Source organism: Triticum dicoccoides, chromosome 1B (genome assembly GCF_002162155.2).
Source record: "Triticum dicoccoides isolate Atlit2015 ecotype Zavitan chromosome 1B, WEW_v2.0, whole genome shotgun sequence".
NCBI classification, from domain to species: domain Eukaryota; kingdom Viridiplantae; phylum Streptophyta; class Magnoliopsida; order Poales; family Poaceae; genus Triticum; species Triticum dicoccoides.
Window position 1 is genome coordinate 283621189 of NC_041381.1, and position 72089 is coordinate 283693277.

Consider the following 72089-nt stretch of genomic DNA (forward strand, 5'->3'; position numbering starts at 1 on the left):
TAGGATATCTCAGAGTACCCGTGTGATCATCCTATGGTGCGCCACCCAGGCTCAAAGGGATCATAACATTATTCATGCTAGAAACTTCCGTGTGCAACCACAAGCCAATATGGGCTCTCGCATAGTTGAGTACGTTGTGTGAAGCTCTTGAAGAGGTAGATTAGCAGATGTAGTGGGTTGTAGGTGGTACTGTCTGCCCAGAGTAGAGAGTTAATGCTTCAGAAAGACTGTTTCTCCAATCTCCGATCATGGATGTGTTCGAGTCTTGTGGGGAAAAGTGCGCAAACCTCTGCAGAGTGTATAAACTAATCATGGTTAGCCCTGTCCCCATTTATGGACATCTTGAGTATCTGGTTCTTGGATTATCATGATGATCTCATCACTCTAAATTAATTTGATTGGGTTTAATGATGATGTTTAATTGGGATTGAGTTGGAGGAACCTTCTCAATGTTTAATTACCACCATGATAGTTAAATAAAATTTATTCCTTTGTTGTAGGGAAAAATTGGCTCTATGCAAAGTTGTAACCGTAGAGCTTTCCACCAGCCATATATGCATGTAGTGATAGCATTTATTCTGTTCATTACTCTATGTGTTACATTGCCAGCATATTCCATCTGCTGACCCGTTTTGGGCTGCAACATTTCATGTTGCAGACTTTTCAGACGACGAGTAAGGTGCCATAGGTTGTTGTCGTTCACTCAGCTATGCCGTTGGAGTTGATGGACTCACTTTATCTTCCAAGCCTTCCGCTGTTATCAATTTTAGATGGTCGTCAGCCATATTATTGTAATAAGTTCTCTTTTGATACATTCGATGTAATAAGTGTGTGATTAAAACTCTGTTATAAATCCTCAAGTACTATGCTTGTCAGCATTACCGATCCAGGGATGACACTGATGCACAGAGACTAGACTGTTTGAGGTCTGGTCGCTACAAGATGGTATCCTGGCCCATGCTGACTGTAGGACACGACCACTAAGCTAAAACCATAGGTCACTCTTCTCTTCTCATTTCTGACTCCTCTCCCTTTTCTACTCTATAGGATGGCGGATGCAAGGAACAAGTTCACACAACCTGATGAAGATACACCTTTTGGACGACACTTGAAGGAAGTTACTAGGTACCTGCACATCGGAATACCAAGCTTCACTGGGACCTACATCGCCACTTTACCAGAAGAGGAGCGTTGGATGATTCGAGTTCAAGTTCCAGGAAGGACGTTCATGCCAGTCACTGAGCCCAGAGTTTTCCTTTGATGCACCAACCTGGAGTCTAGGAAAGAGCATGCAGCCCACATCACCATGGGATGCATTGGAGAAGTTTACCACAAGTATCTCAAGGATACTATCTACCAGATTTGTGGGCGCCGAGATGAGCAATGGGAGATGATCAGCACTAGGAGGGATAGGTCCATTGCAGCTTTCATCCATGAGTTAAACCAGCACATTCGACGCCAGGAGAACCAGATGTGCGTAGGCATGATAGATCTGAAGAAGACAATGATCAGGATCACAGAGCTGGAGGAAGAACTCAAGTCTACACGCGATGGATATGAGGAGGAAATGACGGTACTCATGGAGAAGAATGACAATTTGACGAGGAAGCTAGGAGTATTCATGGGAGACCCCGCGTCGGGAGGAGATGACAAGGATTCCATTCGTTCGGAGGACTACATCTTCATCGACGACACCGACTCGGACCCCGACGATAGTGATGATGACTATGTTGATGAAGCTAGAGCAGATATCATGGAGTCTTCCACAGATTAAAACTTTTAGACGACCACCATATCAGAAGTAGTATTCCCCCATGTACATAGTATAGACCGAGCACTTTTGTAACGATAGTTAGACCGATTGTATGCCCTTGTTTGAATTGATTGAAGTGATATGATTGTGTTTGTCTCATGTGCATATAGGTAGTGTTTTCCCTCTAGACCTCTTTCTATTCTATTTTCTCACCTTTTGTAAACCCATCAGATTCCTCCGAGACATCACAATGGATTTGCTTTCCCATCAGAGCTCACTCAGTTGATCCAGCAACAGAATACCCTGATGCAGCTACTAGTTCAGAATCAGAACCAAGGGAACAACAACAACAACAACAACAACAACAACAACAACAACAACAACAACAACAACAACAACAACAACAACAACAACAACAACAACAACAACAACAACAACAACAGTAACAACAAGAACAACAACAACCCACCACCACCACCACCTGTTGACCACTTAGCCCGTTTTCTCAGGATGAATCCGCCGGTGTTGTCTAGTAGTACTGAGATGATTGTTGCAGATGATTGGCTCCGCAAGATTGGAAGGGAGATGACCACTTCAGGATGCACAGATGTGGAGAGAGTGTGTTTTGCCGCACATCAGCTTGATGGACCCGCAACATCATGGTGGGAGAATTTCACAGCCACTTACCCCATCGACACTGTCACACGGGAACAGTTTCAATAGGCTTTCCGCACTGCCCATGTTTCAGCAGGAGCTATGGCCATGAAGAAGCGCGAGTTTCGTAACTTGCGCCAAGGAGGACGCACAGTGGGCCAGTATGTGGATGATTTTAGTAAGTTAGCATGTTATGCCCCGGAAGACGTCGTGATACGTCTCCAACGTATCTATACTTTTTGATTGTTCCATTCTATTATATTACCCGTTTTGGATGTTTATGGGCTTTACTTTACACTTTTATATCATTTTTTGGGACTAGCCTACTAACCGGAGGCCCAGCCCGAATTGCTGTTTTTTTTGCCTATTTCAGTGTTTCGAAGGAAATGAATATCAAACGGAGTCCAAACGGAATGAAACCTTCGAGCGATCTTTTTGGAACAAGCATGATCCAGGGGACTTGGAGTGGACGTCAAGCAACAGAGGAGACGTCCACGAGGGTGCCCGGTGCGCCCCTGGGTGTGGGCGCGCCCCCCACCCGCGTGGGCCCCTCGAGCATCCACCAACCTACTTCTTCCTCCTATATATACCCATGGACCCCGAAAACATCCAGGAGCACCACGAAAAACTATTTCCACCGCCGCAACCTTCTGTATCCGTGAGATCCCATCTTGGAGCCTTCGTCGGCGCTCCGCCGGAGGGGGAATCGACCATGGAGGGCCTCTACATCATCTCCAAGGCCTCTCCGATGAGTTGTGAGTAGTTTACCACACACCTTTGGTTCCATAGTTATTAGCTAGATGGCTTCTTCTCTCTCTTTGAATCTCAATACAAAGTTCTCGTCGATCTTCTTGGAGATCTATTCGATGTAACTCTTTTTGCGGTGTGTTTGTCGAGATCCAATCAATTGTGGGCTTATGATCAAGTTTATCTATGAGAAATATTTGAATCTCCTCTGAATTATTTTATGTGTGATTAAGTTATCTTTGCAAGTCTCTTCGAATTATTAGTTTGGTTTGGCCTACTAGATTGATCTTTCTTGCAATGGGATAAGTGCTTAGCTTTGGGTTCAATCTTATGGTGTCCTTTCCCAGTGACAGTAGGGGCAGCAAGGCACGTATTGTATTGTTGTTATCGAGAATAAAAAGATGGGTTTATATCATATTGCATGAGTTTATCCCTCTACATCATGTCATCTTTCTTAATGCGTTACCCTATTCTTCATGAACTTAATACTCTAGATGCAGGCAAGAGTCGGGCGATGTGTGGAGTAATAGTAGTAGATGCAAGTAGGAGTCGGTGTACTTGTCACGGACGTGATGCCTATATACATGATCATGCCTAGATAATCTCATAATTATTCGCTTTTCTATCAATTGCTCGACAGTAATTTGTTCACCCATCGTAATACTTATGCTATCTTGAGAGAAGCCACTAGTGAAACCTATGGCCCCCGGGTCTATCCTCTATCATATAAGTTTTCCATCTACTTTATTTGCATCTTTTATTTTCCAATCTATATCATAAAAATACAAAAGTTATTTATCTTATCATATTATCTCTATGAGATCTCACTTTTCACAAGTGGCCGTGAAGGGATTGACAACCCCTTTATTGCATTGGTTGCGAGGTTCTTGTTTGTTTGTGTAGGTGCGTGGGACTTTTGAGGAGCCTCCTACTGGATTGATACCTCAGTTCTCAAAAACTGAGGGAAAATACTTACGCTACTTTGCTGCATCACCCTTCCCTCTTCAAGGAAAACCAACGCAAGCTCAAGACGTAGCAAGAAGGATTTCTTGTGCCGTTGCCGGGGAGGCTTACACCAAGTCAAGTCAATATTTGATCTCCCATCAACAAGCCATTTCTGGCGCCGTTGCTGGGGAGGCCTTCGCTCAAGTCAAGACATACCAAGTACCGTTCACAAACTCATATCCCTCGCATTACATTATTTGCCATTTGCCTCTCATTTTCCTCTCCCCCACTTCATCCTTGCCGTTTTATTTGCCCTCTCTTTCCCAATCTCCTCTATCTTTTTCTTGCCTTTTTGTTTGCTTGTGTGTTGGATTGCTTGTCACGATGGTGCAAGATAATACCAAATTGTGTGACTTTTCCAATACCAATAATAATGATTTACTTAGTACTCTGATTGCTCCTCTTAATGATGCTGAATCTTGTGAAATCAATGCTGCTTTGTTGAACCTTGTTGTGAAAGATCAATTCTCCGGCCTTCCTAGTGAAGATGCCGCTACCCATCTAAACAACTTTGTTGATTTGTGTGAGATGCAAAAGAAGAAAGATACGGATAATGATATTGTTAAACTGAAGTTATTTCCATTTTCACTTAGAGATCATGCTAAAGTTTGGTTTTCGTCTTTGCCCAAGAATAGTATTGATTCATGGAATAAGTGCAAAGATGCTTTTATCTCTAAGTATTTTCCTCCCGCTAAGATCATCTCTCTTAGGAACGATATTATGAATTTTAAACAACTTGATCAGCATGTTACCCAATCTTGGGAAAGAATAAAATTAATGATTCGCAATTGCCCTACTCATGGTTTGAATTTATGGATGATCATACAAATTTTTTTATGCTAGATTGAATTTTGCTTCTAGAAATCTTTTAGATTCGGCCGCGGGAGGCACTTTTATGGAAATCACCTTAGGATAAGCTACTAAACTCCTTGATAACATTATGGCTAATTATTCTCAATGGCACACCAAAAGATCGACTAGTAAAAAAGTGCATGCTATAGAAGAAATTAATGTTTTGAGTGGAAAGATGGATGAACTTATGAAATTGTTTGCTACTAAGAGTGCTCCTATTGATCCCAATGATATGCCTTTGTCTACTTTGATTGAGAATAATAATGAATCTATGGATGTGAAGTTTGTTGGTAGGAATAATTTGGTAATAATGCTTATAGAGGAAACTTTAATCCTAGACCGTTTCCTAGCAATTCCTCTAATAATTATGGAAATTCCTACAATAATTCTTATGGAAATTTTAATAAGATGCCCTCTAATTTTGAGAACAGTGTTAAAGAATTTATGATCTCTCAAAATAATTTTAATGCTTTGCTTGAAGAAAAATTGCATAAAGTTGATGAATTGGCTAGGAACGTTGATAGAATTTCGCTTGATGTTGATTCTTTGAAACTTAGATCTATTCCTCCTAAGCATGATATCAATGAGTCTCTCAAAGCCATGAGAATTTCCATTGATGAGTGCAAAGAAAGAACCGCTAGGTTGCGTGCTAAGAAAGATTGCTTTGTAAAAGTGTGTTCTTCTAGTTTCCATGAAAATAATGATGAAGATCTAAAAGTTATTGATGTGTCCCCTATTAAATCCTTGTTTTGCAATATGAATCTTAATAATGATGGGACTGGAGATGAGTCAACTTTAGTTAAAAGGCGTCCCAATGATTCAGAGTTTTTAGATCTTGATGCTAAATTTGGTAAAAGTGGGGTTGGAGAGGTCAAGACTTTAAATAGCATTGAACCCACTATTATGGATTTCAAGGAATTTAATTATGATAATTGTTCTTTAATATATTTTATTTCCTTGTTGCAATCCGTGTTGAATTCTCCTCATGCTTATAGTCAAAATAAAGCTTTTACCAAACATATTGTTGATGCCTTGATGCAATCTTATGATGAAAAACTTAATTTGGAAGTTTCTATACCTAGAAAACTTTATGATGAGTGGGAACCTACTATAAAGATTAAAATTAAAGATCATGAGTGTTATGCTTTGTGTGATTTGGGTGCTAGTGTTTCCACGATTCCAAAAACTTTATGTGATATTCTAGGTTTCCATGATTTTGATGATTGCTCTTTAAATTTGCACCTTGCGGATTCCACCATTAAGAAACCTATGGGAAGGATCAATGATGTTGTTATTGTTGCAAATAGGAATTATGTGCCCGTAGATTTTATTGTTCTTGATATAGATTGCAATCTTTCTTGTCCTATTATTCTTCGTAGACCTTTCCTTAGAACGATTGGTGCGATTATTGATATGAAGGAAGGGAATATTAGATTCCAATTTCCATTAAGGAAAGGCATGGAACACTTTACTAGAAAGAAAGTTAACTTACCTTATGAATCTATCATGCGAGCTACTTATGAATTGAGTTCCAAAGATGGCACTACTTAGATCTATCCTCGCTTTTATGCCAAGCTTGGGGCGTTAAACAATAGCGCTTGTTGGGAGGCAACCCAATTTTATCTTTGTCTTTTGTTTTTGCTTCTGTTTAGTAATAATTTTTTCATATAGCTTCTTTTTAGATGTGGCTTTATGTTTTAATTAGTGTTTGTGCCAAGTAGAACCTATAGGATAACCTATGGTGATAGTTAATTTGATTCTGCTGAAAAACAGAAACTTTGTGTGCACGAAAATAAATTTAGTAATTCACATAAATGTGTTTTTGCGTTGATTATTTTTGATGTAGATCAATAGAAAAATTTCCCAGGACTTCCTATTTTGGTAGGAGATTTAGAGGTCCAGAAGTATTTGAGAGTTACAGATTTCTCTAGACTGTTCTGTTTTTGACAGATTCTGTTTTTCGTGTGTTGTTTGCTTATTTTGATGCATCTATGGCTAGTATCGGTGGGTATGAACCATAGAGAAGTTGTAATACAGTAGGTTTAACACCAATATAAATAATGAGTTCATTATAGTACCTTATGTGGTGGTTTTTCTTTCTTGCACTGACGGAGCTTATGAGATTTCTTGTTGAGTTTTGTGTTGTGAAGTTTTCAAGTATTGGGTAAAGATTTGATGGACTATGGAATAAGGAGTGGCAAGAGCCTAAGCTTGGGAATTCCCATGGAACCCCAAGATATTCAAGTATAACCAAAAGCCTAAGCTTGGGGATGCCCTAGAAGGCATCCCCTCTTTCGTCTTCGTCTATCGATAACTTTACCAGGAGCTATATTATTATTCGCCACATGATATGTGTTTTGCTTGGAGCGTCTTGTATGATATTAGTCTTTGATTTTTAAGATTACCACAATCATCCTTGCTATACACACCTTTTGGGAGAAGCCCACCTGATTTAGAATTTATTAGAATACTCTATGTGCTTCACTTATATCTTTTGAGCTATATAGTTTTGCTCTAGTGCTTCACTTATATCTTTTAGAGCATGACGGTGGCTTAATTTTGTAGAAATTGTTGATCTCTAATGCTTCACTTATATTATTTTGAGAATCTTTTAGAACAGCATGGTATTTCCTATGGTTATAAAATTGGTCCTAGAATGATGGGCATCCAAGTTGGGTATAATAAAAACTATCATAGGAAGTGAATTGGATGCTATGATCAATTTGATACTTGATAATTGTTTTGAGATATAGAGGTGGTGATATTAGAGTCATGCTAGTTGGGTGATTGTGAATTTAAATAATACTTGTGTTGGAGTTTGTGATTCCCGTAGCATGCACGTATGGTGAACCGCTTTGTGATGAAGTTGGAGCACAATTTTATTTATTGATTGTCTTCCTTATGAGTGGCGGTCGGGGACGAGCGATGGTCTTTTCCTACCAATCTATCCCCCTAGGAGCATGCATGTAGTACTTTGTTTTCAAAGGCTTGTAGATTTTTGCAATAAGTATATGAGTTCTTTATGACTAATGTTGAGACCATGGATTATACGCACTCTCACCTTCCACCATTGCTAGCCTCTCTTCTGCTGCGCAACTTTCGCCAGTACCATACACCCACCGTACACCTTCCTCAAAACAGCGACCATACCTACCTATTATGGCATTTCCATAGCCATTCCGAGATATATTTCCATGCAACTTTCCATCATTCCGTTTATATGACACGCATCATCATTGTCATATTGCTCTTTGCATGATCATGTAGTTGACATCGTATTTGTGGCAAGGCCACCTTCATAATTTTCATACATGTCACTCTTGATTCATTGCATATACCGGTACACCGCTGGAGGCATTCATATAGAGTCATATCTTGTTCTAAGTATTGAGTTGTAATTTTGAGTTGTAAGTAAACAAAAGTGTGATGATCATCATTATTAGAGCATTGTCCCAGTGAGGAAAGGATGATGGAGACTATGATTCCCCCACAAGTCGGGATGAGACTTCGGACTTTATAAAAAAAAGGCCAAAGAGCCCACCAAAAAAAGGGGAGGCCAAATAAAAAAACGAGAAAGGCCAAATTAAAAAAATGAGAGAAAAAGAGAGAAGGGGCAATGCTACTATCCTTTTTACGACACTTGTGCTTCAAAGTAGCACCATGATCTTCATGATAGAGAGTCTCCTATGTTGTCACTTTCATATACTAGTGGGAATTTTTTGTTATAGAACTTGTCTTGTATATTCCAATGATGGGCTTCCTCAGAATGCCCTAGGTCTTCGTGAGCAAGCGAGTTGGATGCACACCCACTTAGTTTCTTTTGTTGAGTTTTCATACATTTATAGCTCTAGTGCATCCGTTGCATGGCAATCCCTACTCACTCACATTGATATCTATTAATGGTCATCTCCATAGCCCGTTGATACGCCTAGTTGATGTGAGACTACCTTCCTCTTTTTTGTCTTCTCCACAACCACCATTCTATTCCACATATAGTGCTATGTCCATGACTCACGCTCATGTATTGCGTGAAAGTTGAAAAAGTTTGAGATTACTAAAGTATGAAACAATTGCTTGGCTGGTTATCGGGGTTGTGCATGATTAAATACTTTGCATGATGAAGATAGAGCAACAGCCAGACTATATGATTTTGTATGGATAACTTTCTTTAGCCATGTTATTTTGAGAAGACATGATTGCCTTGATTAGTATGCTTGAAGTATTACTATTTCTTATGTCAATATGAACTTTTATTATGAATCATTTGGATCTGAACATTCATGCCACAGTAAAGAGAATTACATAGAGAATTATGCTAGGTAGCATTCCACATCAAAAATTCTGTTTTTATCATTTACCTACTCGAGGACGAGCGGGAATTAAGCTTGGGGATGCTTGATACGTCTCGAATGTATCTATAATTTTTGATTGTTCCATGCTATTATATTACCCATTTTGGATGTTTATGAGCTTTACTTTACACTTCTATATCATTTTTGGGACTAACCTACAAACCGGAGGCCCAGCCCGAATTGCTGTTTTTTGCCTATTTCAGTGTTTCGAAGGAAAGGAATATCAAACGAAGTCCAAACAGAATGAAACCTTTGGGAGCGATATTTTTGGAACAAACGTGATCCAGGGGACTTGGAGTGGACGTCAAGCAACAGAGGAGGCGGCCACGAGGGTGCCCGGCGCGCCCCCTGGGGGTGGGCACGCCCCCCACCCTCATGGGCCCCTCGAGCATCCACCAACCTACTTCTTCCTCCTATATATACGCATGTACCCCGAAAACATCTAGGAGCACCACGAAAAACTATTTCCACCGCCACAACCTTCTGTATCCGCGAGATCCCATCTAGGAGCCTTCACCGGCGCTCTTCCGGAGGGGGAATCGACCATGGAGGGCCTCTACATCATCTCCAAGGCCTCTCCGATGAGTTGTGAGTAGTTTACCACAGACCTTCGGGTCCATAATTATTAGCTAGATGGCTTCTTCTCTCTCTTTGAATCTCAATACAAAGTTCTCGTCGATCTTCTTGGAGATCTATTCGATGTAACTCTTTTTGCGGTGTGTTTGTCGAGATCCGATGAATTGTGGGTTTATGATCAAGTTTATCTATGAGAAATATTTGAATCTCCTCTGAATTCTTTTATGTGTGATTGAATTATCTTTGCAAGTCTCTTTGAATTATCAGTTTGGTTTGGCCTACTAGATTAATCTTTCTTTCAATGGGAGAAGTGCTTAGCTTTGGGTTCAATCTTGCGGTGTCCTTTCCCAGTGGCAGCAGGGGTAGCAAGGCACGTATTGTATTGTTGCCATCGAGGATAAAAAGTTGGGGTTTATATCATATTGCATGAGTTTATCCCTCTACATCATGTCATCTTTCTTAATGCGTTACTTTGTTCTTCATGAACTTAATACTCTAGATGCAGGCAGGAGTCGGTTGATGTGTGGAGTAATAGTAGTAGATGCAGGTAGGAGTCGTTCTACTTGTCATGGATGTGATGCCTATATACATGATCATGCCTAGATAATCTCATAATTATTAGCTTTTCTATAAATTGCTCGACAGTAATTTGTTCACCCACTGTAATACTTATGCTCTCTTGAGACAAGCCACTAGTGAAACCTATGGCCCCCGGGTCTATCCTTTATCATATAAGTTTTCCATCTACTTTATTTGCATCTTTTATTTTCCAATCTATATCATAAAAATACCAAAAATATTTATCTTATCATATTATCTCTATCAGATCTCACTTTTCGCATGTGGCCGTGAAGGGATTGACAACCCCTTTATTGCGTTTGTTGCGAGGTTCTTGTTTGTTTGTGTAGGTGTGTGGGACTTTTGAGGAGCCTCCTACTGGATTGATACCTTTGTTCTCAAAAACTGAGGGAAATACTTCTCTACTTTGCTGCATCACCCTTTCCTCTTCAAGGAAAATCAACGCAAGCTCGAGACGTAGCACGTCGCTATAGATGTTGCTAAGCGGGAGAAGTTTCTGGAAGGATTGAATGATGAGCTGAGCATGCAGTTGATGGTGGCAACCTTCAACAACTACCAGGAGTTGGTAGGTAGAGCTTTCATGATTGAAGGGAAGTAGCAGCAGATAGACAACCGAAAGAGGAAGTATGGACAAGGGAAGTACAGTTCAGGAGCTCAGAAGAGGCCCCGTTTTACCCCGAACTCGGGAGGACACATTGACCATAACCACGGAGGCCACAATTCTAATGGAGGGAGTTCGCATAACCATAGTGGCCCCAAGAATGGAAATGGGAATTTCGGAAGCAACGGCCAGAACTGTTCCAACCCAGTAAGGCCCGCCAAGAAGGATCTAAGTCACATTACTTGTTTCAAGTGCGGGAAGAATGGACATTACGCCACGGAGTGTTCTGAAGCAAAGAATGGAAATGGCAATGGAAGCTCTGGGAAGAAGCCCAACCCTTTCAACAGGGGACAAGTGAACCACGTTAGCGTGGAGGAGGTTGAAGCGCAACCCGATGCAGTAATAGGTAAGTTTTTGGTTAAGTCATTTACTGCAGTCGTTCTTTTTGATACTGGCGCATCGCATTCATACATATCAAGGGGATTCTTAGATAAGTATAAACTGCCAGCCCAAGCCCTTAGGTCACCCATGTTAGTACCTCACCAGGAGCAGAGTATATGGCTAGCCAATGGTGTGATCGGTTACCATTAAGGATTGGTAACTACGTGTTCCTCTCAGACCTAATAGTATTGGAGTCACAAGGACTAGATGTAATATTAGGCATGGACTGGTTGTCAAAGTATGGAGGGAACATTGACTGCGCCAGTAAGTCGATTCTACTCACCACCCTAGAAGGAAGAAGGATTAAGTATGTACCCCGACATGAGCCAAAGAGGACTCAAGTGAATTCCTTATCAGGAGTTGTACATGAGGAAGTACCAGTGGTAAAGGATTTCCCTGATGTATTCCCAGAGGAGTTGCCAGGCATGCCACCGGATAGGGACATTGAGTTTTTGATTGAGCTTTTGCCAGTCACAGGGCCAATATCTAAGAGACCGTATCGGATGCCCGCAAAGGATTTGGAAGAAATTAAGAAGCAGATTAAGGAGTTACTAGATAAAGGCTATATTCGCCCAAGTTTGTCACCTTGGGGATCACCAGTGCTTCTAGTGGAGGAGAAGGATGGATCATTGAGGATGGTTGTTGATTATCATGGATTGAATGAAGTGACGGTCAAGAACAAGTACCCACTACCAATGATCAATAATTTGTTTGACCAGTTGCAAGGAGCTAAGATATTTTCCAAGATCGATCTACGATCAGGATACCACCAGCTGAAGATTCGAGAGCAGGATATACCTAAGACAACTTTTACCACAAGGTACGGGCTATATGAGTATACCATTATGTCATTTGGTCTGACTAATGCGCCAGCTTATTTCATGAACATGATGAACAAGGTGTTTATGGAGTTTTTGGATAAGTTCGTCGTGGTGTTCATTGATGATATTCTGGTCTACTCGAAGAATGAAGAGGAGCATAAGGAGCATTTGCGTTTGGTACTTGGGAAGCTCAGAGAACATCAGTTATATGCCAAATTCAGCAACTGTGAGTTTTGGTTGAAGGAAGTTGGATTCCTCGGACATGTTATATCCGGAGAAGAAATAGCAGTAGACCCCACCAAGGTTGTCACTGTGACAAATTGGGAAGCACCCACGTCAGTTGGAGAGATCCGGAGTTTTCTTGGACTCGCAGGATACTACAGGAGGATCATTGAGAATTTCTCTAAGATTGCCAAGCCCATGAAGGAGTTGTTGAACAAGGACACCAAGTTCAAATGGACCGAGGAATGTGAGGCCAGTTTTCAAGAGTTGAAGAAACACTTAGTTATAGCCCTAGTGTTGATTCTTCCAGATCAACGCAAGGATTATCAAGTGTATTGCGACGCTTCTCGTCGAGGACTTGGAGCAGTGTTGATGCATGAGGGAAGAGTCATTTCATATGCCCCACGATAGCTTAAACCCCATGAGTTGAATTATGCTACACACGATTTGGAGTTAGCAGCCGTAGTGCATTTGTTGAAGACACGGAGACATTTTTCTCATCGGGAATCATTGTGAGGTGTACACGGATCACAAGAGTTTGAAGTATATCTTCACACAGAAGGAGTTGAATCTCAGGCAGAGGAGATGGTTGGAGCTCATCAAGGATTATGATATGAAGTTGCATTATCATCCCGGAAAGGCTAACGTAGTAGCCGATGCGTTGAGTCGCAAGAGTCATGTCACTACACTCATGACCGGAGGATTACCCAAGGAGTTAGCCGAGGATCTTCGCGAGCTATGTTTAGAAATAGTTCCGAGAGGCTATGTAGCAGCATTGGAAATTCATTCTACCTTGATGGATAAGATCAGGGAAGCTCAAAATACGGACAAAGAGATTGCCGAGATAAAGGAAAGGATGAGCAAAGGAAAGGCTAAAGGATTTTGTGAGGATGAACACGATACCTTATGGTTTGAGGACCGCGTATATGTGCCTAATGACCACGGAATCAGGAAGTTGATTCTGCCGGAGGCCCATGATTCGCCATATTCGATTCATCCAGGAAACACCAAGATGTATCTGGATTTGAAGGACAGTTTCTGGTGGACCGGAATGAAAAAGGATATTGTGGAGTATGTAGCAGTATGTGATGTATGTCAGAGAGTAAAGGCAAAGCATCAGAAGCTAGCAGGTTTGCTATGACCATTGCCGATACCCGAATGGAAGTGGGATAAGCTAGGCATGGATTTTATCACAGGATTGCCCAGGACTCGTTCAGGGTATGACTCGATATGGGTTGTAGTCGATCGGTTGAAGAAGGTAGCTCATTTCATCCCAGTGAAGACCACTTACACCAGTGCTAAGTTGGCAAAGATATACATGACCAGGATCGTATATCTGCATGGAGTTCCGAGGACCATTGTATCAGATAGAGGGACCCAGTTTACCTCAAAGTTTTGGAATCAGTTGCATGAGACTTTGGGTACTAGGCTAGAGTTCAGTACAACCTTTCATCCACAGATAGATGGACAGACCAACAGAGTCAATAAGATTCTGGAGGACATGTTGAGAGCTTGTGCGCTAGATTATGGATCTAGTTGGGACGACAATTTGCCGTATGCAGAGTTCTCTTACAACAACAGTTATCAAGCCAGTTTGAAGATGGCCCCTTTCGAAGCTTTGTACAGAAGGAGGTGCGGGACACCATTATTATGGGATGAAGTTGGAGACCGTTAGTTGTTTGGACCAGCTTTGATTAAAGAGTCTGAAGAGAAGGTTAAACTGATTCGTGATAGACTCAAGGTAGCCCAGTCCAGGCAGAAGAGCTATGCGGATTCTAAACGCAAGGAGACAGTTTATGAAGTCGGAGATAGAGTGTATCTTCGTGTGTCCCCACTTCGAGGAGTTAAGCGTTATGGAGTTAAAGTCAGCACCATGTTTTGTGGGACCATACAAAGTTTTGGATCGAATGGGAGAAGTTGCTTACACGTTGGAATTGCTAGAAGGATTGTCAGGAGTTCATGATGTGTTCCACATTTCCTAGTTGAAGAAGTGCCACACAGAGATGGCCGATATTCCTCTGAGGGATACAGCGCCACTGGAAGTGATTCAGTTGGATAGTGATTTGACCTACGAGGAGAAACCAGTGAAGATTCTCGAGTTTGCCAGCCGAGTCACACGCAGCAAGGTTATCAAGTTCTGCAAAGTTCAGTGGAGCCACCATACCAAGGATGAAGCCACCTGGGAACGAGAGGAAGACCTACAGAAAGACCACCCGCACCTATTTTCTAGCCAACCCGCTCGAGGGCGAGATTCATCTTAAGGGGGGTAGGTTTATACATTAGATCATCATTGCATATCATATATTATTGTATTTTGGTTGATCCTAGATATTCTAAGCAACTCAAGGACCCATGGAGAGAGTTGGGGATTTCGTTATTTTCATATTTGAGTATTCTCAAATTTTGAAAAGAGGATCATTTGGTTTTAATTATTTTTCTCTTCGAATATTTCCAATATGAAAATAAAAGAGAGGGGATAAAATGACTTCTCCAAAATAAAGAAATATAGGAGGAAAACTATTAAAATCAAATAATAATTTTATTTGGAGTTTTATTGTTATTTTATTTGAATTAGGAAAAAATTGCATTTTTAAAAATTGCATTAGAGGCCCAAATAAATGTTCATCTTCTCCGCTATATTTTTCGAGGACGGGGAAAATTTATTTCAGGATTTTTGGAGTCCGTTTAGTATTTCTTTTATTTGTTTTTCTGCGCGTCGGAATTAATTAAAAAAGTCAAACCGCCTTACCGGGCCGTGTGTGCCTAGGACTCCGACCCGGCCGGCCCTTATAAGCCGAGGCTGAGGCCCCCGCTAGCCCAAGTCGCCGCCGCCCCCGAACCCTAACCCTAGCGCCGCTGCCGCCGCGCTGACGCCACCGCCTCGCGTCGCTGACGCCGCCGCCGCCCGCCGTTGCCGATCCCGCCCGCCCCACCGGAGCCGCTGCCCGCCGCCGCCGTCCCGCCCGCCGAGGAAGCCGCTGCCGCCGCCGGTTCATGAGAAAACCAATTTGTTTTTTTTCGGAAACCCTAGGTTATTTTTTAGATCGATTTTTATTTTTCCCGGTTTAGTTAAATAGCGGATGTTCGACTGCACGTTCAGTTTAACGAAGGATGTTCACCCGTTAGCCGAAGACAGCGAACGTTCATTCGTTAGCCCGTTCGTCAGTTTTTCTTTTCCAAGGGTTTTTCCGCGATTATTTTTTATCGCGATTTCTGCCCTGATTTTCGTTTTAGTTTATCTTTTCGCTCGTTTATCGGAATCAGGAGATTCAAGCGCCTAGATCTTCATCTCGAATTCCTCTTTCTGTTTAATCAACTTGAACAAGATTTTGGTACTGTAAAATTTGACTTTAGTCCAGATTAGTAAACACATCTTGTTTCTTTCGTAGTTTGAGTTTCGTTGTTCCGTTTGATTTGATTATTTTCGCAAACCGAAGTTTTTCAGTTGAACTTTCTGGTTAGATCTTTTATTTGAGTTTTACCCCATGCTTCTAGTTGAGTGCTTATTGTATATTATTGTTTGTTTGTGATAGAGTACCCGGAGTGCGAAGCGTGCTACTACGAGTCTCTATGTTTTGCGGATCATCAGCAAGGCAAGTAACACTTTGATCATACCTCTTTACTACCCAGTTTTATTGCATTAAATCAACCCTCAAACATTGCATGGTTAGGATCTGATTTAACATGTGGGTTTTGGGAAGTAGATGATGAGATAGAACCTATTGCCCTGTTTATTATCAAACCTTTGGGAGTTACTTCTACATTATGCTTATATTGCTTTGATATGCTCATAGACGTGGTTTGGGTGAGTGTATCCATGTCAAATGTGAGTATTGTTAATTAATGGTTAATTTAAGGTGGCTACTTAAATACACATCTGGGTGGATGGCTTGAGGCACCCTGGAGTACCCAGTGGTTGTCAGGGCACCTGGAGAATCCAGTGTTGTCCTAGGATATCCCGGAGTACCCGTGTGATCATCCTACGGTCCGCCACCCAGGCTCAAAGGGATCATAAGATTATTCATGCTAGAAACTTCCGTGTGCAGCCACAAGCCAATATGGGCTCTAGCATAGTTGAGTAAGTTGCGTGAAGCTCTTGAAAAGGTAGACTAGCAGATGTAGTGGGTTGTTGGTGGTACTGTCTGGCCAGAGTAGAGAGTTAATGCTTCAGAAAGACAGTGGCTCGAATCTCCGATCATGGATGTGTTCGAGTCTTGTGGGGAAAAGTGTGCAAACCTCTACAGAGTGTATAAACTAATCATGATTAGCCGTGTCCCCGGTTATGGACATCTTGAGTATCTGGTTCTTGGATTATCATGTTGATCTCATCACTCTAAATTAATTTGATTGGGTTTAATGATGATGTTTAATTGGGATTGAGTTGGAGGAACCTTCTCAATGTTTAACAACCACCATGATAGTTAAGTAAAATTTATTCCTTTGTTGTAGGGAAAAATTGGATTTATGCAAAGTTGTAACCGTAGAGCTTTCCACCAGCCATATATGCATGTAGTGATAGCATTTATTCTATTCATTACTCTATGTGTTACATTGCCAGCATATTCCATATGCTGACCCATTTCAGGCTGCAACATTTCATGTTGCAGACTTTTCAAACAACGAGTAAGGTGCCATAGGTCGTTGTCGTTCACTCAGCTATGCCGTTGGTATTGATGGACTCACTTTATCTTCCAAGCCTTCCGCTGTTATCGTTTTTAGATGGCCTTAAGCCATATTATTGTAATAAGTTCCTTTTGAGACATTCGATGTAATAAGTGTGTGATTAAAACTCTGTTATAAATCCTCAAGTACTGTGTGTGTCAGCATAACCGATCCAGGGATGACACTAATGCATAGAGACTAGACTGTTTGAGGTCTGGTCGCTACACAGCTTTTCATCTGCAGACAGATGGACAGACCGATAGAGTCAACCAGATTCTGGAGAACATGTTGAAAGCTTGTGCACTACACTACAGGTCTACCTGGGATGATAATTTGCCATACGCAGAGTTCTCGTACAATAATAGCTATTAGACCAGTTTGAAGATTGGCCCTTTGGAAGCTCTATACGGAAGGAGGTGCACACCACCATTTTTGTGGGGTGGTGTTGGAGACCGAAAACTTTCCGGGTCCCAATCTTATCAGAGACTCTGAAGAGAAGGTCAAGCTCATTCGAGATAGACTCAAGGTAGCTCAGTCGAGGCAGAAGAGTTATGCCGACAGTAAACGCAAGGAAGTAACGTACGAAGCGGGAGGCTGGGCATTGGTGCTAAAGGAAAGTTAGCACCCAGGTTCATTGGCCCCTACAAAATCCTCGAACGTCGTGGAGAAGTTGCCTACAAGCTGGAATTGCTGGAAGGATTGTCCGGAGTTCACGATGTCTTCCATGTTTCTCAGCTGAAGAAATGCCATGCTGAGATGTCTGATATTCCTTTGAGAGACACTGTGCCCCTAGAGGCCATACAGCTCGACAGTGATCTGACTTATGAGGAGAAACCCGTCAGAATTCTCGAGACTGTGAACAGAGTTACCTGCAGCAAGATCATCAAGTTTTGCAAGGTTCTGCGGAGTCATCATTCCGAGGAGGAAGCCACCCAGGAGTGAGAAGAAGATCTCCGCCGAGATCACCCGCACCTATTTTCTAGCCAACCGAATCTCGAGGGAGAGATTCATCTTAAGGTGGGTAGGTTTGTAACATCCCAAATTTCCAATTTGGAATGTTTTACAATTATTAGCTAAGCATCTATGCATATTGTTTGAAAACTGAGTGGCATTTGGAAATTTCAGAGGCATTTGAGTTTTATTTGAATTTGGGATTCAACTTGGCATTTGAAAATTCATTTCAAATATCCCTAACAAATACTTGAGAACAAGTATGAGAGGAGCTAAAATGACACTCCAAAAACGTCAGAAGAAAATAATGCCAAAGGTTTCAATTCAAATATGGATTTATTTGGAATTTTCAAAAGAAAATGTTTTTATAAAGTTTTTATTTCACATCTGAAAAGTAGTTCATCTTATAGGTTTTATTTTTCTGATTTTTTTGATATATATATATATGTCCTATAAAAAAGTATTTTTATTTTCCCTCTGTATATTTTCTTTTCTGACTTTATTTCAAAAAAAAGGCTCAGCCGGGCGCCATACCAGCAAGCCCAACCACCCGGGCCACAGCCCACCAGCAAGCCAGCCCAGCCGCCCGCGCAGGCCTCCACCAGCGCCGCTTCCCCACGCACGCTCGATCCCTCGTACGCCTAGATCTCTCTCCCTCACGTAACCCCCTCTCTCTCATTTTTTTTTCTCTTTCTTTTTCCTTAACTCCCTCTGATGATTGGACCCTACTCCATCCCCAACCCACCGCAAGATACGCATACGTATCTCGCACATATCTCACGCACCGACGCCGGCCGAGTCCGTGCCTCTCTCAAACCCTAGCTAAAACCTTCCCCTTGCCCAAGCAACCCGTTATATATATACCCCGAGCCCTCCTCCCTCATTTCCCTTTGAAACCCAAGTCAAAACACCACCGTAGCCCAAGCACTACACAAACCGATCTCGCTCCGCTGCCACCTGTTCACCGTCGAAACTCGCCATCGCTGAGTATCCCCAAGCCCCCCTAACCTCTACTATTGGCATAGCCCAACCCCACACATCTCTTTGACACATTCTGGACGTCTAGGAAGCACCGGAGCCACCGCCTTGAGCTCCCAACACTGTCGCAGCTCACGGAGTTCACCTCGACGCTACACTCGACCCCGACATCCCCTCGCCTCACCATCCACAAAAAATCGGACACCCTCGACCTTCCGCATCGCCTAGACATCCTCGCCTACGCCGTCGACGACAGGAGCCCCGCAGCCCACCGGCCTCTTCTTCTCTGCCAGGGACGTTTCCCCTCTATAAGTGAGCGCTCCCCTCCTTTTCGTTTTTTTTCTTGTTTTAGATCGAACCATTATGTAGACTAGATCGGTTTAGTAACTCGTTTTTTATTAGATTGGTTTTAGTGTACGATTTTTTAGGTTTAGATCTAAACCGGTTCACCGTTTCTTTTAGTTATACATTGTACGCGGATGTTAGTTAACGACCGAGCGCTGTTTAGTTTCAGATCGCACCACCCCAAGCACAATAGCGCCCGTTAGTTTTTTTTTCTTCTTTTATTTTCGTTCTGTTTTAAAATCAGAAAAGTTCCAATCTTGTAAAATCTGTTTCTCTTAAGTTATTTAATATTTTTAGTTGATTCTTTTTCTTCTAGTTTGCAAATTTCCTAAAGTTTCTGTTCAAAATAGGTTAGGCCATGTTTATGTTCATAAAAATAGTTTTATATTAGTTTTAGTCAGATTAGTTTTTCTGCCATAAATTGAGTTAGGATTATTTTATTTAGTGATTCTTTTTGCTACTGCTTAGTTTTGACCTTGCCAAGCAGTATGAACTTATTGGGTTATTTTTAGATTGCATTACAATTAGTTTTAGTCGAAATCAAGCTTTTCTAGTTTAAATTAGCTTGCTACTGTTTTCCTGTTGTTCTAGTTATTATATATTTTCATTTTTCCTATGTTATAATTTATTTTAGATTAGTTTCTGTAGTTACAAAGGGTGAACTTTTATTTACAGTAAAATAAAAAAGTTTTATTTTATTTTATTGCTAGTTGTTCTAGGCATAATAGGAGTTCTATAATAGCTTTTGATTTAATTCTTTTTGCACCTAGTTTGTATGCTGTTTTCCTTTCTCTTAGTTAGCAAAGCCCTTGTTTAGGTTCTATTAAGAAAAGTTTTAGTAGTATAAAACTATTTCTTAGTTGTTGCTTGAAGTGATGAAAACCTTGATTTGGTTTCTTTGAGTTTTCTTTGGTTTTGGTTTGAGTGTTTGTGTGATTTACTTTAGCTTGCTGTTATATTATACTATAGTATACTTATTTGTGCTATTGTTTGACTCGATAGAATTTCCAGAGTGCGAGGCCTCCTATTATGAGTCGCTAGCTTTCAAAGACCATCAACCAGGCAAGTCATTTGATCATGTTTTGCAATACCTATGATTTTGTTGCATTATAATTATTCCTCCCCACCATGCATGAAGTAGGAGAATTTTAAGCTATGTTCTTGAGTAGTATCATGAGGTAGGATGAACCCGTTTTCCCTTGTTACCAATGCCCGGGATGATGTAGTTGATTGCCATGCTTTCGTAGACGAGGTTGGTTGAGTGATTCATAAGGGAGATGTGAGAGTCAAGATGATGACAACCCCATGACTTCAAGCTCAAGATGGACTTCAAAATTCACTACTGGGTGGAGGACGGTTGAGAGGCACCCTGGAGAAACGAGCGGATGGCCGGGATGCATGGAGAAGCGCCATGACATCTTGTGGAAAGATTCACCTAGCCACAAAGAGATGGATGGTACCCCACTGACCGGAAGCTTACCTGTGCAGCCACAAGCCATTATGGGCTCTGGCTTGGTCGACCCTAGGTGTGACTCTAGCCGGACAGTGCTACGAGATGTAGAAGAACGGTAGGATTGGATGGGCACCGGCAGTGGCCCAAAGGAACTCTTCAGAAGACCCTGTTTCGTTCGTCCCGTCTTCAAACACCAAGCAGTGCGAGGACTTAAAAGGAGGGAACGATTCTTGTGGGTAAAGTGCACAAGACTCTACAGAGTGAAGACCTAATCGATTAGCCGTGTCCCCGGTTACAGACAATTTGAGCCTCTGGAACTTGGAGTATTTCGGAAATCTCAACACCGAACATAATAAATTAATTGAGGGGTTATTTAATAATTGGGAGTGAGACATTGGTTGGCGGAACCATCTGAATAACAACCAAAATTTTGTAGTAATTGCAAACAAGTCCTTTATTGTAGGAAAAAACTGGCTTTTTCGCAAAAACTGAAAACATAGAGCCCCACAGCCAAATTGCATATAGTATTAGTAATTTTATTGTTGTTCTCTCTTCATGACTTGCCAGCATATTCAAAAAAGCTGACCTACACGGCTGCAACGTCTTATGTTGCAGAGGAGTTTTTCGACTAGGAGTGGGCTACGATGCATGCTTGGCGATTGCCCTATGGAGTCGGATGGACTCGCTATTTCGTCTACGCTTCCGCAACTTTATTTAGTTTATTTCTCATGACTTGGCCTTCGGCCGAATTTATTATGATGTAATAAGGACTCGATGTGAGAATCGTGTAATAAATTCAGGTGTGATTGAACTTTGAATCTTTTCATCAATGTACTGTGTTTGCCAGCATGATCTTGGGATGGTACAGCTACACAGAGACTTGACCGATTTCGGGTTGGGTCTCTACATGCAGTAAGTCAATGAAGCTGCATCCCCCACCGTGTCGGTGCAGTATAGTCATCTCGCATGACCTCTAGTTGGGGCCAAATGAGAGAACTTTGATGTTTACTGGTTTATTGGTCCCCTTTGCATTTTTTGCCAAGTTTTGACATTTGATTTAACTAATAAAATGTTAATGCATGTAACCAAAAATGTTGTGTAAGTCACCTTACGAAAACCAAATAATCCCAAAACACTTAGGCACAGGACATTAACTCCCTCCTCGTTTCTTATTTCGTGACATATCAACCAATGAGAGATGTGGGAAATGCATGGTTTCAATGACTTGAGACTACCAAACATGACATGCAGTGGTTAGTTCATTGCATGTAATCCTATTAATTAGCAAAAAGACATTAAGTTCTCTCGCCGATAGGAATAAAACAATACACCATGTATTTATTTTACAGAGGGAGTAGTACATTTTTTGTGACATGCATTACTCGATATTGCTAGTCAAATACTAAAATCCAAATGGACGTGGTAGTACTACTAAATCCAGACGGCGGTGCTAGTACTAGTAGTACTACCAATGTAGTAGCACTGTACTACCCGTTAGTCAAATTATTACGTGTTGCTCCTCACAGTGAAGTGAAAAGACCCTGCGCCGGAGATGACACCTGAGTATAGGCGTCGTGTTCGGCATACCATATTCAGCCTCACCGTCTGCAGTCACTATCATCATGGCTGTAGAGCTAGCCGTCTTACAACTAGCCGTGTTCGACATAATTTCCCGTGCGTAGATGCCCGTGCATTACACATAACACCAAGATTGGGGGTGGACGGCGCCGGCAGCAGCCATCGCGCTAGATTTTCCATGGCCTTCTACATGTGGTGGGGAGGAGATAAAGCTGATTGTGAGAGACAAGGAGTTGTTTATAAATAGGGAACAAGTGCGGGCATCTTTTTGCAAAACTAGAGAAGTTTGGTTTGTTTGCGTCAGATCTAGATCCGACGGCTATTGGTGAAAGATGGCAGGCACAACATCATCACCAACTCAGGACCTATTTGATTCACAGGATTTTGAAAACGCAGGAATAGGACACAGGAATATTACAAGTTTCAAACTGATATTACAAATGTTAGGAGTAATGCTGCACCTACGAAGAGGGAATTACTACGAAACGTAAGAACTTTCCTTACTTTAGGTGGATGCAACATTATCATACAAACTAAAATCCACCGCCCTAACAAGTCGCTAATGGGCAAATAAGTTTTCGAGTCTCTGGCCACTTGATGTTTCAAAACCAAATTCAGCTTCTGCGGAGACTTTGTCATTTAGGCTTAGACACTCGCGGTGAACAGCACGCCATTCATTGTTGCGCCAGAGAACACTAACCTCATTACCTTGAGCACACTAGCCTCCAGAACAAAGACCCTGGCCAATTTAATCTCAGATCTGCTGCCTCGATAGTCGATCAAATCAATTTCTGTAAGATGGAGATCAAGGCATTCGATGAGATTGTTATAGTGCAACACATTTTTCACTTTCGGGTGTTTTTTTATCTGCAAAAGAAGAGAACATATTAGAGCAGCTAGCTGTATAAGATTGCTGTGTCATCAAGAGGTACCAATATCATTCGCTCATACGATAGGGTTGGCTGGCTAGTGATCTCTCTATCTCTCTCTCTCTCTCTCTCTCTCTCTCTCTTTCCTCTCATTTACCTAGGAGCACCTGAAGAGCTTGGGCATTTGTTGACTTCCACTATGTGGCCGATGCCATATTTCTCAAAAGTATGCCACATAATATGCATCGATGTCAAATCAAAAGAATTTGGCACCTCTCTCGTGATGTGAGAGAGTTGGCACCACTGTGCACACAGACCCACATGTATAAACAAATCAATCACACCAACCAAACCAGCCTCTCACTCTCCCAAACAAGTGTTTTTTTATTGCCTCAGTCCTCTCTCTCTCCCGCGCAAGTGTTTTTCATTGCGTGAGTTAATTTGGCACAAGAGCAAAGTAGGTGATCCAGATTGGGGCACCAGGTGAGCAATGGAGGGGCATCCATGACAAATGCATCACAAGTGAATTTGGCACGTGTTTTGGCCTACATAGTGGAGGGCTGTTATAGCCCACATTTGTACTACCTCGTATTTAGTTTAAAATTTTGACCATAGATTTACCTAAGAAAATGCCAATGCATGTCACTAAAAATTATACCATTTGAAATTATGTTCAAATACGAATCCAACGATATAGTTCTTAGTGACATGCATTAACATTTTTTTAGTTAAATCTATGGTCAAATTTTGATACTACAAAATAGGAAGAGTAAACCAGGACGGAGGTAGTACTTGCTCTTAGGGTAACCATAGAGTTGCTAGTCTAAGTTAATCTCCACTATGACTAGCCTAGGCTACTATAGTAGTACAACAAAAAAACAATGCAGGTGATCACGGGAGAAAAAAATACTAAAAACATTTATTTCGATGCAGTGCGTAGATGTAGTTTTGAACACTACACTTGTCATCGTAATTTGGGAAAATGACAAAAAAAATTGAGCTACATTGTGATTACCGTTTACTAATAGGAAAGAAGTTTCACCTCGATGAGTAACTTCTCCGTGCACGGAAAGCATGTAAGGAATCCAACAACTTGATCCAGATTGGGGCCGATATATTTTATTGCCAAGATCTTCACTGTGCGCATAGACTGGGTCAAGCTTGTGGGAATCATTTTCTGGAAGATGGACGTAAATACATCAAGAAGAAATTTAAAAATGTGAATTTCAAGAAGACAAAGAAGAAGATGAGTGTTGTACCTGAACGATTACGGATCCAATAAAGAGTTCAGAGAATTTGGAGACGAGTACACCAACACTGTCAATTTCGGCGCGTCAATGACCCTGATTTTTGTTGGACCTTCTAGATCCGATACAAGCAGTCTCTCAAGGAAAGGCACATTCTCAATGACCATAATGTGGAATAACTGGAGTGATCTCTTCCTAATTGATGTCTTGTTGTGGGGCCAGCAAGACACATAAATCCATCGGAGATTCGTCGAGGTGATGTGGAGGCTAATGAACCCGTGGATCTGCTCAAGACGAAGGTACTCGAGCGTAGTACAGCTGCGGAGCAGGTGCTTCATAGTCTTCTTTGAGATGACAATGTCGAAGAGGTCGAGCTGCTTGAGTTGAGGGAGAAGAAGGGCGAGCGCGACATTAATCTGGGGAAGATAGCAGGAGCTGAAGCTGGTGCAGTGCAGCATTGGCGTGAGGCAAAGCACGGACGGCGGCAGAGAGCGACATTGTCCAGATTCAAAGCTGACCTCCTCGAGCTGATCTAGGGCGGGGGATAAGAACCACTCGTCGAACTTGGCTTGGACCTTGCAGTTGGTACTGAACATGCGGATGCCAAGGCATCTGGCTGGCCCAGGGTGCGATGAAAGGATCTTGGAGATTGCGGCCATGCATTTGCAATCCCCGTCGCAGAGGCAGCTGTCGACGGTGAGGTTGAGGGGACACGGCGCCAGAGGGGGCGCCATCGCCGGGAGAGTAGGGTGTCCGCACGGCAGATTTGGTGGGGAGGAGGCCGATGATGACGAGCAGCATGTCATCGGGGAGGCTGCTGATGAAGTCCAGGCTTGCCGGATGTGGTTTTGGCTTGAGCCACCTCCGCTTGTTGGCTGCCTCGCCGTCCATCTCAACTGGCGGTGACGCCGGTGTACACATGTGCTGGTGTGTATTGTGTGCTGGGTGTGCGCGAGTGCGTCCTTCTGTGCATGCCGCCGCGCAGTGGTGAATTGTGCGCGAGTGCATCCTTCACGCGGAAGAAGTGTGTCCTTAATGCACCCTCAATTTACTAGCGTGCGGGGTGCTACCCCGAGTGGTTTCAACTTTGTTTACTTTACCGCATGTCAAATGGGCCTCTAGTTCACTTATTTTCACCCACTGCCACATGGGCCAGCACACGAAGATGGAGAACATGAGCTAACAAGGCAGCATATGGACTGGTTGACCGGTCAACTAAACAATATACGGAGCTGTATGTTGACACAGTGAGCGTATAATCCGTCGGTATAGAGAGTTCGAGTGAGAGGGGAGGTCCGTAAGAGATAGCAGAGAGAGAGAGAGAGAGAGAGAGAGAGAGAGAGAGAGAAAGCGCTACTCCCTCCGTTCCATAATGTAGTTCCAACATTTTTTTTAAAGTCAAACTTTTAAAACTTTGACCAAGTTTATAAAGAAATTACTTATATCTACAATACCAAAGATAAATGATAGTATGAAGTAAGTACATGTTGTGATGAATCTAATGATCGTTCCAGATGTAAATGTTTTTCTCCACATATACCTGGTCAATTTTTTCTGAGGTTTGACTTTTCAAAACAGCCATATGCTTATGGACGTGAGAGAGTCCCTAACTAGAGAGAGAGAGAGAAAGGGGAGAGAGAGAGAGAGTGAGTGAAGTAGAAAGAGTGGGTGAAAAAAGTGTGTCTGCGTGTGTGAAAGAGACATGGACAACACACGATAAAAGTAGAGAAAAAGCATGTGTGTCTTATGCAAACATATCACACATGCATCTTCGACAATGGAAGCAAGGTGAGGACATAGTGTGTGGTTGTTTGCAACTGAGAGAGAAAGACCCCTAGCACGTGGCCAAGAGGGGTCTGACAAACAAGGGAGAGAGGTCGACAGAGACGCACGGAGAAAATGCAAACATGGGGAGGAGAGAGTGTATGTTTGTCATAGAGAGATCCCCTGGAGATCGTGATGGGACTACATGGGTGGGAGATCGAGTGACAAGGTGTGTGCACGATAGAAGATACCCCGAGAGATATCGAGATAGACGTATGGATGGAAGGAGACAATACGTGTGTTCCTGATGGCTAGTGAGAGATAATTATACTTAGGGGGGTGCTTGCGCCTATGATGCAGTGAGGGATTATGGTACTTAGGGGGGTGCGTGTCAGATAGAGAGAGAACAAGGGCGGAGAGTGTTGGATGGATCTATATGTATAGCGCGAGCGAGACATGTGTATGTGTGAACCAGGGAGATGTAAAGTTTGAGAGAGATAGAGGAGCCCCGATAAGGCTGAGTGGTGCGTCAGGTAGCTGAGAGGGGGAAAGAGATATTCCATCCGCTCGATAATACAGTGCATGTAAATTTTTTAGAAGTAAAACTTTGGAAACTTTGATCCGGTTTACGCAAATATTATTTATATCTACAATACCAAAGATACATCATACGAAACTACATCTCATGGTGAATCTAATGGTATATGTTTGTCGTTGTAGATGTAATTGTTTTTCTCCACGTACATGGTCAAACTTTGTGATGTTTGACTTTTCAATAAATCTATATGCTATGGACTGAAGAGAGTGCCCAAGTCGAGAGAGATCAAGTGTGTGTGAAGGAGAATGAGTGAGTGTGCAAAAAGAGTATGTGTGTGAAAGAGAAAGTGACAACAAACGATAAATTAGAGAGAGAGAGAGTGTGTGTGTGTGTTTTCGTTTCTTATGCAAACATATCACGCATGCATCTCCGAGATAGAAAAGCGAGGCGAGGAGATATACAAAGATAGCTAGTGCGTGATTGTTTGCAACAGAGAGAGACACCCCTATAGCACATGTCCAATAGAGGTCTGGCCAACAAGGAACAAAGGTCGAGAGGGACACATGGAGAACATGGACGCATGGGGATGGAGAGAGGGTGTGTTTGTGATAGAGAGATCCCCTCGAGATCGTGAGGAGACTATATGGGTGGGAGATCGAGGGAGGTGTGTGCACGATAGAAAGATGCCCCAAGAGAAATCGAGATAGACCATGCACATGCTTGTGATGGAGACTAAGATTAGCTAGTCATATACATATAGGGGGGGACTGCATGTGCCCAAAATTGACTGAGAGACCATCATACTTGGCTAGCTAGGCATGAGATTGTGTGTGTGTGCGTGTGAGATGGAGAGAGAATGAGGGAGGGAGATAGAGTTTTAGATGGGTCTATCGAGTGCGAGTGAGATATGCATGTGTATATGTGACCCAGGTAGATGGAGAGTTTGAGAGAGAGAGGGAAGAGCTCCGAGATGACTGAGTGGTGCGTGAGAGAGTTGCGGGCAACGAGCCAAGGAATTTGTGTGCGTACGATGAGTGCACCCAAGATATCTAGCTTGGACTCGAGAATCATACATAGTGTGCGAGAGAGACCTATAGATGGAGTATATATGCATGCAAACTACAAAGACCCCTCCCCCACACACACACAAACAAAAGGAGAGAGAGATGGAGAGAGAGGGAGAGGGACCAACAAGGTTTGTGTGTTGGATGCATGCGACATAATTGAAGATTGTCGGAGAGAGAGAGAGAGAGAGAGAGAGAGAGAGAGCAGGAGTCCGGGAGAGGAGGACATGTTGTCTGCAATCCACACATGAACGGAGATATGCGTATATCAAACAAGTTCATTAATTTGACTTTCAACATGTTCATGGAGTACTATAATACTGTACAACATGCTACTCGATTGAGGTGTTCAATTTTGGATTTAGTTCACTATTTTGACCTGGTGAATGAGCTATTTCATTGAATTGAGATATTTCATTTTGGGTTTGATTCCCAGTGGGTCAACTATTAGTCATATAGTAAATCGCTAGCAACGAGCATGTAAAAACACATTACTCCCGGGCGTCATCTCTCCATATAAAAAAGAACTGGCAAGCTAATATTTCAAAATTTGATTCGAATCGACTTGGTAAGGTAGACGTGGATGCTCGTTCTCCTAATTTGAACGAACCATTAAACACCCTCTTCTCGGTGGAATTCGCCCGAGCAAATAAATGGGAGACGCGAAATTACCGGCCTATGTGGGACACACATCAATTGGCCCGTTGTACATCGAGGGTAGGTTCATAACTTCATCCAAGCGCGCCTTCTCCTCGGCCGAAATGACATGTGCTGAATAATTCATAAACCATGGTCGGCAAAACACCCTCTCCTCGCCTGAAATATCTCGCGCCCACTATTTCAAAACACGCTCTCCTCACCCGAAATTGTTCGCGCCCACTATATTTCAGAACACGCCCTCCTCGCCCGAAATCGCTCCCACCCACTATTGGGGGAGAAGCAAAGTTACTCTACTATCCCCGACCCTCAGTACACAGACCCAAGCCGAGAAGCCTAAAGGCAGGGGTAGAATTGTAACTCCCCCACATTTCAGACAAATGCGTCAGTAACATGGTTCCACTCCCCTCCCAATTCCCTCCCCATTCATACCTCGTGGTCGCCAAATCACCTTCTCCCTGGAAGCTCCCTTCTCCCGAGCCGCGAAACCTCAGCCCCTCCTCCATGGCGCCCCCACCGCACCAATTTCACAGCCGCCCTCCTCCCTAATGCCGGAGACGATGTCCATTTGCCGTCGTGCACTGGGCTATGTGCCTCTTACTCCGTACTGCTGGAGCTGCCTCGACGACGGTCGTGTGAACCGTACCGGAGCCGATTCATCCCCGCTGTTATTCACGGTGCCGGAGTGGCTTGAACTTCGGATCCGCCCAGAGTCCCGTTGCTGCTTCCCCGTAGCCGTTGACCATCGCGACATCTCTGCCTCCCTGCCGTCGGTCACCACTGGAACCGCGCCGACCTCACCGACTCAGCAGCTGGAGCTATCTAGTTCACTGTGCTGCCAGATAGGTCACACCCTCATCTCAAATCACTTTATTTAGGCGTCAGTTGTCTGAATTTTATTCTGGTCCAATCGATTCCCAATGGGAAGCAGCACCCCTCGAGGCAGCGGAGCTCCTAGGCTGCCGGTTGGCTAGTGTATAATGTAAGGGTGCGGGGGCGCAAGTTCGCCACGGAAGCAGCGCTTAGATGGCTATCTTAGAGTTGCATGGGTTGAAGGTATTGTCGCGCCGTATCTGGATGACGGCAAGTCTTTGTGGATTGGCCCGGGGGCCGTGCAACCACGGTAGTGCGGTGGGGCGGGGAGCGGGGAGCAGGGTTTTGGTTGGGGCCACAAACGGCGGAGGCAGGCTGCTCTGCCGTTGGTCACTGGCTCTTCGGGGAAGATTCCGAACAGTGTCACCCGGGAGGCACAAGATGGCCATCAAGCCATCCGGTGTAGATCAGACAGTACCAAAATAAAATAAAATTGTGTGACCCCAATTTAGTCTTCAGTCAACAAACATGTGACCACTCTCGTACCTTGCTGTTGATCTCTTAGGGTATTTCTTCAGATCAAAGAGATGTGTCGTTCTTAACATTATGCATTTTCTGCATCTTCAGCCACACCGTCTTCCGACTCACCACAGCTGCTCCAACAAGGGAAGCATAGACTAGAAGGGAGCTATAGTCCCCACTCAATAGTTCCCTGCATCAAATGCACGTGCCCGACATGGACAACCACAACAACTGCAGGGCCATCAACAAGTCAGCACATGATGCTCACTCCTATGGATGGTGGCCAGATAGGTTGTACCCTCATCTTACTTGTGTGCAACACTTATGGCTTTGTTATTCATCTAAGCATGGAAAATAGATTATCACATTTCACTGTATATTCATGCTAATCTCTTACGGGTCTTGTTCAGGAGTTAACACTGTTCCATAGTTCAACTAAGAGACTTGTTCTTTAGGTAATGTTGTTCCATAGTTATCATCCATCAGCCAATGCTATCCCACAGGCTGATGATTATAGTATTATACCACTTTTAGCATTACCTATGTTGTTCTTTAATACTTTTGTGTGCCATCTAGTTATTCTCGAGTAGAAACGATACATATTTCTGTAGCTTTCATCTGTGTTCTCCCTTTAGTTTTTGAGACCTGTTGCTACTAGTTAACCCCAGTCCTACTATTTATGTCGTCTCCTACAGGCACTCATTACATAAATCTAACTATTAGTTCTCTTGCATGCATGTCAGATATAATTGCACACACTGATATATCCACAGCAACCTTACGGAGCAATGTAAAGGCCAATAAACTTGATGTCAATGATACCCAATATGATGGAACATGTAAAGGCAGTTTTTCAGAAGACTTGTAGAAAGATGATGAATCCTCTTCACCCCACACGGTCCTTGCTCTTACTTGGCCCGTGATATGGGTACAACATGCACATAATGTCCTAGAGTGTATCTACTCTATTGCAATGCCATGTGCTTAGCATGCTGATCATGCATGTAAATATGTCACGCCTTCCCTTTTTCGGTACCTATTCCATTCATGATAACATGTTTCCAAATTCAAGTACTGTCATTCTAATCTATCGCAATGTCATCTGCTTAATTTGTACATCATGCTTCTGAATATCTTATGCATTGTTATCAATTAGTATGTACTTCATCTGTCTATCATACCATGTTTTTTTACATTGAAGTGATGTTCTAGTGGTCTGTTGCAATGCCATCTTAGTTTCCCAATCATACACGTGTATGTTGCCTTAGTTTTTTATGTACATATTCTGCTAGCATACAGTTTTACATTCAACTAATGTTTTTTTACTGTGTTGTCATGTCGTATCCCAAGCTCTTACACCATACTCCTGCCGTCCGGATTACATGTTGCCGAAATGGATAAAAAAGGATGTATCTAGAACTGAAATAGGCCTAGACTCATCCATTTATTTTCGGATGGAGGGAATACATGTCAATATGTCATGCCTTTCTATTCTTCAGTACCTATTCCATCTCTGATGTAGCATGTTTTATAATTGAAGTACCATTCTTCTATATAAGGCATGCAAGGGGAAGACGGCTATGTTAGAATCTGAAGGGTTAGAAACCATGTCTTTGCAAAAGATCCAAACGCTAGGATAAAATAAACCAACTCCATTTTTCATAGATACTGCTCCAGCACAGAGAAACCCAACTCCCACTGATAATAAGCGAATTCCAGTGGCCAAAGTACTAGTCCGCTCCAGTCTAGCAAAAGAATGTCAACTTCATTTTAAGAAGTGTGTGCGTATCCTCGCATGATGAAATTTTATAGCATTATGATCATATTTTCTACATGTTACTTACCCATCTCTCCTTTAGAAAATATAGTTAAATGATAGAAGACTTCCTCCATTGGGATTGTATTCAAGGAAAATATCTTGCGGGAATTCTCTGTGCTCCAATGCTAATGTAAGTACCTGTTGTATATCACTATATTTTTACATCAGCATGTATTTTGTTAATCGGCGTGAATCCAACCTTCATCTAATCTAAAATTAGTTGTAGCAAAATTTTAAAGGCGCCAATGTTGATTTTTGTAAGGAAAACTGCCCGGTAGTTTTGCATACTGAGCTGCATGAGTGTACTATCTCATATCATGCACATTACTAAATTGTAGTGCTACTCTGGTTACCCATTCATTCACTGTGTCAATGTTGCTTTTGTATTACCTTACCTAGCTGATGATAGTTGTGCCATATTGTGTTAATTTGGTGTAGGCTAGTTGCCCAAACGTTCGTTGTGTCAATGTTGCTTTCCTATTATCTGACTTGGCCAATGATAGCAATGCTAGTGTGTTAATTTGGTGTAGGTTGCTGAAGATAAGAAGACAAACTCTGAAAACAACAAGGCAACCCCATTGTTTATTTCCAATAAATCTAGGCCAGGTAATATGGCAACAACTCATGATTAATCTGTTTGGTTCCTCTCCTAATTTATGTTATGATGCCATGGTCGAGACACTCTCCATTATCAATAATACAAGCCTGCCAAAATTGCCATCTGAATCTGTTCAGTTTCCTCTGTCTCGAATGCAACGGGAAAAATGTATGTCTGTGAACCAATTAATGGCTGAAGCAATGATGGAAATGGTGGAGGAATCAGAGGTGCTGATTCATGCAAAACAACAACTGATCAATGTATTCAGAGATAGTGTAGCAAAGCAGCAAGAACTTGCCCACATGCTTATGGGCGTCATCCGTCTTGAGGTTGCAGATTGTGACGTTGTAGATCGTTATGTTCTGCTCATTTATTTGCACTGGCATCAATCTTTGATTTCCCAGTGGATGTAATTTCCTGTAGTATATGCTGGATGTGCAACGATTTCCCCTGTATGCCGTACCTTTGCTTGATCGGTTTTGGTCCTGTGCATAATTGCTCATCGTAATGGGCCCAAATTATCCAATTTGGCCTAAAGACATGTACGAACTTTAGTGAGCCCATTAAGTTAATGGGCCGTTACCAGGCCGAAAGTTAATGGTCGGCCATCTGACCTCCCGGGTCGTTAATAGGCCGACATCGAAGCGGGCAAAATGTGGGCCCATTTGATTTCATGGGTTGTTAACAGGTCGTTACTAAGGTCGGGGTACATATGGCCCAACTATACTATGGGCCTTTAGCAGGCCGAAAGAGACAGCGGGCTGGTACTGGACCATGAAGAGCATGGGCCGCTAAGAGGCAGAAAGTCAGGTCGTATTGTAAATGGCCCTACTGTGTTGTGGGCCTTTAGTAGGCTGAAAGAGAAACCGGGCTGGTGTTGGACCATGAAGGGCATGGGCCATTAAAAGGCCAAAACTCAGGTCCGACTACAAATGGCCCAACTCATTTATGGGTCGTCAAAAGGCTGAAAGACACACAGGGCCAGGAATTGGCCCAACACTTAAATGGGTTGCTAAAAGGCCAAAACCCAGGTCCGACTACAAATGGCCCAACTGATTTATGGGCCGTCAACAGGCTGAAAGACACACCGGGCCGGAAATTAGCCCAACACTTAAATGGGTCGCTAAAAGGCCGAAAGATGTACATCCTGAAAATTGGCGCATCCCTTGAATGGGCCGTTAACAGGCTGAAATCACATCGGGCCCATATTGAGCCCAAATATATAGCGGGCTGTTAATGGGCTCTTACTGACGATGGGCTGCAATGGTGTCAAATCTTTAACGGGCCATTGACGAGCCGAATTGGCACATCTTGTATGGGCCGTGGGCTTAAATGGACCTGACACAAATAGGCCTTATATGGGCCGGCCTGCTAATTTTTACTGGGCCGACCTTTTTCACCGGAATGGGCCACTGTTGGGTCGTGCCACGTGTCGACCTATCATAGGCGCCTCCTGTCCAATGAGGGGATGACATTTGTCCCAACTGTGAGGCAACACGTGTTTCCTCCAGCCAATGATGATTTTACACGTGGAGAATCCCCATTGGTCTGGGCTGTTAACGGGTTATCGGATCCAAAACCAGACCCGATAGCTTAACGGCATTCCGTTACGGTGGATGCCACGTGTTGGTCACCCTTGACGAAAGCACTTCTGTGGCGCGCGATTTATCTTCATAGAAGTGGACACTTTCGTGATGATAAATTTGGTAATGTCATGGAACACTTCTACGATAGCACATGTATGACTATCTTGATTCTGTCATAAAATTATCATGGATGTACATGCATGACAAAAAATGCGACCTACTGTGACAAACATGTATCATAACGGAAGCGTATTTTTTTGTAGCGAGGGGGCTTGCCTGGAAGCTCTGCTGAAAGGGAAGAAGGGTCGTCGGTGACGTAGTCAATCACAGTGGCATCAACAGCGATCTCGGGGTCTACCAGCGAGAAGAGGGGGAAGAAACAGTAAATATAATGCAAATAGATGCAACACAGATGCATGGTAACACGCATGGCTAGAGGTGTTCTAACGCGGTGCTACACGATAACGGCGAAGGGGGATATCGTCCGGGAAAGTTTTCCCGGGGTTAGGCATTTTCGGACAGACGAACAGGAGGGAAAAGCTTTTATGTTCGCAGCACTAGGGACGTGTGGCGGACGAAATACCGCGTGTTCGGATTCGTCTTGAAATTCTGAGCAACTTTCATGTATAAAACTTTTTCATTCGAGCTACATTTTCTATGATTTATCAAAGATTTAAACAATAATATGAAATTACTTTAATTCGAAATTAAATGCTAAAATGCTAGTTGCACCTAGCACAGTGTAGACAAAGTATACACAGTGACTGACAGGTGGGCCAGGGGGTCCCAGTTGACCAGTCAACCTTTAACTGGTCAACAGGGGGTGGGGCCCCTGTCAATGTCACATTGACTTAAACTAAACAGATTAATTAACTTAACAGATGACTAGGTTAATTAAGTTAATATAATTAGGTTAATTAATAAATTTAAAATTAAATAACATATTTTTTGTTTCTTTTCATTCATAAAAAAGGGGGAGCTGGGCCCCATCTGTCACTGGCTCAGAGCCATATCAGGGGCGATCACGGGCACGCGGGTGCCGGGGCGCGGGTGCCTGTGGGCAACTAGTGGAGGGAGCGACGAGGCCCGGCTGGAGCTGGCTCAGCCAGGGCCAGGCGGCGCGGCGAGCGGGGCTGCAGGACAGGGGCAGCGCGGCACGTGGGCGAGGCCAGCGATGAGCGGGCGCGACCGTGCGTGGGGGCTGTGTCGCAAGCAGTGGGCGAGGTCGCGAGAAGCAGCAGTGTCGGTGCAGCAGCAGGGCGCACATGAGGGAGGGTGCTGCGGGCGTGCGCGGGGGCGGCAGGAGCTGTGGGGCGCAGTTCACAACTAGGGCGTAGAGGCGGGGTGCACCGCGTCCGCTGTCGGCAGATGCGGCCGTGGCCAAGCGCGGATGGGCGCGGCTATTAGAGCGCCAGCTCGCAGAGAGCTCTGGGCGCGGCGACCGAACACGGGGATGGTGCTACGACGGCGGATGCGCATGGAAGAGCTAGGGGAAAGGGGAGCAGGGCTCACAGCAGAGTCATCAAGCAGATCAATGGGCTCAGGGGAGGCGCGATGGCGATGAATTTGACGATGAAGCTCGTCGGGGCCGATGAAGAAGATGGTCGGTCCAGTCGATGTCGTGGCTCTCGGCTTGAGCTGGTTGGCGTAGATGAAGCAGAGGATGTCCTGAAGCTCATGGTCAGGGTGGAGTGGTGAGGGGAGGTCGATGGAAGCAGGATCGACAAGACCATGGCGACAGGGCCGCGGGTGCAGGCAGATCTAAGCGAGGGAGACAAGGGTGAGGGGAAATGGTCTAGGGTTTTGGCCGTGGGGGTCAGGGGCTCGGCCTAATGCTCCAATGGGACCAGGGGATGGCCACCACGCACCATGGCGTGGCCATGGCCGGTTAGATGGCTGCCACACACTCATGTTCCTCCTGTAGGAGGAGCAAGGAGATGAGTGGGGTGTGGTCCTCCTAGCCCACTTGGGCCTCTTTTCCTTTCTTTTCTTTTACTCTGCCTCTGTTTCTTATTTAAAGGAGTTATTGAAATATTTTTGTTAAATGTGGCACTTTGCACAAAAATAGATAGGAACAAAGTGAATCTGCATAAAAATTTTGGGGTCACAAGGAGTTGGCTAACCATTTTTAGAAATTGGAATGGCCAATTTAATTATTGTTGGACAACAAAATAAAATCCCATGGGCATTTTGGGAACTCAAATGAGGTTGGTTTCAACGTGAAAATGATCAGGGGAATTTATAGGATAATATGAACATTTAAGTTTTACTGAACGAAGAAAATAAATTTTTCACTTGCATTTTAAATTTGAATTTGAGTTTGGTTTGAAACAAAGTGAGGATTAGCAACTTAAATATGATGACATGGCATCATTAGGCATGTGATTACTGTAGCATGATTATACGGGCGTCACACTCACCTCTCATAAGCAAAGGCGCAGACGTGCAGTAGGGCATAACTGAGGGTTCGACCCATGCATGAAGGCCCTGTGTAAACCTTTCCACTATTAAATTTTGTTTTCTTTCTTATAATAAATGCCTCGGCAGTTCAAATTGTACGGATAGATGTCCCGAGCTTATGGAAAATAAAAAACACCCTTTACGGTGTTCGGGCATCCGTGTTGGCTAGCCCTTTTTTTCTTTTTTCCGCTCTCCAAACAGCTTGGCATGCACACATTGTGTAACAAATACAAATCCGTTAATTGACCAAGAGCTTGGTCTCTCCATCAGCTCCACGTACCAAGTCCGACACTGCTTTTCGTTATGTGTTCGGTGTCTCGGATATTGCAATATATGCATCAGTTCCGAACTATGTCTTGGGTCAATAGTGGGGTTCCTGGCTACTGTGCTTGAGTTCTTATGTTCTGCATGTTCGGCTAAGAAGGTAAAGAAAAACCCCTACGATTGTACTTCTGGCTAGTCCAATCAAGCACCTCAGGGGAGAAAGCCGAAAACTGACCGTCATAGTAGGCGCGAACGAGTCGGCGATCTGACAAGTGTTAAACTCAAAAATCGTTGGTGATTTATCTGTGTCATATGCAAGGTTCATCCTAGCACAAACCACGTGATTCCAAAGGCATGCGTCGGCTTTCCTGTGCAACACAAAGCATCGGGGGCTAGCCATTAGCTCCCGCAGTCAAGCTCCTATGGCTAAGGGAAAGCTATAAAGCCGCATAGTTTGACTACCTAGTCTCTCTCACACACTACCACCTTCGGGCACCAAGACGTCGGCTAAGGGTAACAGTGTAGAGACGAAACAACCCTCGTATTATTCACTTGGGGGCTGAAGCCGATTACCGGTAACTTCCAAAATGAATAAACGGCCGCAGAAGAGTCAAAATAAAATCACCATAGTATAAAACATGCAAACATGCCACATTACAAAGCACAAGGTCCAGTTGAGAACTTAATACAATCAGTCAATGATTACATCTTTGGAACAATGGCCCTCTGTCGCCCGAGCACCACCCATAACTTGTGCGAAGTATAGTTCGCGACGGCGATGCTCTTTTCCAACCGGCAGAGGACCAGTGGCCATGTCCATTGGCTTCACCTTAGGCCAATGAACCATGGTCTTAGCAAAGGCCAGCCTAGCTCCCTAGAGGCATGCAGAACGCTTCAATTCATCAATCCGGGGTGACGCGTCATGTAGCATGTCCACCAGGCCAAAGTAGATGCTCGGAATTGGCTCTAAGGGCCACAGCTGGACACAAAGGTCCTTCATGGCCGGCCCAGCCATCCGATGCAGCTCCATTAGCTCATTCATCTCATCGCTGAGGAGGGGAGGATGTTCGGGCGCTTGGAACTGCGCCCAGAACAGCTGCCGCTCAGTGTCCCCTTCCTGCCTGGCGTAGTGCTCTGATGCATCCACCACACTCCCTAGAAGCTCGGCGAAAACGCCCGCGGAGCGCCAGACCCGCGTCATCAATGCGAACCTGTTGCCGCCAAATACACTATGCAGTAAATATGGCTTACCATCTGCAATCTGCCTCACTTGGCGGAGCTCCTCGCGGGCACCCCGAACTTTGGTCCTGGTCTCCTAGAACTCCTTTTCCACCTTGGATAGCTCGGGGGACTGCTCTTTCTATTTCTGCTCAAGGTCCTCACATTTCGTGATGGCATCCTTGAGCTCCTATTGCACAATGGCCACTTGAGAGCCACGTGCTTCTCGCTGGCGGTTTTTACCGCCCCAAGTTCGTCCCCCGCCTTTTCGGCAGCCGCCCTCTTTTAGGCCGCCTCAGCCTAAGCCTTCTTCAGTGCGGCCTTGAGGCCCATGACCTCCACGGCAGCAGCTGCAGTCACCAAAACACCATGGACTCAGTACACAATCCGGCACATAACAGTGCAACAGTATTGACTATGCATCTTGATAGGGGCTTAGCTTGCGCCTCATCAAGCTGATTGTTGACAAGGTCAAGCTCTGCATCAGAGTGTTTCAGCTTCTGGTCCATCTCTTCCAGTGCTACGGCATTAGAAGCCGCTGCCAAGGACGATGGTTGCAATATCAAATCAATTATGATGCCTCAGCTCCTGCCTTATGGATATTTGATCCTTAGTAAGGTTTTTTGGCAATCCTCACAGTGTCCCAGGGGTTGTTATGCACAAGGCCTGTTCAAACTCCAGTTAAAATCTAAATCCGTTCTGCAGGGAAAGAGCATTACTTGACTCACCTTGAAGTCTATTAAAAGGCCTTTGACAACATTGTTCAGTCTGGTGTTGACGGACCGAACACCTTGTAGAACCGCACCCGTAAGGGCGCAGGTTCGATGACGATGACGGAGCTGTTCACCAACTCCTCATCACGTCCGGCCAGACTGCCGCCGCCTAGTTGTTGGTGTTTCCGCGGGCGGCGGGACCTCAAGCCCCCTCCATTGGAATGTAGGACCGGCACCTCCGAGGACCTTGGGGGCTCACGTGTGGCTGGCTGGGAGGGCCCAGACGGTCTGGGCTCCCCTCCCGTGTTCTCCAGGAGGGACACATCCTCCTGGTCTTTGGTGACCGAGGCATCGGCCTCGGCCATGATTGCGTCGCCGCCCTCCCCTGTGTTCAGACGAGGAGGGGTCCTTCGAGACAACACCACCCTGGCCTCTTCAGTGTCCAGGGGAGGCGCGGAGCGCGAAGCTGATCCGCTGTCTGCAAGCTCGGCAGGTGGAGAGGCCCCCTCTGAGGTCTGCTCCACAGGGTGGCCGCACGGTGGGTTGTGATATCACGTGATCAGTTTCTATCACCAAAGGACTATAAGAACAAAGTGAGTAAGAAATATTGAAATTCATACCTTGTGGCGGGAGGCTTGACCCTGAGGTCCTTTTCCGGGACCTCCTCAGATGCCACGGACCCCTCGTCAGATCCAAGCTCTCGAGCAGGACCAACTTGGGTGTACATTGCCTCTTTGAGGCCCGAGGAGGTTGCTCCTCCTCGACATCTTCGGACGCTGCCCTCTTCTTGGAGTGGGAGGAGGCACTTTCCTCCTCATCCCCATCGTAGCAACTCCGGCCATGGTGTCCGAACAACCTCTCAAGCGGAGGCCTGTCCTAGCCTTCAACAGGTCTTTCTTCTTCTTTCCTTTCTTCTCTGGCACCTCGTAACATGCCTCGATTAGCGCCTCCCCCGGTGGACCTGACCGAGGCTCTTTGGGTAGTGGAGTCGGGCTGCTGATCTTCTTGGCCTTCTCAAGCCAGCCTTACGGAGGCAATAAAAAGAAACTTAGACCAAACTTCATACAACATGACCACCTGAATATAAATTAGGCAAAAGTTCAATTACCTTCTTCGGGGGTGGTCATCCTTCCACCCGATATAAATTCGACTCCACCCATGTGGTGTCAAGACCGATGTCTTCATTCTCGGCTGACCACTCCTCTTGGAGCTTGAACATCAGCTTCCACACCTTGTCATGGGTGGAGTCGAAGAAATACTGCACGGTGGCCGGATCCCCAGATTTGTAAGACCACATCGAGGTGGCCCTCTGCTGGCAAGGAAGGAGGCAGCGACCGGGCATTATCTGGACCATGTTGGTCAGCTCAGCGCCAGACTACATCACATTGGAGATGCGTTTTTGCAGCATCTTCACCTCATCGGTGGAGCCCCGGTTAAGATCTTTCTTGGTCCACAAAGTCAATATCGCAGGGGGTCCGGATCTAAATTTGGGAGCCGCTGTCCAGCCCTCATCCCGTGGTTCTGTAATGTAGAACCATTCCTCCTGCCACACCTTGACAGTGTCGATGAATATGCCCTCTAGCCATTGAACTCGGGTGAGCTTGCAGTCCGCCTGGGTGCCGCCGACTACCTTCGGCTTGACGTTGAACAACTTCAGCCACAAGCCAAAATGCGGCTGTACTCGCAGGAGGGACACACAAACAATGATGAAGGCCGAAACATGGAGGAGTGAGTTGGAGGCTAGATCATGAAAGTCCAGCCCGTAAAAGAACATAAAACCCCGAATGAAGGGATGCAGGGGAAATCCCAGCCCTCGGATGATGTGGGGAAGTAAAACCACCCTCTTGCCTGGCTTGGGCGTGGGGACGACTTAGCCCTCGAGGGCCCTGTGAGCGACGTTGGCCGACAAGTAGCCGGCTTGCTTCAGCTCCTCGATATCGTTGTTGGTGATGATAGAGGCCTCCCACTTGCCATTGGCACCGGATCCGGCCATGGCCGAAGCAAGGGAGGGGCTCGGAAGGGACTCTCTACGGAAGAATAAGGCAGGGGGCTGGAGCTCTAGAGATTGGGAAAGTGATAGGGAGAGGTGTAAGAGAGCGTAGGCAGGTAACTGCAGTTGTTCCTCTTTTATTGGCCAAGGAGAAGCCAATGGTTCCTTTTTTCACACTGCGGGCCTCTCCAGTTCCCGATACACTTGCGACATTATGCGCAGTGGGGTAATAGAAATCGTTGATCATATCCCCTAAAAATGGGGCACTATCTTTGTGTTGATGAGACATGCCAATGGAGGGGCGGTCTCGAGCCGCGTATCAAGAACTTCCAGTCGTTTGGTGTTATGACCAAATGCGGCCCTTCGCCAAAAAGTTGTCAGACGAGTGCACTATTAACATTGGGGCACTCTGGCCTTCGACGCTAAGCAAAGCTAATACTCTGGATTCCTGACACCACTCCACTCCGAGCATGCCTAGGACAGGATGAAGAACTCGCCTTGCAATCCGAAGACCATGGGATGTGCAGATGCCGGACACAAGCCCTGGTGTTGGAGGCTAGTTCGGGGGCTACTAAGGGAGTGGAGGATTAAGGGGTCCTCGGGCCACCGGCCCATGCCTATGGGCCAGACTGATGTGGGCTACTATGGAGCCAAGCTGGAGCACAGACTCGTGACCAGATAGGAGATCTTCAGGGTCGTGCTCCGCCCTCCAAGTCAGGATTTAGTATGATCTTTCCTTCATTGTAACTGAAGGTATGAAACCCAAACCCTACTAGTGTCTATATAAACCAGAGGGTTTTAGTCTTTTGAGAGAGAGCAACATCCAATACCCCATCAACCTAGGGTTTAGCTGGCCTGATCTCGTGGTAGATCGACTCTGTAATCATACCATACACATAAAATACAATCAAGCATGACGTAGGGTTTTACCTCTTAGCGACCAGCCCATCAAGGCCACGGGGATGGTCGCTAGCGCAGGCATAGGGATGGGGGCTAGGATAGGCACGGGGGCAGCAACCGCCACAGCTAGCTCGTTCAAGGCCATTAAAATTGTGACGCGTGCCATCACCTAAATGATTAGCAGAACGCCCATGATTGAAATTATACAAACGTTTGAGATGATAATGTGGCAGCTATTTGTTTCAAAATGGTTTTGTTGGCTGTTCATTCGTGCGCCTTCTCTCAAAGTGGACACAGAAAATACCACAGCATGTTGGTGCCATTCCATGATAGCATACCAAATTTCATGAATTTCATACATGTTTTGGATTTACTAGAATTTTAAAACCAAGTATCGCAATGTTCGCGGCCGAGGCATGATGCCGATGTGTTTGAAGTTCATCCCCATTTCTTGCATGAGACCTAAGCATGCACGCAAGGACACACATATGATATTTCAACCCAATTTGCTACAATGTGGCATGTGCCTGTAGTTCAAATTTTAATTATGCATTTAAAATTCCTAGTAAACACGGTTGATGTATAAAAATGTCCAAACAAACCCCGAATAATTCCAAATTTTATAACACTCATGTTGTATCTAGAAAAAATCAAGGTGAGAAGAGGCAACAAATGTCGTTTCATCCAGAAAGGTGACATGCGTTCCCAACAGGAACCACGACGCTTCTTGGGAGAAGCTCTGATTTGTGAGGAGCGTATACTAAAACTTGCCCCAAATGGGACGGTTTTATTTACCATAGCATGTTGGTCCCGTTCCATGATAGCATCCCAAGTTTCATGAAATTTAGATGAGTTTTGGATTTACTAGAATTTAAAAACAAAGTATCACAGCGTTTGCCGGCAAGCAATGGTGCCGAGGTGTTTGAAATTCGTTCCCATTTCTTGTGTGGGACCTAAGCATTCACCCAAGGATACACATTTGATTTTTAACTCATTTTTCTACACTGGTCCATGTGCCTGTAGTTCAAATTTGATTTATGCACATAAAATGCCTAGAAAATTTAGTTAATGTATAGAATGTCCGAACGAACCCAGAAAAACTCGAAATTTTAACATGGCACTCCTGTTTCTCTATGTTGCCACTAGACAAAAAATTGAAATCAAGAAGAGGCAGCAATATTGTTTCATCCATGAAGGTAGCACGTTTCCTACTAGAACCATGAGGCTTGCTGTGAGAATCTCTGGTTCATGAGAAGCTTATACCCAAACCTGCCCCAAATGGGACAATTTTTTTACCAAACATGTTGATGCCATTCCATGATAGCATGCCAAGTTTCATGAAACTCATAAGAGTTTTGGATTTACTAGACTGTGAAAACCATGCATCTCAATGTTTGTGGACGAGCAGCGGTGCCTAGGTGTTTGAAATTCATTCTCATTTCTTGCATGGGACCTAAGCATGCAACCAAGGCACACATTTGATTTTTCAACCCATTTTTATGCACTGGAGCATGTGCCTATAGTTCAAATTTGAATTGTGCACATAAATGCGTAGAAAACTCTGTTAATGTATAAAAATAATAAAATGAACCCCAAAAATTCCAAATTTTAACACGACACTCCTGTTCGCCTATGTTGCCAGTAGAAAAAAATTGAAACCAAGAAGAAGCAACAAATAGAATTTCGTCCACAAACGTGACATGTTCCCTATCGGAACCATGAGGCTTCTTGTGAGAAGCTCTGGTTTGTGACAAGCTTATACCAAAACCTGCCCCAAATGGGAGAATTTTTTTACCACAACATATTGGTCTCGTTCCATGATAGCAAACCAAGTTTCATGAATTTCAAACGAGTTTTGGATTTACTGGAATTTGAAAACCATGTATCCCAATGTTTGTGGTCGAGCGATGGTGCCGAGGTGTTTGAAATTTATTCTCACTTCTTGCATGGGACATAAGCAAGCAACCAAGGACACACATTTGATTTTTCAACCGATTTTCATGCACTGGAGCATCTGCCTGTAGTTCTAATTTGAATTACACACATAAATGCCTAGAAAACTCAGTTGATGTACAAAAATGTCCAAACGAACCCCGAAAAATTCCAAAATTTAACACGACACTCGGGTTGTTCTACGTTGACACTAAAAAAATTCAAAGCAAGAAGAAGCAACGAATATCGTTTCATCCACAAAGCTGACAATTTCCCTACCAGAACCATGAGGCTTCTTGTGAGAAGCTTATAACAAAATCTGCCTCAAATGGGACAAAAAAATTACCACAACATGTTTGTGCCATTCCATGATAGCATGCCAAGGTTCATGAATTTCAGACGAGTTTTGGAATTACTAGAATTTCAAAACCAAGTATGTTAACTTTTACCGATGAGCCATGGTGCCAAGGTGTTTGAAATTCACCCCTATTTCTTGCATGGGATAGAATCATCCACCCATGGACACATATATGATTTTACAACCCATTTTGGTGCACCGGAGAATGTGCATCTAGTTTAGTTTTGAATCATCCACCTGAAATGCTAAGAAAACCCAGTTAATGTATAAAAATGTCCAAATGAACCCTGGATAATTCCAAAAAATTTGATGACACACCTATAGTTGCATGTTCACTTCAGATAAAAGGTCTAGCAATTCAAACACCCTCCTTTTCTGCTGTGACCCCATTATGTATTTCAAATCAAGACGAAAAGTCAAGTAGATCACACACACTTAACTATCACCAACCGTGTGAGATGCAGTACCAAATATCTTGGAGCACCATCGGAGTAGTATATGGCTGTCACATCCCTAGTTCTGGCCTGACCTATGCTTGCTTCCATCTGTGCATCATGTTTAAATTTTTGAAACTTGAACTGAGGAATTTTGGAAGCCTCAAAAACTTAAATAAAAGAAGGGCAAAAACCCTAAAAATCTCATTCATTGCTCCAAAATGCTCTTCTTAAATGTTTGATAATTTTTGGTAAGGGTTCTGGTCCCAACCAAAATATTGAACATTTTTAAGGATTTATTTTTGGGACTTTGAATTTAAATCATTAGCTATTTGAATTTGAATTATATTCATATAACTAGAATATAATTTCAAATACCCCTGAAATATTTTATGAGCTTTTGGAAAAGTCCATCTAGCAAAATAAAAATATTCAGAGGAGCTTTTGGCATTGTTTGAATTATTTTAAATTCAAAACAGTGGCAAAAGATTAAATAAAAATAAAACAGAACAGAAATAAAACAGAGCAACTCACCTGTAACTTACCTGGCGCTCACCGAAGCCCACCTGGACAGCCCAACACTGTGCAGCCAACCACCAGGGGGCATGCGTGTCTTCTTCCCGTGCCAGCGCACGAAGCAGCTCGGTGGCGAGCACCGCCACCACGCTTGGCCACCTCCTGCCTGGTTGCCTCCCTCCTCGATGCGCCTGGAGACGCCACGACACCCCTGGCCTCTCTCTCACCCGAAGCACTGCCGCCGCCGCAGCTCACCACCGACGCGCTCCCCGCCGTCCCCTCGCCCCTCCGTAGAGTTCCCAAGCTCCGCCGCGACCCCCTCTCCCTCCTCACCGAGCAAGCAACCCGGGCGAGCTCCGCTTCATCGCAATCGCCGTCGTCTTCAAGCTCCGGCCGACGAGATCGCCGTCGTCGCTCCGGCTGCCTCAAGCCTTCCCCGAGCTCGCCGACGACGCCGTTGGATCCGCGGTGAGCTCCGCCACCGTTCCTCTCTCTTCTCCCCCTCGTTTCCGCGCCGTAGCGTCGTTCCCCACCACGGCCGAAGCCTCTCGCCGCCGTCCATGTCGCCATCGCCGTCTCGGCCCGCCTCCGCCCAAACCGAGCATCCCATCGCGCTCCCAGTGCCACGAGGGTGCCGCTGAGCCCCTCAGGTGGCCTCCCCGTGCCCCGCAACCCGTTCCCGCTCGAAGCCGAGCTCCGGCCGCCGCCGCGAGCTTTGCTCCGGCGAGCTCCGGCCTCCCCCGCTCCTTCCACCTGCCCCACCAGATGCGCGAGAGCCCGGGCTACGCCCCGGTGCTCTCCGACGCCGCCCCCGTGGCCTGTTTCGCGGACGCCGCCGCGTCCAGAGGTCACCGCCGACGACCTCGCCGGTCTGACGAGTGGGCCCCGTCGGCAGGTGATTAGCTTAGTGCTAATCACCGTTAACTAACCCCCCCTGACACTGACAGTGGGCCCCAGCGCCACTAACTTTTAATTAGAACTAAACTAACCTCGGTTAAACCCCCCTGTCACTGACGTGTGGACCCCACACGTCAGGTTTGACCCCAGCCAGCCGCAGTTGACCGCTGACATCGTGCTGACGTCATGCTGGCGCAATATATGATTTCTGGATTTAAATTAAATCAGAAAATTCTAGAAATTGTTTTAAACTTCAAAAATTCATAACAATTCAACCGTAGCTCAGATTAAAATAATTTATATATGAAAAATTATCAGAAAAATGTAATCTATCCATCTGTACTAGTTTCATACATGACAAACCAACTCATACATGCTGAATATGAGAAAACACATTATGGCATATATAGGAGCTTAATTTGGAGATGCATTTGAACCTTTGGTTCAAATGGACTTCAAACCAAATGATTACTAGTTGCATTAGCTCAAACAGCATCACAACTACAGGCCATGTTCATGCATCATATTGTGGCATATGATTGTGTTTTGATTGCCGACACTGTTCCTTCTCGATAGGTCCTGCTCCGGAGTCTGTTCCAGAGTGCCTGTCTATGAAGCAGTGCCTTCCTTGCTGATCTACCAGGCAAGCAAACCCCCTTGTTCATTTCGATAAAACCCTACTCTCTCGCTCCTGCTCTCAGTTATTGCATTAGGACAACAACAATTCATCTGCTACTTTGTGCTGCGGTAGTTGAACCCATTCCTCTGCATGACCTGTCATTGCCACAGTAAATAGTTGAAACCCACTAGCATGTGTAGGAGTTGATTGAGCCATGTTGTGTTCCTACCATGCTATGCCTGCTATTGCTTAGAGTTGTGTCAGGTATGATTCATTGGGAATGAATTGGAGTGTCGCGATATGTTCTGATGCTGAGAGTGAAGTGTGTGAACACGATTTGGTAAAGGTAGTGGTGAGAGGCCATGTAGGAGTACATGGTGGGTTGTCTCACTAGAACCGTCCTTAAGCACTGAGTTCTATGTATGTTGTCCAATGACTCGATACTACCACACATTGGGTTCCGGTAACTCGACCCCTCTCGACTTATTAACCAACTTGGTCTCTGTCCAGGAGTCGCAACTAGTTTCTGGTGTTTGTAGGTAGTGCTATTTTTCTACCAAGTGGCACCCGGCAGGGTGGGCTTGGGACAGACTAGGCACACGTGGCACGGTGTACCAAGTGGCACCCGGATGGTGGGCTTGGGAACCCTGCTCACATCGTTTGGGGCCGTGAGCGACACCCCGGCCGGATCTCCTTGCGGATGGAACCCAAATAGGCGATAAACCTGGACTAGAGTCTTGTGTGGTTAGTCAGGTCGTGGCCGACACCCTCGCCAGGCTTCCGCTTGAAGGTTGCCAAGATACATGATGTGTACATGGCGGTAAGTGGCGAGAGCGTGTGTGAAGAAGTACACCCCTGCAGGGTTAACATGATCTATTCGAATAGCCGGGTCCGCGGTTATGGACTTCTTGGATGCTTACATGGTACATAGACAACTTGAAGTGGATACTCTAAAATGCTCAAGACAAGTGTGAGTGCTATGGATGGCCTTCTCGTAGGGAGACGGGGATGAATCCATAGTAGTGTATTGTATGGTGATTAGTGGACTCGTGTACGTTGTCTCACCTCCAGAGTTTCTGGTAGTCGTAGAACAGGATAGCCACAGAGTCAAAGCTGGCTTGCTGCAACTAAACCCCACATTACCCTCTTGATACAAATGCATGTATGATAGGATCTGATGTAAGTCTTGCTGAGTACCTTTGTACTCATGTTGCTTTATTTATGTTTTTGCAGCAGAGACTTCGGTCTTACTAGGGTTCTCATGGACTTCGACTAGTAGCTAGTACCTCAGCTACGATCTTGATCGGATGTTGTAGATAGTCAGGCTCTTCAGCCTTTTTCATTTGTAGATGTCTGTACCCAGACATGTAATGCTTCCGCTTGTTGCTTGTATGCTCTGTATGATGAGTTTTGTGACCCCTGTTTGCAATAAATGCTATGATGGCTCTTCTGAGCCTTTATCTATATGATTGTTGAGTTATGCTGTGATGCCATGTTGTACAGCACATACTTGCATGTTATGCGTACGTGTAATGTGTATTGCTATGTGTGGGATCTGACTATCTAGTTGTTTATTCTTAGTAGCCTCTCTTACCGGGAAATGTCTCCTAGTGCTTCCACTGAGCCCTGGTAGCTTGCTACTGCTCCGGAACGCTTAGGCAGGCCGGCATGTGTCCTTCTTCGATCCTGTGTCTGTCCCTTCGGGGAAATGTCACGCGATGAATACCGGAGTCCTGCTAGCCCGCTACAGCCCAGTTCACCGGAGTCCTGTTAGCCCAGTGCTACAGCCTGGATTCACTCGTTGATGACCGACACGTTCGATGTTGGGTCATGGATGCCTGTCCCTGTAAGTTAGTGCCACTTTGGGTTTACGACTAGCCATGTCAGCCCGGGCTCTTTATCATATGGATGCTAGCGACACCATCATATACGTGTGCCAAAATGCGCAAATGGTCCCGGGCAAAGGTAAGGCGACACCCGTGGGGATACCGTGCGTGAGGCCGCAAAGTGATATGAGGTGTTACATGCTAGATCGATGTGGCATTGAGTCGGGGTCCTGACAATGGCTTACGTGAGAAGGTGCATTGGCTACAGTCCACAGCCGGCGCATCAAGCACACTAGCTCGCTCCCCAAATATCATTTCACTGTTCAATCGTCGCCGGTCAAAGATGGGAACATGGACCCGCGTCGTGAGGGCAACTTCGGCGACCCACTCTGGCATGAACGCGACTGCAGCCACCATGCACGTGCTAACAACCTGCGTGAACGCGGCTACAATCTGCGACCGGGTAGCCAAGGCAGCCCAAATGGCCATTGTTGGTGCTTAGGTGGCGATAGCAATATCTGCGACGGGGATAGCAACTGGTGAGAGCGGTAAAACAGCTATCCGTTCTGCAGTGGCAGCCTTAGCCCTCATGGAGGCCGCCCATGACCATGTCGAGGCTGCCCATGCCCAGCTCCTGGCTGTCACTGCACAAATCGCACGAAGCTTCTTCGACATCAGTCGGCAACCCATGGCCAAAGAGTTGGCAATCGATGAGAGCGTTCGAGCAGCTGTCCGTTCGTTCGCGACATACCTTGCCATGATGGAGCTCGTCCAAGCCCAGACAGCGGCCGCCCACACCCAACTCGTGGCGGCCTTTTCCAAAGATATGGCGGATGCAGATGGCAAGATGCTTGCCGGGTATTTTGCGATGGATGCCATGGAGCCCCTTCCCAAGGATATCGTCGGGCGTGAGCTGGACATGGAGGAGGCGGCAGAGATCGAGGAGCGCCAGCCAGAGTAGTACTCTTTGTTTAGAGCATCAGTCTTTAATTTGTTAGAGTAATGTTTAGGTCCGCTAGTTCTGTTTAGAGCTCGATTATGAAGTGTGGGTGTGCTATAGGCTCTTTTGTGTACCCAAATTATGCAATGACGTGGATGACCACTGTAACCAGGGAAATTCAGACCAAATTTGCACGTTCAAACACATCACATGGGGTAAGCTATATGAATTGTTTGTGATGTTCACATATCGTACACAGTGTTGAATAAGGGACCATGTCCGATGAGACTTTGTTCGCCAACTTTTCGCTCCACCGAGCTAAAATTTCTAGCTTCCGCAGAAAAATCTACCTCCCTGCCACCTTCCACTGACCAAAAGCAACATTTCCCCTGTTTCCGCCTTCCTTTAAAAGTTCAAACCTTCACTGCTTGCTTGCAACGCCGCCTCGTTGTCGACGACCCTCCTTCACGCTGCTTGGCCTCGTCGATCTAGGCAGGTAATCCACACCCAAACCCCATCCTCCTCCTCCTTCTACATCACACATGCCCTGACCGCCGTCATGACACCTTCCTCCCAAATCACTGACCCATCCTCCAAATAAGCACCGCCTTAAGCCATGGTACACGTAGTATAGCCAGGAGCTCAAGGAGCATTTGGCAGCGGAGAAGAAAACCACGGTCGCACTCGCGGATAATGTTGCTATGGCTGCCATTCGTGCCGACCCCTAGATCTTGGGGGAGCACCTCGCCATTGAGGCCACCGTTGATACCTCGCACGCCAATGCTGCTACGCGGTTGGATGCTTTAAATGATAGTTCATGGCATTTTCTCGAGGCCATCGTTGGTGCCTTCGCCGAAGACTACGAGGTGTTTTCTCAGCCTGCCAGTTCTTACCTCAACTCGAGAGCCAGCAGGTTGGTGCCCGGAGCGGCTCAGGCAACTTAGCACTACGAGGAGGGCACCCACAATAGGGAGGCCTCCCCCTCTTCCAACTCCAAGGAGCCAATCGTCATCGATATCTCCAACGATGAGGAGTAGATTGTATTATTAGCTCACTATAAGGACCTATGTTCAGTTTGCTAGCTACGTCGGTTAAGCATGTTCGGTTTACCTGTTGCATGTGCTGCACCTACCTTTACTTAACAAATTCTAGTGAATTGTTGTATGTACTTTTACCATGCAATCTGATTCTCCAGTAAATATGTTCTATATGTCATGCAATGTGGTGCTCACTTATTAACTGTTTGGATAATTTGTTGTCGTGTTCAGTTAACTAATTGGTTCAATTCTGCAATGTGATGTTCAATTCTTCTGGGTGCAATTTTGTATTGTCTTCCATGCGAGAATAAATCGAATTTGGCTCTACAAAATACATGAGAAACAAATACAATTGCTTTATTTCCAAGTTGTCAAGCATGCTTGGTTTGGTTAACCGTCTGATCTTATAGTATGTTATATATTGTGCAATGGTGCTCGGTTAATGTTTGGTTCATTTCTTGTAGTGTTTAGTTAACTGTTTGGTTCAATTCTACAATGCAATGTTCAATTGTTGTGGATGCATTTTTTTATTGCCTACCATGTGAGAAATAAATAAACTTTGCTATACTAAATACATGAGAAACAAATACAATTGCTATATTTCCGAGTCATTAAGCATGTTTGTTTGGTTAACTGTATGATCTTCTAGTATGTTATATATTGTGGAATGTGGTGCTCAATTAATGTTTGGTTCATTTGTTGTGGTGTTTACTTAACTTTTTGGTTCAATTCTGCAATGCGATGTTCAATTGTTGTGGGTACAATTTTGTATTGTTATGCATGTGAGGAATAGACCGAATTTGGTTGTACTAAATACACGAGAAACATATACAATTGCTATATTTCGTAGTTCTTAATCATGCTTGGTTTCGATAAATGGCTTCTCGGTGTCGCTCGAATTAATCTGCTGAATCTACAATGTGTTTATTTTTTATCAACATATTTTACTGATAGTATGCCAACCCTCACTTAACCTGATCAATAACTAACTTATATGTGTTGCAGGGAAACACTGGGAAGCACAGAGGTTTACAATCGAGGCTTGCACATGCATGGTCCTTTGTATAATAGCACATTATTGTGCAATTGCAGGAACCATTCTAATATCTAGGTTTCAACAATTTGGTCTTGCACATGTAGGTCCCGCTGTCAGAGGTTTTGACCCATTGTTCAACCCATTTTGCATATGGGGAAATGAGTTTTCCAAGAATATCAGTCAAGCCAAGAAACTCAAAAAGATTGTTAGGATAAAGAAACTAGCCATGAAAAACAACAAGATCTTTGTCTACAAAATGAAGAAGACATCAGTGCACTACAGGATGATACTAACTATTGTACCTTGTCTTTCTTATTCCTTTGCACCATTTCCAAATTTAGAGAAGATATTTATGCATATCTTTGTTTTCAGGCCTTTCCAAAGGAGTTCACTGACGATCACCTCTCAAACCACCTATATGGATAGGACGCGAGGAAGGTATTCATAAAACACCCACGATACAATATTGAAGTCTTCTGCAAGACGACGAAGGTTGGTCGATCAATCATCCACAGGCACTAGCCTAAAGTTGCAAGGACCTTCAACATCAATGAAGGATCAATATTCTCCTTCCGCTTCAGCATTTTTCTAGATGAGATTCATCTGTCTATCTACCGTCTATGATGCTAATTTCCAAAGGTTATAGATGTTGCATGTGAAGCTTGGTGCTGGTGCAGTTGTGTAATGGGGTAGCTAGCTATATGCCAATATGGTGTAACTGAGTGCTAAAGCTATATGATGTTCTACTCTGATGTATTTCAATTATGAAATCCTGGTTCCATAATACGAAAATGAAATATATTGTGCGCTTAATATGGAATGTCAATTTGATTAATAAATGGATTATTAATAATAGGCTAATTAGCCCGTTTATTGGGTTTTCTATTGCAAACGGTTATTGAGACAACACAGTGGGCGGTGACCTCACACAACACACATAGTTTCTAGGAAGAAAACGTGTTGGATCAATGAACAATCACACACGACTTCATCTTGAAAATTGTTTGCGTTAGGCCACCTTGAGCAAACATTTTGCACATAAAAAGTGTGTGCGATGGACAGCCTATGCTACACAGTTTCTTTTATGCACTGTGCGTGATGCATTCAATAACACAAACAATAAAATTGTTAATATCTTCTCCAATGGCAATGCTATCACAAACGATTTGATGGGGAAAATTGTGTGTGATATATGTGCAAATGGAAACGTTTGTCTAGGATTCATTGTGTAGGATGTACATTCGAATGGAAATGCTCTTCTTGAATTGACTGTGTGGGATGTACATACAAACGGAAACATATTCCTTGGATTGACTGTGTGGGATGTAAATACGAAGGGAAATGTTTCTCTAGGGTTCACTGGGTGGGTGTACTTATGAACAGAAACAATTGGGACTATATAGTTTTATGCGATTGCTAGCCTGATCGCACACGAGCTCATTTTGCCCAACGTGTTTCACCGGAGGGCCTATCCATGATGATTTTTTGGGTCGTGTGGGAAGGACCCCCCTATCGCCCACACTAGCAAGGCGACGATTTAAAATGCCGTCGCGGAAAGGGGTTAAAAACCGTTTGTATAGCAGCTCATTGTACCTGTGTATATCTAATTAGAGAGTCAACAGGAATTGGTCATTCACATGGTTAGTCATAAAATCCTACATAAAACTTGTAGATCACTGAATATGATATGTTTGATTCCTTGCAGTAGTTTTGCGATATAGAGATGCTAATATGTGGGAGGTACTAGTGAATGATTGTGGCTTAGTAAAAATATTGGTGTTAAGGTTTACGGTTGCTGAAGCATGCATGTATAGTGTTCAATTATGCTAAGAAGTTGGAGCATGATTTATCATTGAGTGTCTTCCATTGCATGGGGCTCGGGCGCACGCGATGGTTAGCTCCTACCAACCTCTTACCTAGGGGCATGCGTAGTAGTACTGTCGGCCCAGTGGAAACTAGGGTACCATGAGGCCGCTGCCTTCGGCCCAGGAAGCAACACCTGGAGAGGGCCTCAATAGGCGGCCCAGTTGTGGGTACCGCAAAGCAAGACACCTCGCGAGGACCCTCTCCAGGAGGCAAGACTCCGCAGGAGATCACATCAAGCGGCAGGCAGCCTCACGAGGCCCCCCTCACGAGGTGACCCATCGCGAGGCCTTTTGCAAGAGGGAGCACCATATGACGTTGTCATGTGCCCATCACGTGGGTGACATGCTTGCACTAGATGAAGACAACAAACACCATCACCGGTATGCTTCAGTGCTATACAAACAGTTTTTAACCCCTTTCCACGACGGCGTTCGGAACCGTCACCTAGTGAGTGACTGTGGTAGGGGGGGTCCTTCCCACATGACCCAGAAACCGTCGGGGATATGCCTTACTGGCACACACGCTCGGTAAAATGAGGTCGTGTGCGACCGACAAGCGGCCAAATACGGTTATGTACAGTATTGCTAAAAAATACAATTATACAAGTGAAATCATTTCCAGTCATAAGTACATCCCACACAGTCAGTCCCCGCTAAACGATTCCGTTCGTATATACATCCCACACAGTCACTCCAAGCAAAACATTTGCGCAAGGTGGCTTAACGCAAACAGTTTTCAAGAGAATGTCATGTGTGATTGTTCATTGATCCAACACAGTTTATTCCTAGAAACTGCGTGTGTTGCCTGAGCTCATCGCCCATGGTGTTTTCTCAATAACCATTTGCAATAGGAAAACCGAATTAGCAGGCTAATTGCCCTATTATTAACAATCCATTTATTAATCTAATTGACATTCATATTAAGCACATAATATATTTCATTTCTATATTAAGAAGCAGGATTTCATTATTGAAATACATCCGAGTACAACATGATATAGCTTCAACACTCAGCTACCCCATTACACAACTGCACCAACACCATGTTTCACATGCAAAATCTAGAACCTTTCGAAATTAGCTTCATAAATGGTACATAGACAGATGCATCTCATCTGGGAAACTGCTGAAGCGGAAGGCGAATATTGAGCCTTCATTCGTGTTGAAGGTCTTTGCAACTTTAGGCTAGTGTCTGTGGATGATTGACCGTCCATCCTTCGTCCTCTTCAAGAACACTTCAATATTGAACTGTGGGTGTTGTACGAAAACTTTCCTCGCCTCCTGACCATAGAGGTGGTTTGAGAGGTATTCATCAGTGAACTTCTTTGGTAAGTCCTGAAAACAAGGATATGCATAAATATCTTCTCTATATTGGAAATGGGGAAAAGGAATAAAAAGGCAAGGTATAATAGTTAGTACCATCTTGTAAACCTCAGTGCTTCCCATTGTTTCCCTGTAACACATATAAGGTAGTTAGTCATCAAGTTAAGTAAGGGTTCGCATGCTATCAGTACTAGTAAATTGTACGTGGTTTGCACGTCATTTAAGTATATATAAAAACATGGAAAAATACATTTGAATATGTATTTCCTTTTCTAGAATCGTACTGGACAAGATCCAACTTGGTTCTTACCTCTCTAGAATCTAGATTGGTCTAGCCTCTTTTAATTAGAGTATCGGATAAGCATGTGGATAGATACTCCTAGAACACATGAGATGGTAGAGTTGGGTTTTCAATTAGAAGGCCACGTGGCAGTATCCTATGAGTTAAAATTTATATCCAACGGATGATAATGCTCAAATTTGCCATCTCTTGACTATTGGATGGGCATATCCAACGACTAATATTTGAAGCTATTGGCACACTATATAGTAGTATAGAAAATATGTTGATGAAAAATAAGCACATTGCAGATTCATCAGATTAAATCAAGCCACATGGAAAACCCATTTATCCAAACCAAGCATGATTAAGAACTAGGAAATATAGCACTTGTATATGTTTCTCATGTATTAAGTGTAGCCAAATTCGATTTATTCCTCACATGGTATACAATAACAGAATGTAGCCAAAAGAATTGAACATCGGATTGCAGAATTGAACCAAGCAGTTAAATAAACACCACCACAAATGAGCCAAATGTTAACTGAGCACCACATTGCACAATATAACATACTCCTAATAGAAGATCAGACAGTTAACCAAACCAAGCATGCTTAACAAATTGGAAATATAGCAATTGTATTTGTTTCTCATATATTTAGTATAGCCAAATTCGATTTATTTCTCACATGGTATACAATAACAGAATGCACACACAACAATTGAAAATCGCATTGCAGAATTGAACAAATAGTTAACTAAACACCACAACAAATGAACCAAACGTTAACTGAGCACCACATTACACAATATAACATACTCCTAATAGAAGATCAGATAGTTAACCAAACCAAGCGTGCTTGACAACTTGGAAAATTGCACCCTAAAGAATTGAACATCACATTTGCAGAATTGAACCAAATAGTTAAGTGAACACCACATTGCACGACATATAGAACATATACACTAGAGCAGAAGATTGCATGGTAAAAGTAGATAGCACAATTCACTAGAATTTGTTAAGGAAAGGCAGTAGCTAGCAAACTAAACATGGGTCCTTATAGTGAGCTAATAAGACAAGATACTCATTGTCGGAGATATCGATGATGATTGGCAGTGAGTTGCCTGAGCCGCTCCGGGCACCAACCTACTGGCTCTCGAGATGAGGTAAGCACATGCACGCTGAGAAAACACCTCGTAGTCTTCATCGAAGGCAAGGATGGTGGCCTCGAGAAAACGGCACGAACTATCTTTAAAGCATCCAACCGCACCGCGGCGTCGGTGCACGAGGTGTCGATGAGGTGCTCCTTTAAGATTTGGGGGTCGGCACGAATGGCAACCATCGTGACCTCATCCACGCGTGCGGCCGCGATTTGCTTCTCCGCTGCCAAATGCTCCTTGAGATCCTGGCTATACTACATGCAGCATTGATTAGGGCGGCGCTTATGTGGTGGAGGGGTCGGTGATTTGGGTGGAAGGTGTCGCGCTCGCGTCGACGGATGGGGCATGTGGGATGTGGAAGGAGGAGGAGGATGGGGGTCGGGTGTGGATTACCTGCCTGGATAGGCGAGGCCGAGCAGCGTGAAGGAGGGTTGCCGACGAGGAGGCGGTGCTGCAAGCAAGGAGTGAAGGTTTCAACTTGGAAAGGAAGGCAGAAATAGGGGAAATATGGATTTTGGTAAGGGGGAGGGGGCGGGGAGGTAGATATTTCCGCGGAAGCCAAAAATTTGGAATCGCTTCAGTGAAAAAACTTGCGCGAAAAGTGTCATCGGACACGGTCCCTTATTAAGAGCTGGCTGTGGACTGTAGCCGTCGCACCTTCTTGCGTAAGCCATAGGCGTACTATACATCAACGGTGCTCCAGGATATTTTGTACTGCATCTCACACGGTTGGTGATAATAAACTGTGTGAGATCTACTTCATTTTTCTTCTTGATTTGAATTACATAATGGGGTCGCAGCGGCAATGGACGGTGTTTGAATTGCTAGACCTTTTATCTGTAGTGAACATGCAACTATATGTGTGTCGTAAAAGAATTGGAATTAATCAGGATTCATTTGGACATTTTATACATTAAATTGGTTTTCTAGCCATTTCAGATGCACAATTCAAAATTAAACTACATGCACATGCTCCGGTGCACCAACATGGGTTGTAAATCGTATATGTGTCCATGGGTTTAGCTTATGTCACACGCAAGAAATGGGGATCAATTTCGAACACCACGGCACCGTGGCTCTCCGGAAAACGTCGACGTACTTGCTTTTGTAGTTCTAGTAAATCCAAAAGTCGTCCGAAATTCATGAAACTTGGCATGCTATCATGGAGCGACATCAACATGTTGTGGTAAAATTTTTGTCTCATATGGGGCAGGTTTGGGTATAAGCTTCTCATAAATCAGAGCTTCTCACAACAGGTGTGATGGTTTCGGTATGGAACGTTTCACCTTTCTGGACGAAACGATATCCGTTGCCTCTTCAAGATTTCAATTTTTTTTCCTAGTGTCAACATAGAACAACAGGAGTGTTCTGTCAATTTTTAGGATTTTTTGGGGTTCGCTTGGACATTTTTATACATTAACTGAGTTTTCTATGCATTCATGTGCATAATTCAAATTTGAACTACATGCACATGCTCTGATGCATATAAATTAGTTGAAAATTCAAATATGTGTCCTTGGTTGCATGCTTAGGTCCCATGCAAGAAATGAGAATGAATGTCAAACACCCTGCCACCGTCACTCGACCGCAAACATTGAGATACCTGGTTTTTAAATTCTAAAAATCCATAGCTCGTCTGAAATTCATGAAACTTGGCATGCTGTCATGGAGCGGCATCAACATGCCATGGTAAATTTTCTGTCCTATTTGGGGCAGGTTTGGGGATATGCTTCTCACAAACCAGAGCTTCTAACAACAAGCCCGATGGTTTCGGTAGGGAACGTTTCACCTTTCTGGACGAAACGTTATCCATTGCCTCTTCTCGATTTCAATTTTTTCCTGGTGTCAACATAGAACAACAGGAGTGATGTGTTAATTTTTGGGATTTTTGGGGGTTCGCTTGGACATTTTTATACATTAACTGAGTTTTCTATGCATTCATGTGCATAATTCAAATGTGAACTACGGGCACATGCTCTAATGAATATAAATTGGTTGAAAATTCAAATATGTGTCCTTAGTTGCATGCTTAGGTGCCATGCAAGACATGAGAATGAATGTCAAACACCCTTCCACCGTCACTCGATGGCAAACATTAAGATATCTGGTTTTTAAATTAAATGCAAAACTCGTCTGAAATTCATGAAACTTGGCATGTTATCATGGAGCGGTATCAACATGTCGTGGTAAATTTTTTGTCCCATTTGCGGCAGGTTTGGGGATATGCTTCTCACAAACCACAGCTTCTCACAACAAGCCTGGTGGTTTCGGCAGGGAACGTCCCACCTTTGGGGACGAAACGATATCCATTGCCTCTTATTGCTTTCAAAAAAATTCTCATGTCAACATAGAACAACAGGAGTGTTGTTTCAATTTTTGGGATTTTTCGGGGTTTGTTTGGACACTTTTATGCATTAATTGTGTTTTTCAATGCATTTATGTGCATAATTTAAATTTGAACTACATGCACATGCTCTAATGCATATAAATTGGTTGAAAATTCAAATATGTGTCCTTGGTTGCATGCTTAGGTCCCATGCAAGAAGTGGGAATGAATGCTAAACACCCTGCCACCGTCACTCGGCCGCAAACATTGAGATACCTGGTTTTTAGATTCTAGTAAATCCAAAATTCATCTGAAATTCTTGAAACTTGGCATGCTATCATGGAGCGGTATCAACATGCCGTGGTAATTTTTTTGTCCCGTTTGGGGCAGGTTTGGGGATATGCTTCTCACAAACCAGAGCTTCTCACAACAAGCCTGATGGTTTCAGTAGGGAAAGTCCCACCTTTGGGGACGAAACTATATCCATTGCCTCTTACTGCTTTCAAAAAATTTCTCCTGTCAACATAGAACAACAGGAGTGTTTTGTCCATTTTTGGGATTTTTCGTGGTTCATTTGGACATTTTTATACATTAGTTGAGTTTTTTTAATGCATTTATGTGCATAATTCAAATTTGAAATACATGCACATGCTCTAATGCATATAAATTGGTTGAAAATTCAAATATGTGCCCTTGTTGCATGCTTAGGTCTCATGCAAGAAATGGGAATGAATGTCAAACACCCTGCCACCGTCACTCGGCCGCAAACATTGAGATACCTGGTTTTCAAATTCTTGTAAATCCAAAATTCGTTTGAAATTATTGAAACTTGGCATGCTATCATGGAGCGGTATCAACATGCCGTGGTAATTTTTTGTCCCGTTTGGGGCAGGTTTGGGGACATGCTTCTCACAAACCAGAGCTTCTCCCAACAAGCTTGATGGTTTCGGTAGGGAAAGTCCCACCTTTGGGGATGAAACTATATCCATTGCCTCTTATTGCTTTCAAATTTTTTCTCCTCTCAACATAGAACAACATGAGTGTCGTGTCAATTTTTGGGATTTTTCATGGTGGTTCGTTCGGACATTTTTATGCATTAATTGAGTTATTTAATGCATTTATGTGCATAATTCAAATTTGAACTACATGCACATGCTCTAATGCATATAAATTGGTTGAAAATTCAAATATGTGTCCTTGTTACATGCTTAGGTCCCATGCAAGAAATGGGAATGAATGTCAAACACCCTGCCACCGTCACTCGGCCGCAAACATTGAGATACCTGGTTTTAAATTCTAGTAAATCCAAAACTTGTCTGAAATTCAAGAAACTTGGCATGCTATCATGGAGCGGCATCAACATGCCGTTGTAATTTTTTTGTCCCATATAGGGCAGGTTTGGGTATATGCTTCTCACAACAAGCATGATGGTTTCGGTAGGGAACGTCCCACCTTTGGGGACGAAACGATATCCATTGCCTCTTATTGCTTTCAAAAAAATTCTCGTGTCAACGTAGAACAACAGGAGTGTTGTGTCAATTTTTGGGATTTTTCGGGGTTTGTTTGGATATTTTTATGCATTAATTGAGTTTTCAATGCATTTATGTGCATAATTCAAATTTTAACCATTCACGTGACGCCACGTGTCTTGGTTTTAATGTCTATAGGTTTTAATGGCTCTTGATCGTGAACATTTTAGATAGAACACCCGTATGCACTGCGAGAGCAGGATTTGTGCAGCTCTTCAATGCAAACGGTTCTTTTGGATGACCCGTGTGCAACCACTTACAAACAATTTGGTAAGCTTTGCATCTATCATATTGGGTATGTTGCCATTTGTCAAACTGGAAAGATTGACATTTGTTGATCTAGTAACATTGCCATTTGTCAACCTTGCACTGCAATTTATCAAAATATGAAGCTAAAAATCACTAGCATTATCTAATTTTTGCAACTAAAATTCAGTAATTAAGCATAGATGGAGGCGAGGAGGCGTGTTCAGCCGGGCGTGCAGCGGGCGGCGCAATACTATTCAATTGGACAACGGGCGGCACAGTTCTTGATATGGCTTTAATGCAGACGAGGGAGGGGGTAGCAGTTCCCGAAATGTTGAACGGTCAATGATGCATCCTCCTTCAATTAGCATCATGAATGCATGAGGGAAGTAATGGGAGGAGGACTGGGAAAAGAGGCACCACGATGTGAATGCAACGCAGTTTGCACTCATATAAAATTGCCCCTCCATTCCAATGCATCTGCCACATCGTACGCACCTAAGCATTCGCCTAAGCATCTACACTAAGTGCAAAAGTGCTCACTCCAGACCCATGGCGGCGATGCACGCGAGTAGCTAGCGGCTGTGCTAGGCGGTCCACGACACCGGCCTGCGGCATGGCACCAAGGATCATCTCCAGACGGTGTTGGCAACCGGATGGTGGATGGCCGCCATCAACGCCAGCTACGACTCTTAGTTGGACTAGATGATCGTTGCCACCACCAACAAGTTCACCTTCGTGAAGAAGCTCGCGGACGACATCTCCGTACTCCTCCAGCCCGCGCGCTTGGCTCCTCATTGCCTGCCACCCTAATCGACCTCCATGGTGGGAACCTCTTTCAAGCACGGCTGGCCCTGCGATTGCCCACCGACGCCACAAAGAATGTCCACCTGGAGGTCGCGCTCACCATGAGGTGCCTCGCCCTGCAAGAATTTGTCGACCAACACATCCACGTGTATGAGAAAATCATGTACATAGATATCTACAAGGCAAGTAAGGATGCTATGATGTTGGCCTTCTTCAACCGGCTGGAAGCCTTGGATGCCTTTGCTGAGAAGCACCTTGACCTCGCCACAAAAGCCGCCACTCCTTAGCCGCTGGTCGGTGGCCCAGCACACTGAGTTGAGGAGGAGGAGGTCGTACGTTGATGGATACATCTTTCTTCTTGCCTCCTGTAACCACCACTGCAATGGCATCATAGTGGCCTTAATTCTTATTGTGCTATTGCATTCTCGTTCCAATCAATATAGACATGTGTGATCCCTTTGCTTAATTATATGCATCACTGTAACTAGTACTCTATCTGTCAATTTATAAGTTGTGCTGCTAGTGTTTGGGGCCGGCGCATGACACAATAAGCACACCCACGACGACACATACAGAGAGGACATCCAGCGGTTCCAATGGCGATCCTTGTGGCTCTAATGGCGCTCCCAGCGGCCGACAACGACAACGGCGGGAAGTTCACCACGCATCTTGTAATGGACACCCACGTGAGGGGGAAGGCCCTCTCAGTGGTGTACACGAATGATCCGGTCTCGGTGGAGAGCTCCATCCAAACTATGGAGCAGTTCCTTGCCGAGGACAAATTCCTTGCAAAGAGGGATCCTACATTTTTTTGTTTTTTGTACACATGTGGATTGGCTTGAAGAAGGTCTATCTCGTTACTTTTTTGATAAATTTTTTTTGAACACATGTTGATTGGCTTGAATGAAGGAATATCCCGTTACTTAACGACATGTTTCCAAAACATGGACCTCGAGGTTAATTCAACTAATAGGATGGAGCACTTTATACATTCAACGCAATTAAATGTTTTCCACAAAAAGTGATATGATTTCGGTGAAACTTATAAGTCATGTATGTCAAATTAACCTCTGTGTACTTGTTCTCGAATTAACCTCCGGGCCTTTTTGCCGCGTATCACACACATCTTATTAAGTTGAACCATTTATGTTCTCTTCCCTAATAAAAACATTTCATTCGACAGAACCATATGCCGTATATCACACATACCTTGATATGGCTGACCGTTTCTATTGCTTTCCCTAATAGCAAACACTTCATCAGAGCGAACTGTATGTCGTATATTGCACACACATTGATATGGCTGCCCATTTCTGTTGTTCTATCTAATTGCAAAGAGTTCGTCTGCATCAATCGTATGCCCTGATTCGCACACACAACTGAAATTTGAACCGTGTTTGATGCATCGGTCATCGCAAACGTTTTGCACCTTTTTTAAGGTTTTTTACACCACTATTTGCGATTATTGCATCGCACATAGTTTTGTCGAAGGGTCCCTGATCGTAGTGTCGCGTTAGCAGCAACTTGCAGTAGTGCATGCTAGCGGGCGCGGCCAGGACAAGTTTACTCTTTGGTGATAAGGGAGCAGTGGCGTCGATCTCTCCCCAAAGCAGGCTCCAAAGCTTACCACTTCGGCGCTAAAAGATCAGGACGGCATGGCGCGCTAGGGCAGGCGTCATCGCTGAGCCCACTCGCGTGTCAGGATAGCGTCTTTAGCAAGCAAAGACCACTTCTGTTAGGATAAGACTGAGTGTATGTCCCCCTTTGAATTGCCGTTGTGTGGCAGCTCTTCCCGCCAATATTTTTGGGGGAAGAGGACCAAGGCAGCTATAAAAGGGGCAGTGTTGGCACCATAGAAGGGGATCACATGATTGATCCCTGGGACCCACCTTGTAGCACTAAGAGTGTTGTCTCCACAAGCAATCCCACCCAGCAGGAGTAGGGTTTTACACGAATGGTGGCCCGAATCTTGGTAGCTCGTTGTGTCCTTGTCGGGCCTTACGTCCCTCCATCGTGCCGCACTCGTCATAGCCACACTGAGCTTGCTTTCTAGTTGCTAGGTAGCAAACCAGGGCCCCGAAGTTCGAACCAGTGTTTTGGAGGGTTTCCCATAGCACAAATCAATCCCCTGACATTTGGCGCATAAGGTAGGGGCCCTTGGTTTTGCGCCTTCAGTCTCGACATCAAAATGGCTGATGCGCGATGCGAGTGTGCCCTACATAGGGTCGGCCAGGTCCAGAAGGAGCCCAAGGTCAACGACAATCACCCTGTCATGCTCGTGCTGCCATCAAGGGCGCGGTGAGGGAGGAACATGCCTCTTCCCTCCACCTGTCGATGCCATAGGCGTAGCCGCGTCAACAGCCTGCCCGCACCTCCACCGCATCATCGCTCGCCCGCCGTGACCCATCGGCTCCGCAGGCCGCGTTGCTCATGGCGTGAGAGCTGCTCCGCTACCGTCCCAGCAAGTCCGGGTACAACGCTTGGCTCGCAAGCATCACCGATCTCATCAATGCCACCGGAGATTCCCCAACGCCTTCCCACCCTCTGCCGCCTCAATTGTTGCATGGCGCATGGGCGGGGCATGATGCGCCTCCTCCATATCCTTCCGCCGACGATGACGAAGGGCGCCACCACGGTGGGCGTGGCGCATCCTCGCCGGACGATGATGGCCCCTGCTGCCAGATCACCCAACGTGCGCCGCCCGACTAGCGTGTGCTCATCGAGAAGCAGCGTGACTGCCAGAACTGCACCACCAGAACGTCGTCATGGCTGGACGCCAGAACTATGTCGCCCTTGCCGGCGACATTATCTCCTACATTGGGGGAGACCTTGCCTTCACCCGCAAGCTGCGCCGCGTGGTGTGGCCCATGAAGTTCAAGCCGGAGCTACCTCCTCGCTATGACAGCACCGCCAACCCCGTGGCGTTCCTGCAGCTCTATACCATGAGCATCTAGGTAGTGGAAGGTGACGACAAGGTCATCGCTAACTAGTTCTCCATGGCCCTCAAGGACGTCGCGCTTTCATGGATGATGAACCACCCCGAGGCCTCCATCCACTCGTGGTCCGAACTATGCCGAAAGTTTGTCTCCAACTTCAAGGGCATGCACGAAAGTCCCCTCGCGCTCAACGAATTGTGCGCCATGCACCATCGCCCTGGTGAGACCCTGCACAAGTACATCAGCGCTTCAGCCAGGTGCGCAACAATATCCCACGTGCCTCTGACGCTGTGATCATTGTCGGGGTTATGATCCTGACAATGAGTACTAGGAGTACGACTAAGAAGCAGAGACTAGCTATGGCGTAGGTGTAACACTCGGTGTTTAATGAGTTCAGGCCCCTCTCGATGGAGGTAAAATCCCTACGTCTCATGCCCCAAGGCTTGCTTTGATTTGATGGATATGATTACAGATATTGAACATGCCCAGCTATGGAGAGGGGTGCGGCTTACATAGAGTGCGCTGCAGTCCCATGTCTCCCATGCCGCCGAGGCAATTAATTTCATTGAATGAGACAGTTAGTGGTGTAATGAGCATCTAATACAACAGTTACAGGTAATGGTAGCTATAACTCTATTTAGTGGATGACTTAGGATTCCTCGACTATTGCAGCTCCCACGACGCCCTCCTCTCCTCTACGTCTGAGTGGTGGTCCAATAGCCGAGTGATATGTGATCATCTGAGTGCCGCAAAGTTGTTTGCGTGAACCTCCTGATGTATGCATCCGAATGCTGGTGTGGTCTAGTGACATACCTATGATGGTGATGGGCCCTATGTGGTCCCAAAAGATGGGTCCTTCACCCTACCTGTAATAGGTGACCACATCATTAGCTCCCGAATCGATTGGGATTTCTTAGGACAAACAAACCGACCCTTCGTTTGAGAGTCCGAGTGCTGCAGGGGCATTCAGAATATATTTCCGAACTATGATTTGTTGTTCCTTAGACAAAAACCCAACGGATTCTGGACTTTAGGTTTACCTAGATGACCGGATGTTGTCGCTCGTTGTTCATTATGTCTCTTGGAGGAGATAGACTAGGGGCCCGAGTGAGGTCATGCCATCACAACTCGAGTGGTGACACCGGCGCGTGGTCTAACTCTCCATAGAAATGACACTCCTTATCCCAGGGGAAAGCCAGCGCAGGCCTACTACGAGTCCACATTTACGAGTCATGCGTCTTGGAGCCTACCGAGAGGGCCAAGGGAACCCGCACAGGGGCGTTAAGCTCGTCACAAAATGATCCTGAAGAAGACTTCAGTCGGTTGTTTAACATGGACGAGTGTACGGGTCCCCGTGGAGTGTAATCATTCGTACTTACACGCATCCTTGGAAAGGATTCTCTGGCGATCAGTCAGATTGATTAGTCCGAAAATCTCAAGATTTGAATTTGCGTGTTTGTGCACTTAAGCAATAACATCGTGTGTTAGTGGGAAAGTGGGGGCATGGATCCTCGATTTGCATGTATAATCCCCGCCACGTGTTGCGCCTGCCCTATGCAAAGCCCTTTTGCGCGGGCCGTTGATCCAGGATTCGCGGTGAGAGATCCGGATGGAGATTTCGTCCGGTGATATAAAAGACCCGAAGACAGAGTTCTGGCCCACAGATCCCCTTCTCCTTGCTGTGATTCCTACTCATCCTTCCTCCTCTCGAGTGTGCAAGGATGGTAAGGGATTCCATGGCCAAGGCAGAGAAAGCAAAGAAGGCGGGGAAGGCTTTCTCCTCTAGATCTTGTATGGCGGCGCGACAGGGGACTGGATCCCATCGCGCGTCTTGGCCTGGCGACTTGAGGAGCTTGCAGAGGAGGGTCTGATTCCGCATAAAGGGTGGCGTCGCCTGAGTGCGGGGGAGGTCAATCCGGCGCCTCGGGAGGATGAGCATGTCCTGCTCGTCACCCATGTTAAGCGGGGTTTTCCATGCCTCCCCACCCTTTCTTTCGGGCGTTTCTTGTAAATTTTGGCGCACTACTTCATCATCTTCCTCCCAATGCCATTATCTACCTCTCGGCCTTTGTCTCTCTCTGCTAGAACTTCTTGCATTGCCTTCCCCATTCGGGCCTCTTCAAGTATATCTTCACTTGTCGGTCGACGACTGTCAAGAAAGACTCGCCGACTGGTGAGAAGACCAACGTCACCCGGGTGTGCGGGGGTCTGGGCATCCAGGTTCGTGGAGGGAGATCTTTCCTAAAGATGAGCTTCCTTGACTCCATCAAGGGATGGCAGGGCACCTGGTTCTACTACAGGGATGTCCCCGGCGCTAGCACTCGGTCAGGCCTCCCACCGTACCCCTCGGAGAGACTGAGGGATCCTCCATCACTCTCGATGGCGAAGGAGGAGAAGGCGGAGGTCGACATCTTGTCCACTGCCCCCGTCAGCACCATGAATGCCAGAGTCAACGGGATTGACTTGCTGGAAGGAGTTTCTCACTCGGCGGATCCAGTCGCTGCAGGCCAAGGCCCACCCGACGTGGATGTATGAGGGGCCAAGTGATCCCACATGAGTGCACCTTGAGGAGCTCGTTGAGACGGACATGGGGGCCAAGATCAAGGCCGTCACCTGCGCCCGAGAGAACCCGAGGGGGACTAGGAGGCTACCTCCATATTCCAAAACTTGCAGCCCCTAGAGGTATGTACGTGGTGCTCAGTCGGTCCATGGATGCATCGCTTCATGCATATCTGACTTTAGTTTTTGTCATGAATTTGCCCTTCAGGATTTCCCAAAGATGATCTCCAAGATCCCGGTGGTGGACCGGTCACCCGAAGACATGACGAGTGACACCGAGCAACTGTACTCGGACGAATCCAATGATGAAGAGAGTGATGATGATGAGGAGGAGAGTGACGAGGAGGATAGCTCCGAGGAGGGACAGGAGGCGGAGTCCTCTTCGTACTATGAGGCTCCCAAGGAACCCCGCTCCAAGGCGTTGCATGACCCCAAGGGGAAGGCGAGTGCGGCTCAGTAGCCGACTGTCTCTGGTCGGGCGACTCGGATCTTGATGGATGCTCGTGTCAAGGATATCATTGCTTGGATGGAGTCAAAACTTCAGAAAGATAATAAACTGGGCGCTGAACCTTGTAAGCTTTTCCTTCCTCTTCTCGCTCGACCGTGAGTACTGTACTGACAACTTGTCCAGTGGCTGCAATGTAATCAGTAAATGTTCTTTGCTGATTGGCGCAACGAGCACTAGCTGGGTGGAAAGCAGGGCTTTGAGCTCTGCAAATGCTGCATCAGCTTCTTCAGTCCACTCGAACTTATCAGATTTCTTCATCAGTCGGTAAAGAGGCAAGGCCTTTTCACCGAGACAAGAAATGAATCGACTCAAGGCGTCCAAACAACCAATCAGCTTCTGAACATCATGCACTCGCACGGGGCGTTTCATTCGGAGAATGGTATCAACGTTTTCTTGATTGGCGTCGATCCCTCGTTCGGAAACGAGAAAACCGAGCAACTTTCCTCCTGGAACTCCGAATGTGCACTTTGACGGATTAAGCTTGATATCATACCTTCTTAGGTTGGCAAAGGTTTCTGCGAGGTCAGTCAATAGGTTGGAACATTTGCGAGACTTGACCACGATGTCATCCATGTATGCCTCCACATTCCGACTGATTTGGGTGAGCAGACACTTATGGATCATTCTCATGAACGTGGCTCTGGCGTTTTTAAGACCGAATGGCATGGTGAAAAGCAAAAGCACCCGAATGGGGTGATGAAGGCTGTTTTTATTTCATCGGGACCATACAGTTGGATCTGATGATACCCGGAATACGCATCTAGAAAAGACAAACGCTCACACCCCGCAGTCGAGTCAACAATCTGATCGATACGGGGGGAGAGGGAAGTGATCTTTCGGGCAGGCCCGATTGATATGCTTGAAATCAATGCACATACGAAGTGAATCGTCCATCTTGGGAGCCATGACGACATTGGCAAGCCACTCGGAGTGGTAGATTTCATGGATGAACTCTGCTGCCAATAGTCGAGCCACTTCTTCGCCGATTGCTTTTCTCTTCTACATGGTGGACCACCGAAGGTGCTCTTTGACGGGTTTTGCCTTGGGGTCGACACGCAAACGGTGCTCAGCCAGTTCTCTGGGTACACCTGGCATGTTAGAGGGTTTCCATGCGAAGATCTCCCAGTTCTCACGGAGCAATTGCTGTCGAGTGTTGTTGATATATGAGTCGGCGCAACATTGGGATCAGTAGGGTGAATATGAATCGGCTTCATCTCACCGGTCGACTGAAATGCAGAATCTATAGCAGGCTTCTTGGCTCGGAGCAAATCACTCGGATCTGCGCTCTTCTGATACTCTTGGAATTCAACCGCCGCCATCTGTGCATCGGCGATTTTGGAACCTTTCTGGAAACATTCTTCTGCTTTCTGCGGATTGTGGGTGACTGTGATCACACCTTTGGGGCCAGGCATCTTCATCTTGAGGTACACATAACACAGTCGAGCCATGAAACGTGCGTACGCTAGCCTCCCCAGGATGGCGTGATAAGCACTCTGGAAATCCACGACTTCAAATGTCAACTTTTCTTGGCGGTAATGCTTGGAATCACCGAAAACCACGTCGAGAGTGATCTGGCCGAGTGACTCGGCTTTCTTTCCAGGGATAACACCGTGAAAGCTCATATTGCTCTCGCTAATCTTGGACATCGGGATGCCCATCCCCTTCAAGGTTTCAGCATAAAGGATATTCAGACCGCTACCACCATCCATCAGCACTTTAGTCAGTCGAGTGCCACCGACCACTGGGTCGACCACCAGCGCTTGCCTCTCGGGGGTGACTATGCGAGCAGGATGGTCTGACTGGTCGAATGTGATGGCTGTCTGGGACCATTTCAGGTACGTGGTCGTCGTTGCCGGAGCAACCATATTCACCTCTTTATTGATAACCTTCAACCGACTCTTGCTCTCAACATCAGCAAAAATCATGAGAGTCAAATTGACCTTGGGGTAACCATCATCTTCTTCTTACTCCTCATCTCTGTCTGACTCTTTCTCCTTCTCATTGGGTTGCTTCTCTCGGAACTGTTGGATCAGGAGTCGACATTGCCGAGTGGTGTGCTTTGGGTAAATCAGATTACCTTCCTCATCTTTTTTCGTGTGGATGTGACATGGCAAATCGAGCACATCATTGCCTGCTTGATCCTTTACCTTCTTAGGGGGGCAGTGCCCCTTAGGTTTTCCCTTAAACTTTCCTTGAGCCACAGCCGCAATCTCACCGGGTGCCGCTGGCTCGGCTTTACGCTTATGTTTCCGACTGGAGCCACCCCCACCGGCCTCTTGACCGACTGGTTTACTCTTCCCGCTACGGAGCCGATCCTCTTCTTCTCCGTTAGCGTACCGGGTGGCTATCTCCATCATCTGGGTCAGAGTCATATCCCCAGTCCGACCGAATTTCAGAACCAACTCTCGATACTTGACGCCTTTCTTGAATGCGCACATTGCCTGATTCTCTAATACATTCTCAACAGTGTGATGCAAAGTGGTCCACCTCTGAATGAATTCCCTCAAAGTCTCATTCGGCTTATGCACACAATGTTGCAACTCGGGCAGCCCTGCTGGCCGCTTGCACGTGCCCTCAAAGGTTCTTACGGACACCCGAGATAGCTCTTCCCAACTGTGTATACTGCCTGGAGCTAGCTGAGTCAACCACGCTCGGGCCGACCCTTCCAACATAAGGGGGAGATGTTTCATTGCTATCTCATCGTTTCCGCCCCCAATCTGCACATCCACTCGGTAATCCTCAAGCCAGGTTTCAGGCTTGGATTCTCCGGTGAACTTACTGACTCCTGTTGCCAATCTGAAGTTGGGAGGAATCATTGCTGCCCTGATGGCTCTGCTAAAACACTCTGGACCCGAAACATGTAACCTGCTGCCACTCGGACGATCTCTGCCAAGTCCTTCTCTATGTGCTCTATTTTGGTCGACCAGGCCTTGGACGAGAATGGATATCGCGTCGAAGCCCGGCTCTCTTGGGTCGACTGGAGCTCTGTGCTCGTCCCTGTGAGGACGTCTGTCATCGTTCTGCCGAGGCATGTACGACGCACTCCTCAGAGGAGGCATTGGCACTCGACGATGATTGTCGCGGTCAAACTAACAATCATACTGCCCACGGCCTTCTCGCTGCGGGGGGCGATCTTGGGCTATGGGCCGACTAAACTGTATCCGCTACCACAGATCTGCTGTGTATCCTATTCCGCAACTGAGACAATGCAAAATTCTGCTCTCCTGCTGCTCGGAGCAAGGCCTGGATCTGCTCCAACCCTCGGCCAACCTCTGACTGGGAAGGTTGAATCGACTCTGCAATTCGGGCTGCAGGTGTGAGCTTCTGAATGGAGTACGGTATACCTTAGGTGGAGGCGGGAAAAGTTGCCGTCGACTGGACTCAGGGCCTCGCTCGTCGAGAGCGCGCTGCAAATTCTCCAGTCGAGTGCGCTCGGCCAAATTAGCCAAGCGCGCCTCCTCCAAGGCCCGAGCCTCGGGAGTTTCTCCAACGATGGGCATGTGAAGTGCGTCCATGTTGCAACGACGAAGATCCTCCCTCTGTTGCGAAGAGAGAGGTTCGGGATGATACTCCTCGTGGACCCGTGACGGATCGCCGCCAGCATCTTCGCCGTCCTCGCGGCGAAAGCTAGGTGGGCCACGCGGACCATCGGCCATCAGGACTTCAACCGCAGGATCGCTGCTATCGCACTCGGACGCCGTCTCCGCGGAGCTAGTCGACAGATCGAACAGGCCGTGGAGAGTTTCGTCGGGCTCGATTCCCGTGACTTGATGAGTGACCGAACGCCGAGCCACCACATGCTTCACCCACCGCTGAAGCCGCAACCGACCGGGCCGCTTGCGGCGGCGAACAACGGGGAGGGAAGATGTCATCGGAGCTGACTGATACTGGGTTGACGGCTGCCGAAGAAGGATGCCACGAACGCACGCGCGGAAGTGCGTCGCCCCTCGGACAGGGAGCGCCTGAACGTCGGGCGGAGCTTCCTGAAACCACGCCCAGTCGTCGGCGACGAAAACGAGCACGCCGAGATGGATCTCGCAGCCCTCAACCAACTCGCCGCCGGAAACCATGATTATGATCGGAAAAACTTGCAACTTTACCAATAAGTCGCTAAGACACCTGCCCCAAGGTGGGCGCCAACTGTCGTGGTTCTAAGTCTGACAGTATAAAGGGGGTCGGTATGGAGAGGCAAGATCTCAGCTATGGCGAAGGTGTACACACGAGGTTTACAAGTTCAGGCCCTTCTCAGTGGAAGTAACAGCCCTACGTCTCGGTGCCCGAAGGCGGTCGATTGGATTATGCGTATGATATTACAGGGGGTGCGAACCCTTGTGCCAGAGGAGGAGCGTGGCTTATATAGAGTTCGCTAGGACCTCTCCCGCCCTCCATTACAAGGGAGTAAATGTACATAAAGTGTTGGCGTTACTGGTAACGCCAGCCTTAAGTGCTACTAATGGCCTTAAAGACTACAGAGTGAATGCGCGTCCGTTGTACGCTGAGTGACTCCTGGTCTTCGGGAGGTCGAGTGATTCTCTTGTTAGTCGAGTGACGGTAGGTAGGGAGACTCCCGAGTGACATGATGTCGAGTGGATTCCACTCGACACCTTTGACTGGGGGTCTCACGGAGTCTCTTGACCTTCTTGCCTTCTTGGGTAGTTACCTTGGGTAGGACGTATAGGTCAGGCCTATGACCCTACCCCAGGTCTGTATCCTCATCACTAGACGCTAAGACTAGCAACTAGACATGATGATGAAACTGCAAATTCAACAAAGCAAATACAGAAAAGATTATGCAATGACTCGGATTGGTTTGCATATGATGACTAACCCAATTTTTTGGCTTTTTCGTGGACTGTGGGTATAAAGAACAGACTCGATCTAGACTATGAAAAACTGTCTCACCGAGCAACCTGGAAATCTGATACCACTTGATAGAGGCGTAGTTGTCCCGATGTTTCAATGAGATAGCTATTGTTTTCTGTGGGATTCGACTTTGACGATCCGACTGTGAACATGCGAAGACGTTGCTGAAAGTGCAATTATGCCCTAAATATTATTTTGATGTTGATGACAATATACTCATAGGGGCTAACAAAGTTTGTCAAGTATATCTCAGGTTTCTGTCCCCTCGGAATCAATTGTGTGTGTGGATTATGACTTTGGAAATGTTTAACCTCATCAAGAACGAAGAAACAAGACTATCTTATGTTTACTCTTGAGTATACGATCCCTCACTATAAAGAGGGGAATGTGGGTTATTACTAAAGTCTTGCTCAAACAACTTCTCTAATGTTAGTATCTGATCTTCATCCTTTTCCAGAACCAAAACATCGGTCGTCCAGTGTGCACCGGACGTCCGACC